This window comes from Sebastes umbrosus, chromosome 9 (assembly GCF_015220745.1).
Source record: "Sebastes umbrosus isolate fSebUmb1 chromosome 9, fSebUmb1.pri, whole genome shotgun sequence".
Classification (NCBI taxonomy): Eukaryota; Metazoa; Chordata; class Actinopteri; order Perciformes; family Sebastidae; genus Sebastes; species Sebastes umbrosus.
The window spans coordinates 33,731,609-33,803,697 of record NC_051277.1 but is presented as its reverse complement, the minus strand read 5'-3'; the positions used below and the strand labels follow the sequence as shown (position 1 = coordinate 33,803,697).

The window sequence follows — 72,089 nt, the reverse complement described above, 5'->3', positions numbered from 1 at the left end:
TATTGATAGAAATGTCACTGAGCCTCATTTTCCACATTGGCTTCAGTTTGAGTTTACCAGTTTATTCTAATAACATTAGCTGCTACTGCTGCACCACAGAGCACCTGGAGCGTTTCCTAATCTGACATCTCAGAACACAAAACCCTCTTCACACATCCCAGGGCAACAGCTATCTTCTTTATCCTCCAAAGCAAGCTTTTCTTTACAGTGAGGATTTTATGTATATGTATGGAGAATTGCATTCTTCCTTTTTCTTAACAAATCATTCATAAATGTATCTGTAATTAGACTGGATTAAAAATACAAAAGTATCAATGTGAAACCAGATCATAAATAGACCATGTGCATTTTGAAATCCTTATTACTATACATTCTACGACTGTAAGAGCTTCGTTGTGCTCGCTGTAAAGTGTAGTGTAGTGTCATATTGCAGCAGGGAATACAGCCAGTGCATGAGCGGTAACCTAGTGATAATCCAGGTGAAAATCACTTGTAACTCTTATCAGTTTCATTTTTTCAAACTCTACTTTGGACTATGTGTGGGTGTTTTTCTGCAATAGCCATTCAATATGTTTACATGAAGATATTTCCTCTCTAGTTTTTAATGGGAATCAAATGAACTTCACATGTACAGCAGATCAACTGATCAACTGGAAGCCGATCCCAGCTGACATTGGGTGAAGGCGGGGTACACTCTGGACAGGTCTCCAGACTATCACAGGGCTGACACATAGAGACAGACAACCACACTCACATTCACACCTACGGGACATTTAGAGTCAACAATGAACCTAACCTAACATGTCTTTGAACTGTGGGAGGAAACCTGATCCATCCATCCTCTGAATGCTCTAGGTCTCTAGTTTGTGGCTGTAAAGTTTCATGAGGCTGTGATTGTCCTAGGGGTCACCACAGGCCATTTTATACAGTGAGGTCAATGAAATGTCTCCTATGGGGAGACATGGTAGACTTACTACCAGTAACTGTGGTGAGTTCAGTGACTCAGATCTGAAGTATTTGAACTTTAATTTGAACTTTAGCAATTGAACAGCCTGTTTAAGCTTCAACACACTCCTGCATTCAATAGATGATGTGATAAAGTGACTACATGTGATTTACTAACTCAACTAAAGGATTAAGTTAAATTAATCTACTCCTCAAGGGGGTTCATTTCAATGTAATTATAAGTATTTTTCAGTAAAACAAAAACTATAAAAACAAAATGAATGAATGTGCTACAGTAACTTTGGCGAGATGACATTACAATGAATGAATTGGGAGTAATCTTGATTTTCATTGCCTTCTTCACAACATATACTGTATATTTATATACAGACGTAGGCACAATTGTTGGTACCCTTCCGTTAAAGAAAGAAAAACCCACAATAGTCACTGAAATAACTTGAAACTGACAAAAGTAATAATAAATAAAAATTTACTGAAAATTAACTAATGAAAATCAGACATTGTTTTTGAATTGTGGTTCAGCAGAATCATTTTAAAAAACAAACTAATGAAACTGGCCTGGACAAAAATGATGGTACCCCTAGAAAAGATGTAAAATAGTTTGACCATAGGGACATATTAAACTAAGGTGTGTCCTGTAATTAGCATCACAGGTGTCTTCAAACTTGTAATCAGTCAGTCTGCCTATTTAAAGGGTGAAAAGTAGTCACTGTGCTGTTTGGCATCATGGTGTGTACCACACTGAACATGGACCACAGAAAGCTAAGGAGAGAGTTGTCTCAGGAGATCAGAAAGAACATTATAGACCTTCATGTTAAAGGTAAAGGCTATAAGACCATCTCCAAGCAGCCTGATGTTCCTGTGACTACAGCTGCACATATTATTCAGAAGTTTAAGGTCCATGGGACTGTAGCCAACCTCCCTGGACGTGGCCGCAAGAGGAAAATTGATGACATATTGAAGAGACGGATAATACGAATGGTAACCAAAGAGCCCAGAACAACTTCCAAAGAGATTAGAGGTGAACTCCAAGGTCAAGGTACATCAGTGTCAGATCGCACCATCCGTCAGTGTTTGAGCCAAAGTGGACTTAATGGAAGACAACCGAGGATGACACCAAATCATAAAAAAAGCGAGACTGGAATTTTCCAAAATGCATATTGACAAGCCACAAAGCTTCTGGGAGAATGTCCTTTGGACAGATGAGACAAAACTGGAGCTTTTTGGCAAGTCACATCAGCTCTATGTTCACAGACGCAAAAATGAAGCATCCAAAGAAAAGAACACTGTACCTAATGTGAAACATGGAGGAGGCTCGGTTATGTTATGGGGCTGCTTTGTTGCATCTGGCACAGGGTGTCTTGAATCTGTGCAGGGTGCAATGAAATCTCAAGACTATCAAGGCATTCTGGAGCGAAATGTGCTGCCCAGTGTCAGAAAGCTTGGTCTCAGTCGCAGGTCATGGGTCCTCAAACAGGATAATGACCCAAAACACATCTAAAAAACACCCAAGAATGGCTAAGAACAAAACATTGGACTATTCTGAAGTGGCCTTCTATGAGCCCTGATCTAAATCCTATTGAACATCTGTGGAAGGAGCTGAAATATGCAGTCTGGAGAAGGCACCCTTCAAACCTGAGACAGCTGGAGCAGTTTGCTCACGAGGAGTGGGCCAACATACCTGTCGACAGGTGCAGAAGTCTCATTGAGAGTTACAGAAATCACTTGATTGCAGTGATTGCCTCAAAAGGTTGTGCAACAAAATATTAAGTTAAGGGTACCATCATTTTTGTCTAGGCCAGTTTCATTAGTTTGTTTTTTTAAATGATTCTGCTGAACCATAATTCAAAAACAATATCTGATTTTCATTAGTTCATTTTCAGTGAATTTTTATTTATTATTACTTTTGTCAGTTTCAAGTTATTTCAGTGACCATTGTTGTTTTTTCTTTCTTTAACGGAAGGGTACCAACAATTTTGCCTACGTCTGTACATTATTACAGTGAGTGGACATGTGTAGTGACCTGATAGACTAATTTCTACACTCGCTCCCCTGCAAACAACCCCAATAGCTGCCTCACATATTAGCTCAAAGTGGATTTCCACTGTTATTACTGTACGATGTGCAGTTTACCTGTTAGACTCTATTAATCTAATACATCTATTAATGTTTTACCTCATTTCTTCTCTGTAATTAAGGCCTCTAACATAATGATCTCTACTCCTACAGAAGCTGTAGAAAGGACACACTTCTCTCCCACCTTCCTCTCTACACAGCATGCAGCACTTTGAGCAATGATCCAAATCCTCATTTGTAATTCAGGATTCAGGTTTCTGAGGGTTATAAAACAGGAGCTTTTGATTCAGATAATTAGCTGCTGCTGTGATAAAAACCAGCGGTGAAGCAGACCCAGGAGTGAGTGGTTGCGTTTTGATTTGAAAGCCGCTGCAGTTCTCGTTGATAATGTGACATCCTGAGAGGCTTTAGAACCATCTGCTGTGGGAGCGGACCATCCCTCTCCAGCCAGTCACCATGCTGCCCACTGCCTCTTCCCTCTCTCCCTCTACCTCCTCAGCTCACTGACTCGGTCTGTCTTAAGGCCTCCGTAGTGTTGCCTCCACTGAGCACATTTAACAGGAGTATTCTTATTCTCCTGTCTGTCTAAAGCAGGGCTGTAGCCCTCTCAGACAACCTGACACATTTCTAGATACACAGTCCATGATCTGGTGAAATGGTACCGTTGGATACAGCTGGATTCAATGTGATTAAATCAAGTTGTGATTTGACATTAAGTTCACATTCAATATGATTGTGTATACATTTCTAGTGGTAGTAAGTTAAAAGTGTGAGGGTTCACATGACATCCATTTGTTTGTGTCCATAAGGGTCGGTGCCATGGATGTATGAAGAAGACTGGAGAGCTGTTCAGTGGCGCATGAAGCCCAAACGGCTTGACTGCTAAAATACCCGGATCATCCGGTGATCTTCCTCATCCATAGGGCCCATAGAGCAGGAGCAGCAGTGTTTCCTTTAACTCCTCCTTCCAGCCCTCGCTCCAGCCTCGGTCTGGGTCTCAATCACATGAACGGAGGAAGGGAAATAACTCTGGATTCAGCTATTAGTGCATTTTATAGCTTTTAGGACCTAATGATTTAAATAAGGACTATAAGAGTGTTCATACTGGGAAGTTGATTTACCTAAAAAATAAATGATCCTCTGAGTTACAGACGTCTCTTTCCCAATGTAAGTCTATGGGAAAAAGTATTTTTGGGCCCATGCATCACGTGACGGACACATAAGTTGTAGTACCGCTGTTTCACCACTACTAATACCTGCTTCAAAGACAGCTGTCTGGACAACTGTGTGCTGCCCAGATTATATGACCATGTGTACTAGCAGGAGGACTCCACGTGTTTGCAGTGATTTCAGGAAGTCTCAGTTTGTTTAATGTTATTCAGGAAGAGGAGAGCTCGCAGTAGGTAGAGTCATGCAGCAGGGAGTACTGGAGCTACTTACAGGTCACAACATACAGTGTGCTGAGAACCACTGGTGTCAGTGTCCAGAGAAAGGATGAGGGCCTTACCCTGAACCCTGGTCGCTGGGAGCTGGGCCTGGCATCCTCTCTGTTCTGGTGGCTCACAGCTTGTTGGTTGCAGTTCATTTAGGTTAACATATAGACAGGTGCACACTTGAGGGATGAGGGTAATCAGTGGGTAGAGTGGGTCGTCCTTGAGCGCGACACTAAACCCTAAACACTAAAGTTGCTCCCCGGGCGCTTGCAGCAGCTCAACGCTCCTAAAATACTTAGGATGGGTTAAATGCAGAGGTCAAATTTCATGTATGTACCTGTATGTATATGACCAATACATGTTTCTTCTCTTCTTTCTTTGACTTAATCATTGTCCATCTCAGTAAAGGTGTTGCTCACTATTGTGCAGCATGCCAACCGTTTTGTGTTTTTGTATTCCTTCTCTCCTCGTCTGTCTTCACTAGGGACACAAACAGACACATTCTGCAGGTGCACACCCTCACACACCATGTGGTATCATTTGATGGTTGTGTCAGTGTAGTGGAGTCACTCATCCATCAGTCACAAGTGATGTTAAACTGTCGCAGACCAAAGCTTAATCACTGCAGAAGAGAGATTCTGACACTATGCATCAGTCCTGTAGAAGTGATGGTCACTGCTGTATCTGTCTGTTTAACCCAACATCTCATATCTCATGGCAGAATGTCCTGGCAGAGGACACTTAGCGGTGTGTCTGACCTCAGTGTGTCCGGCCTCAGTGTGTCTGACCTCAGTGCGTCCGGCCTTAGCGTGTCCGGCATCAGCGTGTCCGGCCTCAGCGTGGTGAGCTGCACCAACATGGTGTGAACAAAATGGTCGAGTGGAGTGACAGTAACGCTCTTCAGATTAACACAAAGAAAACGGAAGAAATTGTATTTGGTTCACCATCTGACGCTCATAAAGTTCCTATTGTTATTCATAACGAAAAAATCCTGCAGGTATTTTCATATAAATATTTGGGAGTAATGATTGATCATATGTTATCTTGGAAAGATCACATTGAATTTGTCTGTAAAAAGACAAAACAAAGAATTTACTTTCTCCGCCGCCTCAGGTCTTTTGGGGTGAGTAAACAAATTCTTCTTTTGTTTTTTACTTCTGTGATTATGAGTGTCCTGCAGTATTGTTATACTACATGGTACAAGAATTTGTCAACTACTTTAAAGTCAAAACTGCTCCAACAAATGAAAATCTGCTCAAAGATTGTAGGTCAACCCCTTCAGAAACTCTATGAAACAGCCTATCATAATAACATCTTAAGGCTGGCTAACACCATCGTCTCTGACCCCAACCATGTTTTGAACAGTGAATATCAATTGTTACCATCAAATCAGAGATACAGGGTTACACGATTTAATAAGGTTAGACTGAAGCACTCTTTTGTACATCAGTCAATCCTTAAACTAAATATGGAGCCTAATCCCAGATCAAATGTACGTTAAAGGGCCCTGAATATCGTCTTCTGTGATTGTAATGTTTAAATGTTTGTATCCTTGTTTATTGTCTTTGTCCTTTCTGTGATGTTGCAAACGGAGCTGCTGTGATGCAAAACAAATTTTTAGACCTGTCTGACAATAAAGTATTATCGTATTATCGTATCGTGTCCAGCCTCAGCGTGTCTGGCCTCAGCGTGTCCAGCCTCAGCGTGTCCAGCCTCAGCGTGTCCAGCCTCAGTGTGCTAGCTTCTCCTCGCTAATGTGAGACCCACAGTGAGTCTTTGAACCATCTGCTCTGAGACCTGACCATCTAAACGCCAGGCCAACCCTGTTAAAATGTTTGCTGAATGCTCCTTTCTCTCTCTCTCTCTCTCTCTCTCTCTCTCTCTCTCTCTCGTTGTCTATCACACAGACTTACCCCCCCCCCCCCCCCCTCCTCCCTCTGTACTTGTGTCTCTGTTCATCCATCCATCCTTCCCTTCACCTGCTTGTCCTCTCCTGTCTAACCGTCCCCATCTCCCCGGTCTGTCTGTCTCTTCCTCCCCTTTATGTCTTTCTCTTCCCCGGAGGTGGAACTACCAATTATGATAAAATGAACCATGACAGCCTGGACATCTGCTGAAGAGTGGACTTTATTGAGGGGATTCATTCTGTTGTCTGCTGAAATACAGGGAGAGCAGCAAAATGATGAAGTGAGACGGCCGAGGGTCGGGTCAGGATGAATCCTCACAGTAGTCACATGTGAAAGATGGATATGGAAATAAAAAGATATGCTGCTATCACAACTATCTTATGTACTGATGAACATGGAACTTCCATAATACCTCTGCCACTGATGAGACGCACAATAAACAATATTTCTTTTTACTATTCCATCCTTCCTACAGTGTAGTTGATCTACTACTTATAAGCTTAGCCACATACAGTACAGTTAGGAGGAGACATAAGTGCTACCTGGATTAGTTGTGCTGTGTTTCCCGGTCTGAGATGACTGCTAGCAGAGAAAGGGGATAGGATCATGCATCCCATGTCCCATTAGCTGTAGTTGTCTGGTTAATGCACTCCAATGACTAGCAGCTGGCCATGACAATGACATATGTTGAAGACAAGATGGCTGCACTGTTCCATAGTGTAGCAGTTATCACGTTTGCTTTACACGCAGAAGGTCCTGGGCCTCTTGGGCACTGCCGAGGTGCCCTTGAGCAAGGCACCAGACCCCCAAATGCTCGGGGCGCCTGTCAGTGGCAGCCCCCTCGCTCTGACATCTCTCTCATTAATGCATGTAGGTCCTGTTTGTGCATGTGTGTGTATTTCAGGTCTGTGTGTACTGTGTAAATAACAATTAATAAAGTGCCTTTCTTCTTTCTTTCTTCTTCTGCATAAAAAAACCCAGTTAGTTAGCTGTAGGCGACCAAAACGGCTTTTAGGAACGATTGGGAAGTTGTGGTCGACACATTGACACATCCCATCTCATGGATGTCATGGCAGGGGAACAGGCTGTAAACTCAACACTGTCATATTATTGCCTTATTAAATAATTGGTGTTAGTTTGTATTTATCTAAGGTTTGCAGGCATATATCAAAAAGTAACGTCTGTCAATAACAACATACATTACAGCCATACCATTATGACTAAGGCAGTAAAGGATAGAGAACATACACAGAAAGCATACATCTGTAACTTTGATCAGTCCTTCACCCAGACCTACCCTTCCCCAGGGGGCTTTTTCTGATTCCACTATACATGCAGGATATTTCATTGTGTTTGGAGGTAAATGAGGAACAAAAAAGCAAAACTAAATTAAAGTTGCAAGCAGCGATGAACAGACCCTCGCACCTACAACTCTGCAATTTCATTTAGCAGAAAATTTTGTCCAAAGCGACGTACATCTGACAATTTATACAACACAAGCAAAGATCTAGATAGGAGGGAACAACAGCTTCATGTCCGATTGGACACATGGTGCCGACAGGCAGTGCACAGAGGCAATGCACAGGGTGTTTAGAAGCATATATACTGTGTATATATTTATTACACAAAATCAGGTCCAAAGTTTGAGATGTGGTCCTCAAGTTAAAGGTCATTCTCTCCATTACATAAACATTGTATACTCAGTCAATCCATCCATCAACACTAAGTATGTCTCTTTTCAGCCATTTCTTAGTAAGGGATTTCTTATAGTCTGCCAACAGTATTCTCAACACATATTTAGCCTTCTTCCTCCATTCAAGTTGGTCCAGTTTAATCCATTACATTAGCTTAAAACTAGAAAAGGTTTTGGTTAAAAAGACACTTTCCAGCATGCCATGAATTTTAGTCCAAACTGGAGCCACAGAGGGGCAGTTTCAAAATATATGAACATGATCTGCATCTCTGTGCTCCTAGATATTCTGTTCTTACCTCAGAACAAATCCCAAATAAGGAAACGTTGGTCTTCCATGTTAGAGAGTCTTTGTGAAAACTGAGTAAGTGGGTTTTAAGAATACATTTCTTCTTAAGAATGGTTGGTGAATGAGGCCCATTGTCATCATCCATGTTGGCCCAAACGCACCACTGAGCAGCAGTGGGACGTTTTAAAGTCATCTCAGGCTCTATCTCCTCTCTTCACACATGGCTACCGTCAGTCTGTCCATCGCACTATCTGTTCTTTTATTGACAATTTGTTATCTTTTTTGGAAACAAGCTGTCAAGGTAATGGTTTCAAAGGTGGACCCCAGAGATCATTGACTTCATCAAGGGAACTGTGAATACTACTATGTGAATGTTAATTAAAAAAATCCAAATAAAGTAAAATATGCTACATAAAAAAACACTAAGACAAATCAATAGCATTAATGTGAATGACATCAGCTGACAGAAAGTAAACATGGACCTAAACTGTTGTCTAGCAACGCAATTATGTTGCAGTTCCATTGAAATGCACTAAAACGGAGCGTTTCAGACAGAGGGTGAATACAGGCATATTCAGGCAGACAGTATGAGGAAAATAAAGAGTTGTTTTTTTAACATTACAGCATGTAAATGAATAGGACCTTTAAAAAAATGAAGGGCGCTGTCATTTTGATGATTGGGCTACATGTTTATTGGCATTGCCTAGCGTCTGCGTTGGACAATTCTATGGCAAGCTGTTTTAACATTTAATAGCTAAGCTTCACTATCTGGAATTAACATTAGAGATATCCAACATTGCGTTTCGATTAGTCGTAATGACATTAGAGCGGAAAAGAATGCTGTCATATATAGCGGCAAAAAATATCACAATTGCTGATCAAATGCTTTGATATAGAGTAGAATACAATAGCATCATATAGAGCGTGATAGAATGCTGACATATAGAGCTGAATAGACATTCCTGTGGCATCATCATTTATGATGTCACAGAGGCAACATTCTATGATGTCAATGATAATGTTGCAGTTTATGTAACATCATCATTTATGATGTCACAGAGGCAACATTCCATGATCTCAATGACGGTGTCACAGGAATGTTAGTTTAATCTGAATGACAGAAATCATTGACTTCATCAGAGGAACTATGACTCCTACTATGTTGATGTTAATTAAAAAAAAAAAGACACAATAGGTGTACGATAGTACAATAGTTAGTTCAACATACTTTTGTGTGAATAAACAGTAGTATGTGTCTCTTCGGACACACTGAGAAGTAATTTACGTCATTACTTCCCCCTTGCCGGTTGGAGACGCATAACCATGGTAACCTGTGCCAACCTCATGTGTTAAAATCGACGGTTTGTGAGATGCAAAGTCTGAATTCATTTCAAATATTTATTAAACCGAGCAAAGTGAAATCTTATATTTACAGTTAAATTGAAGTGTTATTGATGTTACAGAGCTGTCTGTCGACGTCTATTATGAACGTTGTCTTCACTACCGCATTGCATCGTGGGATATTTATGCCACCATAATGTTCAAAGTTGCATACTGTAATATTTTACCGGAAATAGTATGCAATTGCCGTAATATTGGTTTTATTCTAAGGTTTCGGACCTACTAAAATATCTCACATACTGTTTTAGCGTACTAAATAGCATGTAAGTATGGAATTTTGGACGCAACCACAAACTGTGATGTCACTGATGAGGTCACAGTTTATGTGACATGATCATTTATGATCTCACAGATGAATCAGAATCAGAATCAGAATCAGAATCAGAAAGGTGTTTATTGCCAGGTGTAAGGGGTATACACGAGGAATTTTCTTTGGCTTTGTTGGTGCGAGACAAATAGTATAATAATAATAATAATAATAATATAAAAACCACTGATGATGTCACAGGAATGTTAGTTTAGTCTGAATGACAGAGATCATTGACTTCATCAAGGGAACTGTGAATACAACTATGTGAATGTTAATTAAAAAAATCAAAATAAAGTAAAATATGCTACCTAAAAAAAAACACCAAGACCAATGAAAAGCATTAATGCTTAATGCATTAATGCTTTCCCTTCGTGGTTAATGGCGTTGCCTAGCGTCTGCGTCGGGCAACCCTCCGTCTGCTGACAGTGGAAGAATTGCGAGTCTTTGGTCTTCGGTCTTCGGTCCCTGTCTGCGAGCGGAGCGAGTGGCCTGTCGTCCTACGCGTGATATTGTCAAAAAACACTTGTTTTTTGATCTGTGATTGATGGGCGTAACGGGGGTTCTATAAGTAAACTTTCCACGACGTTCCTTGATGTCACTTATGATGTCACAGTTTATGTGACATCATCGTTTATGACATCACAATGGCAACATTCCATCATGTCACGGACGATGTCACAGGAGAGTTAGTTTAATCTGATTGTCAAGACTTTCTGGCAATTGTAGTGTCCCATGTGTCTACTACTACTCTGTCAATCTCTGTGAGAAATCATTGACTTCATTGGAGGAACTATGACTACTACCATGTTGATGATAATTAGAAAAACCTAAATAAGGTCAAATGTATTTAACTGTTCTATGCCTTAAAGGTCCCATATTATAAAAAGTGAGATGTTCAGTTATTTTTTATTATTAAGCAGGTTTAAACAAGCAGTCAGGAGTACTAGGCATGTGTGATGTCACAAATCTACAATATATGGAACATTTAAACGTAAATGTGTCACAGTTTATTTCCAGTTGCAGTGTATGTGAATGACATCAGCTGACAGAAAGTAAACATGGACCTAAACTGTTGCCTAGCAACGCAATTAATTTGCAGTTCCATTGAAATGCACTAAAACGGAGCGTTTCAGACAGAGGGTGAATACAGGCATATTCAGTCAGACAGTATGAGGAAAATAAAGAGTTGTTTTTTTTAACATTACAGCATGTAAATGAATAGGACCTTTAAAAAAATGAAGGGCGCTGTCATTTTGATAATTGGGCTACATGTTTATTGGCATTGCCTAGCGTCTGCGTTGGACAATTCTATGGCAAGCTGTTCTAACATTTAATAGCTAAGCTTCACTATCTGGAATTAACATTAGAGATATCCAACATTGCGTTTCGATTAGTCGTAATGACATTAGAGCGGAAAAGAATGCCGTCATATTTAGCGGCAAAAGATATCACAATTGCTAATCAAATGCTTTGATATAGAGTAGAATACAATAGCATCATATAGAGCGTGATAGAATGCTGACATATAGAGCTGAATAGACATTCCTGTGGCATCATCATTTATGATGTCACAGAGGCAACATTCTATGATGTCAATGATAATGTTGCAGTTTATGTAACATTATCATTTATGATGTCACAGAGGCAACATTCTATGATGTCAATGATAATGTTGCAGTTTATGTAACATTATCATTTATGATGTCACAGAGGCAACATTCCATGATCTCAATGACGATGTCGCAGGAATGTTAGTTTAATCTGAATGACAGTAATCATTGACTTCATCAGAGGAACTATGACTCCTACTATGTTGATGTTCATTTAAAAAAAACAACACTACACAATAGGTGTACAATAGTACAATAGTTAGTTCAACATACTTTTGTGTGAATAAACAGTAGTATGTGTCTTTTCGGACACACTGAGAAGTAATTTACGTCATTACTTCCCCCTTGCCGGTTGGAGACGCATAACCATGGTAACCTGTGCCAACCTCATGTGTTAAAATCGACGGTTTGTGAGATGCAAAGTCTGAATTCATTTCAAATATTTATTAAACCGAGCAAAGTGAAATCTTATATTTACAGCTAAATTGAAGTGTTATTGATGTTACAGAGCTGTCTGTCCACGTCTATTATGAACGTTGTCTGCACTACCGCATTGCATCGTGGGATATTTATGCCACCGTAATGTTCAAAGTTGTATACTGTAATATTTTACCGGAAATAGTATGCAATTTGCGTACTATTGGTTTTATACTAAGGTTTCGGACCTACTAAAATATCTCACGTACTGTTTTAGCGTACTAAATAGCATGTAGGTATGGAATTTTGGACGCAACCACAAACTGTGATGTCACTGATGAGGTCACAGTTTATGTGACATGATCATTTATGATCTCACAGATGAAACCACTGATGATGTCACTGGACTGTTAGTTTAGTCTGAATATCATTCAGAGAGACCAAGCAGGCAAAGCAGGCAGGTGAATTCAACAAAAGACAAGCTTTTAATATCCAAAGCTGATGCTACAAAACAAAGTTAACAAAAAACAAAACCAGAGTCCAGATCCAAGGAAACAACAAAGTACAAATGAAACACACCAAAAACCAAACTGAGAACAAAACCAAACTACAAACCAGAAGACACGAGAAACACGGGCAGGAGGAACACTAGAGACATGGCAGGAGTGACGAGTAAAACGGGACAAGGCAAACCAGGCAGAAACGACATCGAACTGACAACGACAGAGAGGAACACACAGGCTGAAATACACAAGGAGGGTGATTAGACACAGATGGAACAAATCAGGGCGGGGCAGACTATCAAAAAAGGCGGGAAAACAAACAAAGGTAGAAAGTAAAACCAGACAAGACACAGGAGGAGTGAATTTCAAACTAAAACAGGAAACACTACAATGCAGACAAAATAATAGAAAACAGCAAACCTTCTCCATGCAGGTACTTCAGCCTCTCGTCACTTTGTGACATCTGCTCTTGAAAGGTGCTGTATAAATAAAGTTATTATAAACCATAGAAATGTTAATCATGCTTTATTTACCATGGGTGGATACTGTAGGAAACCAGATGACAGCACAGACTGTGTGCATGTTATTTATTTATGTGTGTTGGTGCATGCATACTGTTGAATCACATCAGGCTTTGGATTGGATTCTCTTTAATATACTACACATAGTAGCCTACATATCATCTAAGTATAATAAAACTACTTTTGATGAATAAGTTATGATTAATTAAGTTATGATTCATTATTAATTATCTCAATAATTATTTTAGAAAATGGAAAATGGCAACGATTCAACTGAGACCTCCAGTGCTAGTCATAACATTAGAACATACACATACCAAACTCATTCTATTTATTTATTTTCTATATTCAATATGTAAAACTAGCAGGGTATATTCCATGTATGTCAGGCTGTACTATAGCTGCTCTATTTTATAAGACTATATTAGAACTTCTATCTTGTGTAGAAGTCCATTATAAAACCTGGAAACGTTGGACATTTTATTATTCTCTCATCACTCCCTCTCAGACACTAACACCATCTCTTTGAAATCATTTCACTCACTTACTTCTGTCTTCATTTCTTTCCTTTGTACTAGTTTCTACTCAGGATTTGATGTCATCTATCTACTCTGTGTTACTACTTGTCACCTTGATGTTTTTAGTTTTCATTTTCTAATCCCTTGTGAGAAGGATATTTTTATCAACCACTTTGGATTACACATTCCTGCCTCCATACTTTAATTAAGAATCATTTTTACATCTAAACAGGATCAAGCTCAACCTAATGTCTGTCTGATAATCGTTCACAGATACAGAACATGCAAAGAATCTGTAAACGGAGGACTGAATATGAACATAATCATATCATAATGAACGTGAAAGGTGAACACGGTTATTGTTAGTACTCACAGCTGTCAAGCTGGCAGCTGGAGGAAGACTGGTGACGGGCAATGAGTTCACACAGGTGGGCGGACAGGTAGACAGACAGGTAGACGGACAGGTAGACTGACAGGTGGACGGACAGGTAGACGGACAGGTAGACAGACAGGTGGACGGACAGGTAGACAGACAGGTGGACGGACAGGTAGACGGACAGGTAGACGGACAGGTAGACCAACACGTTCTCATCTCTACTCGTCACATACTGACGCTTTGTCAGAACCCTCAACGTCACTTTTTTGTCACATGCAAACACGTGCTTAACGACCCCTCAGCGCCGCTTGTCACTCGCAGTAATGTTTTGAATTAAACAAAACCACTTGCTTAAGATTAGGCTACAAAACCACTATAGTTAGGCTTTGGAAAAATGACTACGTTTTTGCAGTGAAAATGTAGCTGGACATTTTGAAGACGGGACACGAACCAACAGCTGATTGTAACGTGAATGTAAAACTTAACGCATGGGACATGAACAGCGGTCTCCTGGATGAAAGCCCTGTGTTTGTTGGACCAATTCACCTCCCTCCCGCCGTGTGTCTCTTTCTCTCTTTAAACTACGTCACCACAGCACTTTCTCTGAGCATTTACTGTTGCCGTGGATGGGTTTACATTGTAGTTAATGGAACGCCCGGTGCATCTCATACCGGCGATAAAGGGTATCAAACACTGACGGCTGTGACAAAGCTTCGGTATTTGACGCTGGTTATTTGGGCTCTATAAGAGCCAAAACATGCATGTTTCATGTCCTCTTTAATTCATCCTCAATTAGGACTTGTTTCAGTCATGTTTTCTGCTGCTGGAGTGGCAGCAGACATGATGTTCTGGGGTATTTCTGATGCAGCATGTTTTTTTTTACTTTAAAGTTGCTAAATTTGAAATGCATCGTTTAATATAGCAGTGAACATCTATTTGCAATGTAGTGTAATGTGTACCTGAGCAGAGAATCAGTGTCTTTTAGTGCATGCTAGTCTCTCTTTTGTGCCCCAATGGCTTGCTCACAGCTGCCGCTCTGCACTGCTCTCATACGACGGTTACAGCCGATAACGCCTCCCTGACCCACGGTGCCGTCACAGCAGCATAGCGCCCACCGTCCGGTAAACACTGTCAGCTCTGTCAGCACTGTTGTAGTTGTTTGCACTGTTAGCACTGTTAGCACCGCTAGCTGCTGGCTCAGCCGTTGCCATGTTGAGGGCCGTGTGGCTTCATTTGTAAAAATGTAATTATATAAACATTTGATGAGGGCAGAAATGATATTAAATCACAGCTGAATCAAACCATAATGTCTTTGAGCTGCAGTGTAGCCGATATGGTTGAAATGTATGTAGCGAGATTGGTGCGTGCTACTCTGAGAAGCATCTTATCTTGTCTTGCTGGGAAGAGAAAAACACATGCGTGTGTCCATTAAGATTTGGTCACTAACAGATGGAAAGTTTCCAAAGAAAGAATAATTTGTTTTTTTAAAGGGCCATGAACTCTTTATCGACCATCGAGTGTCGATTTTGACATTATCCAGGAAGATAATAAGCTCAATCCCTTCTGTTTCTCTCTCCATCCAGCATTTCACGCTAGTTGTCTTTTTGCCACAATCGCGCTGTTTTTTCTGCACAAATAGCAGAATAAATGAGCATGGCCAGCCAATATATTGATAGATGCCGATTGTGGTTTTGTGGAAGTAAAATACAATAATGTATCCTCTTGCGATACAGGCGGTTGTTGGGTGACAGACCTGCATTGTCTGTAGAATACCTTTGTATGTTTCATTAATATTTAAGGTACAAAATGTACAAGCTAATACGCAGAGCTATAGACTGTTTTAGTGCAACAGCAATCTGAGTTCAAATCTAATGTTTGCTGAGGAGTTTAAATACAGTATACACTTTTCTCTGGAATACTTTGACATTATGTGGAACCATAATTCCCTCATAGACACATTCTATTTTATAAATGGCATGTTGTTGTGTATACCTCATACATAGGCCTGTATTTCTTTAAAGGCAGATGCTATTAGCACCCTGGTGTCAGTAGTCAACAAAAGCCTACTATTAGCACCCTATAGTTGGATTAGCCAAGGTGGCTATTTTCACCCGGGTGTATATACCATGGTAGACACAAGCACACGGGTGTCCGTAGCCAACGATGCCATATTTGCACCCGACCCGGGCACACATTAGATACTGTACACGTATATGTACTGTATGTACTGTATATTTTCCTTAAATGTAAACAATTAGTTTTGGTGCCTAAACCTAACCACACTGCAACTGAAAACTGAAAATAATAATACAAAATAAATAAACAAAAAAACTGAAAATAATAAGTCAACTAAGTGTGAAAGTAGGCTTCTCACACTACTCAAATTCCGGTCTCTTGGGTGAAAGTCCTGAGTTCGACCCATTTATCCACCACAACATAGTCCACTCTGTCGCTCTTTATATCACTACTAGACTATTTGTTTTATTTTTATTTAACCGGGCAAATCAATTAAGAACAGATTCTACTTTTACACTCTTATATTACTACTTCTACTACAAAGCCCTTATGCTTGCTAACTATTGTTAAATTAAGTAGCATATTCAACTATGGGCATTGTGCCGTGTGACTATTCTCACCCAGGTGCAAATAGACACTAAACTTTAAACTGAAAAAAGAACCAACTGATTAAATGTTGAAGAAAATGTTTTCCTACCAAATGAGAATATCAAGCACAAAGAGGCCTCCATTGCAAGTCAAATTTACATAATCCCCCAGATATGATGCAGAGGGCCAGTGAAAGTGTGCATGTCCCAAAGCCCTGTAGATGAATGTAAAGCAGTGTTAATAGATCACAGAGGGAGCAGAGGGGCTCACATTCATCAAAAAGCTTTTCTCATTAAGTATTAAAGGCAGACCGATAGAGGCTCAGGGACGGATCGACCCACCGAGCCGCGGATCTTTAACCCAGATTGTTAGCTGCTCGACTGGGGAGAAGGAGTGTAAACACACACACACACACACACACACACACACACACACACACACACACACACACTCAATATATGCAAACAGCAGCGGAGGACGATGAACATATGCTGACACAGACGAGAGGAGGAATGAACACATGTCTATATAGAACCAAAGGGACACACTCAACCATGCACACATATTAACATTAAAAATAATATTATAAATATATTGGGCATACAGTATATCTATGTGAGCAATCAACAAAGTAGAACCCTAACAAATATTTGATTTCATATTTTTTTCTTGAAGTCTATCTAGAAAACCTCACCGATGTACTGCATCTCACATTAACTGTGCTACTTAAAATGACTTCTCCATTATTCATTATTATATCATTCCATTCAAAAATGGAATTATATTATATCTTGTTGTTGTCTATTCTGGGATCACTTTCCATGCTTCTTTTGTCTTGTACTAAAAGAAGACTTTGACTCCTGACATGGAGAGAACTCTGTTGTAAAGTTAGCAGATGACACGACCGCTATCGGTCTGATTACAAACAACGGTGAGACTTCATGTTGGGAGGAAATCAACAAGGTTGTAGAATGGTGCTCAGAGAACAACCTACAGCTCAAACAACAGCCAAACCGAGGTGGAGACACACCCCGGTCTACATCAATGGAGCTGAGGTGGAGCAAGTGGACAGTTTTAGGTTCCTGGGATCAGCATCACAGAGAACCTGACATGGTCATCAGACATCTGAGAAATTTCAGAACTCACATTCCTGTGCCAAGTTCCTTTCAAACATCCTGACTGGAAACATTCTAAACTGGCATGGTTTGGTCACGGCCCAGGACAGGAGGGTTCTGAACCAGAACATCACTGGTACCCATCTACCGGGTAAGGTGAGGTGCCTGTGCAGAGCCCAAAGGATACTAAAGCCAAAGCCACACCAGGAACGTCAGCAGCACGTGGCGGCTGCTTTACCTGTTGTTTTTTTCGCCGTCCATGTTAACAGGTTAGAGCAGCCACACAGCGTGGCTCGGCTGTGTGTCAGCAGCGTCTCTTCTAGAGAGTCAAGGTCTCGCCTATTTTTGCTGCGAGCCGCGTGGTTCACAGCAACAACAGACAGTGAAGGTGATCTATTGACAGTATATTAACATCATACCAGCTACATTACTACAGTTCACATGTCTGTATCTGTAGAAAATGTTACGGAGATCAAAAAAGTAAAGACTTATTTTTAAGTCAACACTTCCTGCGTTCATTTCAAAATATCAGCCCTCAAGCGTTTTTCCTGTGGACAGAATTCCTTCATTTGTTAACACGAGGCTTTTATTTCACGACCACAACCAACGACCACGTACATCTGCTCGCTCCCTTTCACTTCACGTATGAGCAGATCTGTTTCCTCGGCAGAAAACAACTCACTTCTCCAATCTGATGAATCCACCTTTTAAATAGCGATGCGCCCGGTGCAGGAACACCTGACTTTTAAAGGGAATGGGAGATGACATTCTGATTGGTTTAATTCCTGCTAAGCCCAAAACACACCTCTGATTAATTAAGAGACTAAATACAACCCCTTTGTCCCTTGTGTCTTATTTGCACCCATATTATGGACCGCTTAACTAGCAAAGGTGGAGTTGAACACGTCCTATATGACCTTTAGACCATGCACTATACATCATTTAAATAGGATCCACACTCTCTCTCACACACACACACACACACACACACACACACACACACACACACACGCATACACACGCACACACACACACACACACACACACACACACACACACACACACACACACACACACACATACACACATACACACACACACACACACACACACACACACAGGAGGTGGACTGATGGAGGTGATTTGTTGTCTCTCTTTGGTTTCAGTAACTTCTGCTCCACTTTTGATTTCCACTTTCTCTGTGTTTTTTCTACCTGCTACTATTTTTTTCATTTATTTGTATTCTGCTTCATCCCTCCTTTGATTTTGTTAGTTTTATTATATAAAAATATGTCATAGAAGTGCTGCAGATTGTTTGGTTTCTTTTATATTCCATTATTTTCTTCTTGTTGCCGTTCCCCACTACTATTTTTTCTTTTATCTCCTCCAATTTCCTCCTCTATTTTTCCCCGTCAGAAAGATGTTTTTTAAAGGATAATTCTGCTTATTTTCACTCCTGGCCTGTATTTACCTACTAGCTGCTATCATGTTGATTGATTGTGTTCAAAATTGCATTACTCACTACACTGTAGAGCTTTACAGCTTTAGTTGACTTGAAGCGCTGCTGTTCAATATACAAACACACAGCCAACTCCAGATAAACACCCTTTCCACAAAATAATACTCCATTTCTCCTCTGCCTGTGTTTTAGAAGTGTGTCTGTGTCTGTGGTGGTCCTAGATGTGGAATTTTAACTAGTTTGAGTTACATCACCCCAGAACTCTTCAGACTGTGTTCGGTGCATATTGGATAAAAACAAAAAATGTCAACTGGGAAAAGCCTTTTTACATCAGCCTCCCAGTGCTATCTACATGACAAATATTGAAGTGTTAAAGAAGAAGACTCCGATTCATAATCCTCCACCTGGCTCACAGCCACCCAAACGCTTCCATCTTCCACTGATAAAGTCAGTTGTATTCATGCAACGTGATCTCAGCCTTACTCCTCATATTTTGCCGCTTGGGCAAAAAGCAAAGTTCTTGTCCTCTCTCTAGGTTACATGGTGGAGAGTTTGATTCCTCGAGGTCGCGGGGCTCTGTCTCTGAGACCTCTCTCGCCTGGGTTGGGGGTCAGTGTTTGCCACTTTGTGGTTGTCTGTCCCTCGTGTTGACATCACTGGGTTGCATTCATGTCTGAGAGTGAGACGTCTCATCTGTGCAGCTGTGTCTACAATAAAGGAGTACAGCCCGTCGCTGAGGCAACCGAGGTCACAGAGAAGCAGTCTCTCTCGTAAGTCAAAACATGGTATTCCACTAGGACTGAGCACCGGGGAGGGTGAATGGGGGTGGGAGGGGGAGGGGAAGGGGGTCAGAGTTTTGAGGGCTTCATGCAGCGAACACATCACTTTTCCTTATCTGATGAGAGGGTCGCACTGTAAAGGACAGAGGGTGTGGTATCCTGTACAGATTGTAAAGCCATTATTATTATTAGCGTTCACTACCTGCTCAGGTACTCTGTATACTACCTGCTTAGGTACATATAACATCATATGACACAACGTCGTCTGATAAAACATCATGTGACATAACGTTGTGTGATATAACATCATGTGACAAAACATTGTGTAATATTAGATAATGTGATATAACATCATGTGACATAACATCATGTGATATAACATCATATGACATAACGTCATGTGACATAACGTTGTGTGACATAACGTTGTGTGATATAACATCATATGACATAACGTTGTGTCATATAACATCATATGACATAACGTCGTGTGATATAACATCATGTGACATAACGTTGTGTGATATAACATCATGTCATATAACATCATGTGACATTACATCATGTGATATAATGTCATGACAACGTTGTGTGACATAACATCATGTGACATAACATCATGTGATATAATATCATATGACATAACGTTGTGTGACATAACATCTCGTGACATAACATCATGTGACATAATGTTGTGTGATATAACATCATATGACATAAAGTGTGATATAACATCATATGACAACGTTGTGTGATATAACATCATATGACATAAAGTTGTGTGATATAACATCATGTGACATTACATCATGTGATATAACATCATGTGACATAACGTTGTGTGATATAACATCATGTGATATAACATCATGTGACATAACGTTGTGTGATATAACATCATGTGACATAACGTTGTGTAATATAACATCATGTGACATAACGTGTGACATAACGTCGTGTGACATAACGTTGTGTGACTTAATGTCATGTGACATAACGTCTTGTTATATAACATCATGTGATATAACATCATGTGACATAGCATCATGTGACATAACATTGTGTGATATAACATCGTGTGACAGAGCGTTGTGTGACCTAATGTCGTGTGACATAACGTCCTATGACATAATGTCGTGTGACATAACGTCGTGTGACATAACGTCATGTGACATAACGTCATGTGACATAACGTCCTATGACATAACGTCGTGTGACATAACGTCGTGTGACATAACGCCGTCAGTAAAAATCACTCAACTTTTGGTTTCACATGGGACATAATCACTGGTCACGTGAAAGTCCTGTGTTTGTTTGACCCATCCCCCCCGCCTTACTCAGTTGGTCTAAGAATGATGCAGATGACCAAGCGTCGGTAGTTGACGCCCTGGGAGTGAAACCCGGCTGATTAATGTATTCCCCGTTGCCGGGGTAGTGGAACCTTCTTCATAACTTTTTTTTAGTTTTAAAGGGAACACAATGGTACAGGGCAGCCAACAACAGTGAAGTGGGAGCGGATCACCCTCCACCACATACACATTCCTAAGATTTCAAAAAAATCACCCAGATCTACTTATAAGCCATGAATATCAGACCTTGGAGACCTTTGGAGACAAACATAGTAGAATGATCTACTTCCTTATTTAGTTTTGGGTAATTTTGAAATCCCAAAATAGGGTATTTTCATATTGGTACTCAACACAAAAATGCAAAGGATGTTGAGCAAGTTGAGCTGCAGCAACATAAACTGTATATGTCACAGGGAGCCCACACAAATTAACAGTATGGGGCGCCGTGGTTGCTCACCTAGTAGCTCGCCTGGTAGAGCAGTCGCCTCGTGTACCGAGGCTGAGTCCTCATCGCAGCGGTCGGGGTTGGAAACCGACCTGTGGCCCATTGCTGCATGTCATCCCCTCTCTCTCTCCCCCCTTTCAGAACTATGTCTGTCTCTATCAATACAGGAATAAAAGTCCAAAGAATAATCTTAAAAAATAAATGAACTGTCTAAGGTTTTGCACTGAGAAAGATTAAGAAACAACTGCTGCAGCTGACATTTTGTTAAATTAAAATGAGTTAAGTTAAAAGACAGGAATAACAGTGAAGAAATGGGCTACTACATCAGTATTAATGTGATTCTTGACCTCAGAAATAATTCATGTAATATACCCTCATTGCAGTGAGACAGATAGTATGTTGTGATACTGTTGTAACTAATGTTAGTTAACTCCTGAATGTTTAAATAGACATGTAATTACAGTAATGCCCATGTGGAGAATAACTGGCTTGATCATTGTAACATGAGCAAACTGGGCTTAGTGTCTAGTCTAATATCTATTTTGTCATATTTTTGGTAAACATATGACAACATGCAGACGGACAGCAGAGGTGTTTGCAAACTTTCTAGAAACGTTTTCATGCTTTTTGTTCACTGTGCCGTCCTGTCACTGCTGGACTCCATGAAGCCATGAATCAACCCCTGCTGTTCTCTGTGATGGAGCAAACAAAGCTTTTACAGCCTGCAGCCGCTGACGGTCTGACACTCTCATTTGACGGTAGGCATGTGTCAGTGAGATGCAACAGTGAGTTTTAGTCCATGGTAATGCTTGCCACAACAACACTAGACCATCAATGTATAAAAATAAGAGGCTAGATATGAAGAACTTGACGGGTCAGTTGGGTTCCTCTCCTTGTGTCACAGTAAAAGCCCCGCCACCGTTGCATCTTTGCCCTTTTACGTTGTCGGGCAAAGATGGGGAGGGTTGGGGGGGCAGTCCGTGCATTAAACTGCGATGCCGGGGAGAGGTCCCATGAGAGGATCCTCATCTCCCACACCGAGCGGCCGTCTCTGACCCGCTGAGTTGAATCCCTCAGGCAGACGTGGACCCCCCCTTTGAGAAGTGTCAAAATATTTTGGGTTGATTCTGAAGCTGTGGCGGGTCAAGGTCATTACTGGAAACACTGGGCTACACCGAACCAGCACACTGTGTTGAGGAGGCAGGAAGATATTTACGTACATATCGGTCACAACATAAAACTATGTCGCTCAGCGCTGTAACAGTTTGAATTGGATGGTGATTCATAATACAGTAATAGTAGTAAAAATAGATGCAGTTTTATTCACTTATTCATGTATTCATTTATTTTTGATCAGTCCTCCCAGTGGGTGATCAACCTTTTCGGTGCCATTTGTGGTCCAAAATCTTCAAAAGCTGCCAAATGTAGCTGGATATGATTTTCCTGTTGATACAGTGCTAGTAGTGTGCTGTCTCTCAACGTACACAATGCTAAATAGTTAACATAGAGGACTTGGGTCATGATTTACTGGAAGCACATGCTTGATCTTGGTACTGACCAAAGTGACAACCTCCCACAAATCTGATCTAACATGTTAGATGTTTTGTTTAACCTTTAAAAGCAACAAGTCAATAGAAAGTTTCCAGCAACATCAAGGATGAGAGAGGATCTGCCGGGGGCAAAGTGGACACCAGCAGCCTGGGAGGGGCAGAGAACCTCATTACTGCCTGTCTGATTGTTGACGTCTCTGGAGGCTGTGTGGATGTGCCTGTGGGGCAGCAGGAGCTGAGGTAAGTCAATTCCAATTCAAAGTTATTAAGGGAAGCTGAGACACTGAAAAGGTACCTATAACTCAAAGTGTCATGTAAGAGCTTCAATGTCAGCTCAGCCATCTCCCACATCCAGATATCACCTAAGAAAAGTTGCTTTATGTGACATTGAAAGATGCTGCGGTCTTCTGTCAGTGTCTTTGTTCGATGTGTTCAGCGTCATTACTGCTGTCATTGCTGCTGTCATTGCTGCTGTCATTGCTGCTGTCATTGCTGCATCCACATAATGTCTGCAGAATGGGAGGAAAAGGAAAACATCTGTTATTCCAACTTGGAAGTGTTGGGGACGCAGGTATGAGCAGGGCTGGTTATTAGCAAATATTAAAAATAAGTAAGGGATAATGTACAGTGAGCCGGTCATTGTTCCGCGTCGGGGTGCAGCATCACCCTGTCTGGGATTCTTTCACAACGATGACCCGCTAGCTGCACATTATCTCACTTATTACACAACTACTTACTGAAGAAATCAATAATTTGACACAAAAAACGGTCCTCCAGAGTACGACATCAGAGCTGCGCCCATAGCAACGGTCTGTAATACATAGCAACGGTCTGTAATACATAGCAGCGCTCTGTTATACATAGCAACGGTCTGTAATACATAGCAGCGCTCTGTTATACATAGCAACGGTCTGTTATACATAGCAACGCTCTGTTATACATAGCAACGGTCTGTAATACATAGCAGCGCTCTGTTATACATAGCAACGGTCTGTTATACATAGCAACGGTCTGTTACACATAGCAACGGTCTGTTTTACATAGCAGTGTTCTGTTGTGCATAGCAACAGTCTGTTATACATAGCAACGGTCTGTTACACATAGCAACGGTCTGTTTTACATAGCAGCGCTCTGTTATGCATAGCAACGGTCTGTTATACATAGCAACGGTCCGTTATATATAGCAACTGTCTGTTATACACAGCAACAGTCTGCTATACATAGCAATGGTCTGTTATGCATAGCAACAGTCTGTTATACATAGCAACGGTCTGTAATACATAGCAACGCTCTGTTATACATAGAAGGTCTGTTATACATAGCAACAGTCTGTTATACATAGCAACGGTCTGTTACACATAGCAACGGTCTGTTATACATAGCAACGGTCTGTTATACATAGCAACGGTCTGTTATAGATAGCAACGGTCTGCTATACAAAGCAACGGTATGTTACACATAGCAACGGTCTGTTATACACAGCAACAGTCTGCTATACATAACAACGGTCTGTTATACATAGAAGGTCTGTTATACATAGCAACAATCCGTTATACATAGCAACGGTCTGTTATACATAGCAACGGTCTGTTACACATAGCAACGGTCTGTTATACATAGCAATGGTCTGTTATACATAGCAACGGTCTGCTATACATAGCAACGGTCTGCTATACATATCAACGGTCTGCTATACATAGCAACAGTCTGCTATACATAGCAATGTTCTGTTACACATAGCAACGGTCTGTTATACACAGCAACAGTCTTCTATACATATCAGTGGTCTGTTATGCATAGCAACGGTCTGTTATACATAGCAACGGTCTGTTATACATAGCAACGGTCTGTAATACATAGCAACAGTCTGTTATACATAGAAAGGTTTGTTATACATAGAAGGTCTGTAATACATAGCAACAGTCTGCTATACATAGCAACGGTTTGTTATAGAGAAATTACAGACCGCAGAACGCCGTGATTAACCAATCAGAATTGAGTATTCAACACAGCCGTGTAATAATTATTATTAGCAGTAAAACAAATATTAAAATTATCAATATATGTTAATAACAATTGGACGCCACAATTATGTTAGTGCAGTTGCTCAAAAAGGCATTAAAATGACTGTCGGAAGTAATTAGTAATTATCAAAATAATTATTATTTAAATTGAATATTACTTTTTAATTTACATTAAATTACCTCGTAGGGTACCACCCTTCTTAACAAAGGGAAAGTTATAGTTAAAGCTTCAGCAGGCAATAATGTTTTGGTATCATTGGGCAAAAATTCCATAATACCCTTTCAGCATATTGTAATTCAAGTCTTCTGAGAGAAAACTAGACTTCTGCTCCTCCTCATGGCTCTGTTTTCAGGCTTTGGAACATCTACTGACGGGAGACTTTGACCAATCACAGGTCATTTCAGAGAGAGAGCGTTCCTATTGGCTGTGCTCTGGCTGGTGGGCGGCTCTTGGTATTTCCTCAACTGATCTCAACATGGCTGCCGGGTCACAAACTTTCTCATTTTACAGCTAAACCGTGCACTACAAGATGATTCTGAGAACATATGAGGAAAGAAATAGGCATTAACGTAACAGAATATTGATTCATATTTGATCAGCGCTGCCTAGTTTGACCGTTTGATCAGAGTTTGCGAGTGATTGACAGCCGGCTCTCATAGACGGCTGATGGACAGCAGACCCTCATATCAGCTCTTACTGCTTTTTTTTCTCCGGTATGTGAAATCTGGCAGATGCCGTTAGGAGCACTGGAGGACACTGGAGGACACAGAGGAACATGTCTTTTTCAGATTACCTGTTTCATGTTCTACTGTCACGATATAGCGACAGATTTATAAAAATAACTTTTTTTAATCATATTTGCTCCAATCTCACCTACTGCAGCTTTAAATAACATGAAACAACTCTGATTAATAATTAAATGAATAACTACAACCAAAAATCACCATCTCAATAGCTAGTAAGTGTAAGGACTCTGTAGTTCTTTAGATAGAAGAGGTTGGCAGTATTTCCTCTTATACAACACTAAAGGGACCAGCATGTATATTACACAAACATTTATATACAAGATAATAAAGATTTAAAAACACAATATTAATCTAACTAAATAAATAAACTAAAAAAAACAAAAAGAGTGTGTGTGTGTGTGTGTGTGAGAGAGAGAGAGAGAGAGAGAGAGACAAAGACAAAATGACGTTCTAGGTTCAAAGATGACGACTGAGGCGACATGGCCTACAAAACAATATGGCTGACAATGTAAACTACAAAGACGGCTGAATCAAAGATGGCCACCACGTAGTCTCTTTGTTATGTGTGAGCAGTGTTCAGTCAGAACAGAACAAAGAATGTGATGCAGAACTTGTGAGATTCTCTGAATGTGTGTCCGTGTGTGTAATATGTGACTGTACCGGGCAGGGTTAGAAAAGACTGGTCTGGTGGATGGTACATGCAAACCCTGTGTCTGTGTGAAGCACAACTAACCTCAACTTTAGCAGTCCAGAGGCCTGTACTACGAAGAGAGTCCAACATACCCAGGCTATCTTCTCCTTATCTGGCTTCACTAACCCTAACAACAGAGATCACGCTAAGCTGTCCTACGAAGCTGGTTATCAACTCGGTAAATCAACCCAGGGTTTTTCAGTCTGATTGTGAGCGCGTTCACATGAACGGGGAGGTGTTTGCAGCATCTGACCAATCACAGACATGGACAAGTCTACAGACTGCAGACAGACAGGCAGAGCGGCTTATTTTACAAACAGTAAACTATATTAGACAAATACGAAGAAGTTAAAGACTTAATCCAGACTAAATGTAACACAGTTGAAGCTGCCAAATGCAGGAAGGACAGCTGGCAAAAGAAAAAACTCCCGATGTGTGATTGAGTAAATTAACAGACTTATTAATTTAACGGAACACTCAAAAGTCAGATATAGTCGTCTAGATATAATTAGCATTACTATATGCAAAGGATGGATGGATTACACCTCATTATATCCATTAATTACAATACGGCGTGTATGACTATTTCAGCCTTCTCTCAGCTGCATCCTCGTCTCCGGCGATCTGAAACGGACTCAAGAGCAAGCAAAAAATTAATTATAAAAACATAATTCAAAGCGGTAAACACCCACAACATAAATCCAGCTGTCCTTCCTGCATCTGTCAGTTTAAACTGTGTTGTTTTTAGTCTGATTATGACTGTAACTTCTTCATATTTGTGTAATATTAACATACAATCACCACACAGAGCTCTGATTGGTCAGTAGGAGGTGCTTTTATACGAGTTGATCTCTTATCTGGAGCATAACCTGCTCCGGAGCAGGTTGGCTGTTCAGCATCAGTTACCATGGTGATCTACCCCTGTAGGAAGTGATCCACCTTCGTAGGACGGAAAACCCTGAAGGGTTAACCCTGAAGTTACCTCGCTAACCCCAAATCCTGCTTCGTAGTACCGACCTCAGCTATTCAACACCCTGACTATAAAAGACATTACAACAACAAAGCTGTGATCCTGGGAAACTGAGTCAATGACTCTGTCGCCATTTGGAGTGGTGACTCCCAACAGGAGTGTTTACATATGATACTTTGCTATGCTATTTTTGTTAATTTTGTTAATAAGTGAGCCCAGATACAAACTGTGTAAAGCTCTTATAAAGTTAGCTGAATTGATTGTATTAGTCTTAATATTGTATTTTATTTAGATGTAACTGTTGACAGTGGATGCTTTGCAGCCATTTTGTAAACAGTTTGGTGATGCGTCTGTAGTGGGAGATATCCAAGAGGGAGATACGTATACCTGCTGTCAGACATTCTGGATACATCCCACTTGAAATTACAATTCATCTGACATGATTGTTAATTCCAACTCAACTTTTTCTGGTAAGCAATCAATAGTATAACTATATACTATTATATAATAGTAATATATAACTATATATTATAATAGTAATAAACCATAAAGGTTTCAATTTATTTAATAGCAAGTGCTGTAGGAGCCTGGGAACCATCACCTTAACGTGGTGGAGAGGTTACTGTGTCCCTATGACCCTGAGGGCTGTGTTGTCTGGAGCCTGGTGCTCCTGGTAGGGTCTCCCGGAATCAGAATCAGTAGTGTGTGAGTGAGGGAGAGATAGTAACAGGAGGGCGGATGGGCTGTTGGAGAGCCTCACTGCCATGGGGAAAAAACTGTTTTTGTGGCGTGAGGTTTTGGTCCTGATAGACCTTAACCTCCTGCCAGATGGCAGAGTCTGAAAGAGATGGTGTCCGGGATGGGAAGGGTCGGCCACAATCTTCCCTGCCCTCCTCAAGGTCCTGGAGGTCCCATGGCAAATTGGTCTCAGGCGAGGGGCCTGACTAAGTATGGTTCATAAAACCGCATATTTCAACGAGGCTGAGGAGAAGTTACCCGGCCCGGAGGAAGCCCGGGGCCAACGTCTGGAGCCAGGCCCAGACGGAAGGCTCGCAAATCCCCGACTGAGTGCCGCTACGTTGGAGTTTACCCCGGTGGACAAGAGGGTCGCCTCCCTACGCCTTCAGGTTATAGGGGGGGGGGGAAACTGACTGTTGTCTGTGCATATGCACCGAACAGCAGTTCGGAGTATTCGGCCTTCTTGGAGACCCTGAATGGAGTCCTGTATGGGGCTCCAGTAGGGGACTCCATAGTTCTGCTGGGAGACTTCAACACGCACGTGGGCAATGATGGAGGCATTTGGAGTGGCGTGATTTTGATTGGGAGGAATGGCCTCCCTGATCTAAACCTGAGTGGTCGTTTGTTATTGGACTTCTGCGTTAGTCATGGACTGTCCATAACAAACATCATATTCGAACATAAGGATGCTCATAAGTGTACGATGTACCAGAGCACCCTAGGCCGAAGGTCCATGATCGATTTTGTAATCGTATCGTCTGATCTGAGGCCGCATGTTTTGTACACTCGGGTGAAGAGAGGGGCGTAGCTGTCAACTGATAACCATCTGGGGGTGAGTTGGGTCAGAGGGTGGGGGAAGACTCTGGACAGACCTGGTAAGCCCAACCGGGTAGTGTGGGTGAACTGGTAACGTCTGGAGGAGGCCCCTGTACGAGAGATCTTCATCTTCTTAGGGCCATGCAATCTCTGTAAGCCCAAAGCAAGAGCTGTGTTCGGGTTTTTGGCAGTAAGTCGGACTTGTTTCCGGTGGTGGTTGGACTCCGCCAGGGCTGCGGTTTGTCACAAATACTGTTCGTGATATTCACGGACAGGATATCGAGGCGTAGTCGGGGGGAGCAAGGTTTGCAGTTTGGTGTGCTGAGGATCTCATCGCTGCTTTTGCAGATGATGTGGTCCTGTTGGCATCATCGGTCGGTGACCTCCAGCACTCACTGGATCGGTTTGCAGCCGAGTGTGAAGCGGCTGGGATGAGGATCAGCACCTCTAAATCTGAGGCCATGGTTCTCAGCAGGAAGCCGATGGATTGCCTACTCCGGGTAGGGAATGAGTCCTTACCCCAAGTGAAGGAGTTCAAGTACCTCGGGGTCTTGTTCGCCAGTGAGGTGTTACGTCCACAAAGTGGAACAATAACTTAACAACAACCAAATTAAACAGAGTCAAAGTGAAGTTCAAAAATTAACAGTTTATTAAAGGACAACTGAAGGTTCACAAATGTGGTGGAGGTAGGGACAATATAGTTGTGCCAAATAATCAAAATTAACAAACCAAAACTAGGCCTAACTAAATCTGTCTTCTTTAAACACAACAAACAAAAGGCTGACTAAGTTATCTACAAACAGCAGTTTACAAAACATACAGGGGTTGGCAACAACCACTAAACCTAGTGTTTCTAGACATGAAAATAATCTACGTGCAAAAGTGTACAGGGTACCCCAGACTTACCTATGCCCTCTACCTCCTTACCACAAACCTTATCTTTAATTTCCCACTGGAAACAAGTGTCTTCACAATTCAAATACTTCATTACAAATGAGTCAGAGAGAGAGAGACAGCCCAGAGTGTGCCTCTTTTATGTGCAGCCCACGACGGCGATTGGCTGGATAGAATGAGTGTGAGCCACTCTGCAGCTGGCAAACTCTGCACAGGTGGACTCCAATCACCTCCATTAACTCTGGATCCTGGAAGCACCTGCAAGACAAGGGGGAGGGGCAGAACAACACAGGAGAAAAGCTCTGCAGGCCTGTCTGGCCCTGCAGGCACGTAACACCTCCACCCATAAGATTCCAACAATGGCTGGAATTATATACCCACAATGCTATACTACAAACCTGCTAACTACGTGATCATCAGCTACCACATTTTCAGACCCTTTTTTATGTATTATCTCTAGGTTGAACCCCTGAACCATCAGCGACCAACGCATTAAACGCTGGTTGTGATTGTACATCCTTGAGAGGAACACCAGAGGATTATGATCTGTGTAGACTCTAATGGGTTCAACACTGGATGCAAGATAGACCTCAAAATGTTGCAAAGCCAACAACAAAGCGAGGGCCTCCTTCTCAATAGTGGAATAATTAAGCTGATGCTTATTGAACTTGCAAGAAAAATAATTCACGGGATGGTCAACACCCTGGGTGTCCTCCTGCAGAAGCACCGCTCCAGCCCCGACACCACTGGCATCAACCTCCACCTTGAAAGGCAAGGAAAAATTTGGGGCAGACAAAACTGGACCACAACACAATAGAGCTTTCAGACTCTCAAAGGACTTTTGGCACTCATCCGTCCAAACAAAGGGCTTGGATGGACTGGTCAAAGTAGTCAGTGGGGCCGCCACAGTGGAAAAGTTCATACAATACCGACGAAAGAACCCGGCCATCCCCAGATAACGCCGTAATTCCCTCCTGGTGGTGGGTACAGGGAATGCAGCAATGGCAGCTACCTTTGCATCTGCAGGACGCACTCTTCCTTGACCGACCTGCTGACCAAGATAAAGAACAGTGCCTTTGCCAAAATCACATTTTGCAAGTTAAGGGTCAAAGATGCAGCCGAAAGTCGGTAGAAAACTTCCCTTAATGTGGCCTTGTGGCTCTCCCAATCATCGGTGTAAACAACAATGTCGTCTAAATAGGCTCTGCAGTTTGAGACACCTCCAAGTACTTTGTTGACCAGTCTCTGGAAGGTAGCAGGAGCATTACACATGCTGAAGGGCATCACCGTGTACTGAAGGAAATGATCAGGGGTCACAAAAGCAGAAATCTCTGAAGCAAGTGGAGTTAAAGGGACTTGCCAATACCCCTTTAACATGTCAAGCTTTGTGACAAATTTTGCCGGACCAATCTCATCAATACAGTCATCCATAAGTGGCAAAGGATATGCATCTGCAACTGTCACAGCATTCACTTTGCGAAAATCACTACAAAATCTAGGACTCCCATCAGACTTTATGTCTAAGAGACAAGGGGAGCTCCATGGACTACAACTTGGCACTGCAAATCCATTCTTAAGAAGATAATCAACCTCCTTTTTCATCACCTCCCTTTTTGCTGGACTTGCCCGATAAGCATTTCGCTTTATCGGCTGAGGGCAGGTCAAGACAATGTCGTGACTGACAACAGAAGTCCGGGAGGGAACATCACCAAACAAACTTGGAAACTCACCTATTATATGTTCAATATCTTTACGCTGGTTACTACGGAGATGAGATAAGTATTGGGGCAAGTTAGACAATACCTCAGAGTTGCTCAACCTTGCCCCCTGTGGGGTGGCATTTCGCATCACCAACCCATCTTCATCACCAGCACTACTCACTCCTGCAAAAGAGACAACAGGTGAAACAACAGTCTTCACATCATGGACTGGAGATGACTCACTTTGATCATCTCGAGAATGGTACAGTTTTATCATATTTACATGACACACTCGGGTCCGTCGCCTGCGATCAGGTGTCTGGATAACGTAGTTTGTATCACTAAGCTTCTTCTCTACTACATAGGGACCTGAAAACTTGATAGAGAGGGCCGAACCAGACAGGCAAGAGAAGCAAAACCTTGTCACCTGGCTGAAATGAATGGGCGACTGCCTTCTGGTCATAGTGCTGCTTCATCTTTACCTGAGAAGATTCTAGAGCCTCTTTAGCCATTGAGCAGGCGCGCTGCAGACGAACTTTAAGCATGGCAACATACTCAGGAACACTTTTTATCTTGTCTGTTGGAGACACCAACTGTTCTTTGAGAACCTTTAATGGACCCCTAACTTCATGTCCAAACACTAACTGTGCAGGACTGAAGCCGAGTGACTCTTGCACTGCTTCACGGGCAGCAAACATCAAAAGAGGAATGCCATCATCCCAATCTTTCTGACTGTTATGGCAGTGTTTGCGCAGCATTGATTTCAGAGTCTGGTGGAATCTCTCTAGTGCCCCCTGGCTCTCTGGATGGTAAGCACTAGAGGTAACATGCTTAATTCCTAAGGCCTTCAGGGCCTGAGCAAAGACTCTGGACTTGAAATTGGTACCTTGGTCAGTTTGTATCTCACGAGGCAGACCAAATACCGTGAAAAACTTCACAAGAGCCTTGGTGACAACCGGAGCTGTGATTTTCCGTAGCGGAATGGCTTCTGGGAATCTGGTGGAAGAGCGCATAATTGTGACCAAAAACTGATTACCGCTCTTAGTCTTTGGCAACGGTCCAACACAATCAACAATTACTTTCCCAAATGGCTCACCCATCACTGGAATCGGGTTGAGAGGAGCAGGAGCAATCACCTGATTTGGTTTCCCTGAAACCTGACACACATGGCAGGTACGACAGTAACGAACAACATCAGACTTGAGTCCAGGCCAGAAGAAATGTCTGAGGACTCTATTATAAGTTTTTGTAACCCCCATATGTCCTGACCAATGGTGATCATGAGCTAAGGACAGTACCTGTGAACGATACACAGTGGGAACAACAACTTGGTAAGTTGCGTTACAGTCTACATCTACATTCTCTGAAACTTCACTTGTCCAGCGACGCATCAACAAGCCATCATTTAACAGATAAGCCATTTTCTTTTTCTTAGCTTCTTCCTGACTAAAGACAGACATTTGGAAAGAGTGGAATCACCTTTTTGTGCAGCAATGTATTCCGCACGACTTGCCGGGAGTTCAACAACCTCTCGAGTGGACTGAGACATGATGTCAGCGGGCTGATCAGTAAGCTGACTATCAGACTGTGTCACAGCAATATCAGGAACCTGGTCATTAACAAAGATAGTGTCAGACAAATCAAGATCATACTTCTTTGACTGGGCCCTGGTAACAGCACAAGCCGGAAAGACACTGGGGAGCAGTTGTCCCATTTGGTCAGACTCAGAAGTGGTAGGAGAGCTTTCAACCACCTCAGGAACTGGCACAACCTTACCACCAGCCAGATCATTGCTCAGAATAAAGTCAACACCCTTAATTGGTAACGCAGGAAGAACAGCAACTTTGAATAACCCACTAACCAGGGCATGGTGAACATGTACATTATGTAAAGGGGCCGGAATATAACTCATTCCAACACCCTGTACAATTGCATTTGAGTTACATGATGAGATAGACGACAATGGTAAGATACCTGCTCGAATTATCGACTGGGAACCTCCTGTGTCTCTCAAAATCGTTACCGACTGCTGGTCTTTTGGATCACCAGTAAGAGAAACAAAACCTTTTTGAATGAAAGGTTTGAAACAGGGATCAGGTTCAACATCCTCACTGTGAACTTTCTTGATTCCTGGCATGGACACAGTCTTCACCAGACCCACACCTTTCGGTTGAGTCGGGTTATACGGATTTTGTTGTTTACGCTTTAGAGTCAAACAATCAGCAATAAGATGACCTTTTTTTCGACAGTAAAAGCACTCACGCTCACTACGTGGAGGAGACCGTGGTCCCCAGGTTTTCTCCAGTGAGGGATCAGGTCTCACAGGACGCGACACAGTGACTTTATCTGGACGAGAGGAAGACACAAACACATTCTTGTGAGTAAGAACAAATTCATCAGATCGTACTGCTGCTTTACTCACTGAGGTCACCTTCTGTTCATTTAAGAACATTACCATTTTCTCTGAGAGAGAATTCTTAAAGTCCTCCAAAAGAATCAACTGACGGAGGGACTCAAAGTTATTCTCAACATCATTGGCTGCACACCACTTATCAAAAAGAACACCTTTCTCTCGTACAAACTCAACAAAGGTCTGTCCAGCCAGTTTCCTATGATTCCTGAACTTCTGTCTGTAGGCCTCTGGCACAAGCTCATAGGCACGCAAAATAGACTCCTTTAGAACCTTATAGTTCAAACTGTCTTCCAACGAAAGAGATGATACTACTTCCTGTGCCTTACCTACCAACTTACACTGTAATAAGATAGGCCACATGTCCTTGGGCCAATCTAGTGCAGTAGCGATCCTTTCAAATGCACCAAAGTAAGAATCAACTTCTGGCTCTCTAAATGTTGGCACAAGTGCAATATGCTTATTTACATCAAACCTAGTTTTATGAACATCATGTTTTGGTACACCCTCCTCGGATGAAGGTTTTAGGGACCGATTGGAAGTGATTCTCATGGCCTCTAAATCAAGCTCCCGTATTCTAGCTTCTGCCTCAAGTTCTAATTTACGAAGCTGTAATCGATGATCATACTCTGCCTTACGCACCATTTCCTTCTCTTCTAACTGAAGGCGAGCCAGACGAACCTTAAGCTTAGCATCACTGCTAGAACCTCGACTGCCTGGAGAGAAAGCCTCAAAGCGTGGTAATGTTGCAGGAGGAGGATCACTTTCAGCTAATTTCCTCGGAGGAGTAGTTGATTCTATTTGCTCCTCCTTGGGAGTCTTTGGTTCTTCTAGGGAACCTGTATCATGTAAACTTCCATCAACAGAGGAATCAGGGTTGCCTGGAACCTCTAAAACATTTAATTCACCCAATTTTTCAATTAATTTCGCTTTCATTTCTTTTTTTACACTATATTTGGACACCACAATGTTGAAATGTGCCGCAATGCTAAGTAAGTCGTCTTTACGACATCTCTCAACTTGCTCCAAATTAGGACCATTCACAAAATCCTGTAGATTAAATGCCATTTGTTTACACAGATTTCCAACTACCACAGTGACTCATCATCAATTCGGTTGTTGATTTGTTCATGGGAAAAGGATCCCGGATGAGCCCCCATTTGTTACGTCCACAAAGTGGAACAATAACTTAACAACAACCAAATTAAACAGAGTCAAAGTGAAGTTCAAAAATTAACAGTTTATTAAAGGACAACTGAAGGTTCACAAATGTGGTGGAGGTAGGGACAATATAGTTGTGCCAAATAATCAAAATTAACAAACCAAAACTAGGCCTAACTAAATCTGTCTTCTTTAAACACAACAAACAAAAGGCTGACTAAGTTATCTACAAACAGCAGTTTACAAAACATACAGGGGTTGGCAACAACCACTAAACCTAGTGTTTCTAGACATGAAAAGAACCTACGTGCAAAAGTGTACAGGGTACCCCAGACTTACCTATGCCCTCTATCTCCTTACCACAAACCTTATCTTTAATTTCCCACTGGGAACAAGTGTCTTCACAATTCAAATACTTCATTACAAATGAGTCAGAGAGAGAGAGACAGCCCAGAGTGTGCCTCTTTTATGTGCAGCCCATGACGGCGATTGGCTGGATAGAATGAGTGTGAGCCACTCTGCAGCTGGCAAACTCTGCACAGGTGGACTCCAATCACCTCCATTAACTCTGGATCCTGGAAGCACCTGCAAGACAAGGGGGAGGGGCAGAACAACACAGGAGAAAAGCTCTGCAGGCCTGTCTGGCCCTGCAGGCACGTAACAGAGGGGACAATGGAACGTGAGATTGGCCTGAGAATCGGAGCAGCGGGGGGCGGTATTGCATTCTCTTTAACGCACCATTGTGACGAAAAGAGAGCTGAGTCGGAAGGCTTAGCTCTCAAACTACCGGTCAATCTTCATTCCTACTCTCACCTATGGTCATGAGGGCTGGGTCATGACCCAAAGAACTAGATCGCGGGTACAAGCAGCCAAAATAGGTTTTCTCAGGAGGGTGGCTGGCGTCTTCCTTAGAGATAGGGTGAGAAGCTCAGTCATCCGTGAGGGACTCGGAGTAGAGCCGCTGCTCCTTTGCGTTGAAAGGAGCCAGCTGAGGTGGTTCGGGCATCTGGTAAGGATGCCCAGCCCCACCCCCCTGGGAAAATGAGTGAGTGTGCTGTATTGGATGTAATTTTGTCTTAGAATACACATTTACTTTTTGTTAAGAAAGACCAATGAAAGAAATGCTGAATGGGAGATTACATTGAGAGAAACTAGAACAGAGGCTGGCCTGGACGTGACTTTGTCTCTCTATACATACAGTAGAGTAGGTATCTGTACCAAACCTGGCAACCTCACTGTGCCAAAGAGACTCTGGGAAGTCACTTCCCCTAAAAACAATTATAAAAATGATAACAAATAAATTTCTGATTTTGTACCGATTGGATGAAACACAATCATAATCACATTCAGATTTATTTTGCCAAGTACATAAAGTGCATACATAGAAGGAATTTGACTCTGGTTGTATGCATCTCTCAATGTACTTACACAGAATAGAAATAACAGCTAGGAACAAGGACAACGAAGCTGGATGAATAAAGGTGAGGAATAGATAGGACTGCTATCTACACGAGTAGTGAAAAAAATAGGTTTATGTATGTATATATTATGTATATACACAACATACAGTACTTAGGTTTAGAAAAATATCATGGTTTGGGTTCAAATAAGTATGTTTGTTACGTACGTGTAGCACCCCAACACGCTATAGTAGCTATAAATAACCTTAAACTAAGATGAAGGGGTGTTTGAGTTCGGTTTCTTAAGGTAGCTACCAAAAAGGTTTACCTGTTATGGGTGAAAATTATATTACCCTAGTGATACACAATCTATTTACACTCACAGTGATGTATTTTAAATAACTGACCCCAGACAACTTCTCTGAATGAAAAATAATAGTTTACTGACCGTTTTTAGTAATGTACAAATAATATTTACCCTTTTTGTTCAAAGAAAAAATAACAATTATAACACACTTTATGCCCCTTTAAAATCCCCAAAAATCAACACTTGCAATATTAGACCACACTTAAATCATCAGATTATCTAAACAATTAGTTAGCAAAACTTAAATTACCTGGCCAGTTACTGGCAAAACTGAATTGGCTTACACAAATATACTTTAACAACACACTTAAATCAACTTAGATTCCCTTTGAAAATCCTATTTCTTCCCTTTTCTTTTTACCACTATTCCCCTATAGAAAATAAACAACTTCAGATCCAACACTGAACTCAATTAGACTCTAAACATTTCTGTGGGCCCACACACACACTCACACACGCACGCACGCACGCAAAATAATAAAAGTAGCAGGCCTGTACGTTGCTCGGGTGCGGTGCGGCCGTCCAAATCTTTATCCTCAGCGAACAAAGACGTGAAAAGTCCAACTTACAGTTCGAAGTCTTCCTTGAAGAAACAGTTCGTAGTTCGGGAAAAACAGTTCAGGTCCGAGAGATGAATCCAACGGCGACGGAAACGAAATCCCCGTCACGAAGCAAGCAAACGTCCTCCTCACGTAGCGAGCAACAGCCTTCCTCACAGCGAGCAAGCGTCCTCTTCAGTTAGCAACGCCGTCCTCGTGGCTAGAAACTTACTGACGTTAGCATAGCAGCGACACAGCTCACACCAAACATTCACTTAATCCACTGTGATAAAAGCAAAACGGTGTGATAGTCCACAGCTACACTTTTCTACTGTTTACATAAAACATTCACCAGGCTATCAAACCTAGCGTTCTTCCCACTCCTTCGTTCTCTCTTTTCCTACGTCTGTTTTCCCTTCTCTCCTACTCTGTTCTCCGCATCTCTCTTCTCCCGTGTTTTTCTCTCTACTCCCGCCCCCTACTGGTTCTCTTCCTTAACTACAGCCAATCACCGCAGGTGTCATTGACTGATGACTTCAGTAACCAATCACAAACAAAATAGTTGAAACTAAAGGCACAGTCTGTGTATTTTTCACTTAGTTTAAATCCACTGTTTACCTTAAAAACAATATACATATTTATTTTGAGCTACTCATTAACACATTTACATCCTACCTTATTTATGATTAATTACTTTTTAATTAAACCTTTGTTCTTTCTTCATTAAACTAAATTACTTTCAGTTTAATTGCTTTACTGGACTTATCCACCTAACTTTATTAGGCAAACTTGTTTTAGTCCCTGACTGTTTTAACCCCTTCACTGTTTTACACCTTGACTGTTTTACACCGGGCTACATCCTCCTCTTTCTAAAGAATTTGATGTCCTCATCAAACTAAAGGTTTAAACAACCTGGGTCTGCTTGTACTGACTGAAATGATTTTAACTAAAGCAATCAGGACACAATGCCATGCAGTGGCACCAGGCGGTTTGGCATGGGCGACATCTTGAGTCTCTGTAGGTGCCGCTTCCAACAAGTACACCATGGCTTAAAACAGTCAACGGCTGGTCGGAGGGTTTTCCCAGCTGATCATAACTCAGTCTCACAACTGGTTTCTTCACTCGCTGGGAGCGTTCAACTACGGGTTCCTCTTCAGATACGTCATCCTCATTTACATCTGCTCCCTCTTCTACATCTCTGTCTGCATCTGCATCAGTGGCAGGAGGCAAATGAGCATCTGAAATATCAACAGTCTCTAAACCTGCATCAACTTCATCCAGGCCCCTGGCTGGTGAAGGAACTTGGACTTCATCTGTGACTTGACTTTGTGGTCTCGGGCATAACTCTGGCTGTGACAACAAATCTTCCCACAAGTGGTCTCGGTGTATCAACATCCTCATCATCAGAATCGGATGACAATGGAATACCTTCATCATTCTGTGTTGGGATTTGGGTTAGTTTCTGCTTTGTCCTGGTCACAGGTCTCTGGGGTAACTCAGGTGCATCACTGTCTGTATCCAGTCTCACTAAATAGCCGATGGGTAACAGATGATTGCGGTGCACTGTCTTTACAACTCCATTTCCTCTTTCTGGTTTCACTTGGTAGACTGGGAGATTCGGCATCTTTCCAACCACAATGTATGGTAGTGATCTCCATTTATCTTTCAGCTTATGTTTCCCAGTGACACCGAAATTCCTCAGCAGCACACGATCTCCTTCTTCCAAGACTTGTTCTTTTACTAGTTTGTCATGTGCTCTTTTGTTTTTCCTGTGATTCTTGTCCGCTGCTTCTGTAGCAAGTTGGTAGGCTTTGTGGAGGTCTGCTTTCAGCCTAGTAACATACTGCTGGTACGTCACACTTTTTTCACTGTTATCAGATACTCCAAAACAAATGTCCACAGGTAAACGGGCTTCTCTCCCGAACATGAGCAGATAAGGTGAGTAACCAGTCGCCTCGTTTCTGGTGCAGTTATAGGCGTGCACCAAATGACTGATGTTCTGACTCCACTTCTGCTTTTGATTTGGATCCAGAGTTCCAAGCATGGATAAAAGTGTACGGTTAAACCTCTCGGGTTGTGGATCCCCCTGAGGATGGTACGGGGTTGTTCTTGACTTACGGATCCCCAACATTTTCAGGAGGTCTTGAATCAGTTTACTTTCAAAATCCCGCCCTTGATCTGAATGTATCCGTGCAGGAAGTCCATAGTGCACGAAGTAACGCTCACACAGTATCTTGGCTACAGTTGACGCTTTCTGGTCTTTTGCAGGAAAAGCTTGGGCGTATCTGGTAAAATGATCAGTCACAACAAGAACATTTGCCAATCCCTGGGAATCAGGTTCAAGCGATAGAAAATCAATGCACACCAGATCGAGTGGACCTTTACTGGTTATCTGGTTTAAAGGTGCAGCTCTCTGGGGTGGTGTCTTTCGTGCAATGCATCTGCCACAGTTTTTTATGTACTGTTCCACCTCTGCTCCCATCTTAGGCCAGTAGAACCGGTCTCTCACAAGTTCAACTGTTTTTTCCACTCCCAGATGCCCAGACTCATCGTGGAGAGATCTGAGTACAAGTGGAACATACTTGCAGGGAAGGACGAGTTGGTGTACCACTGTACCAGGTGATCTTTTTGTCACTCTGTAAAGCAGGTCATCAGATATGAGCAACTTTTTTGCCTCTTTCTGCAACAGTGTGACTCGGGGGTCATCGCCCTTGACTGAGTGGAACGAGTGCCTGTTTTTAACTGCTTGCTTGACCGGAGCAATTACTTGGTCGTTATCTTGAGCTGTGACGAGGTCCTTCTGGCTCATCTGGGTGAGACAACCAACATCCAAACGTGTTGGAAACACATAACACTCAGGGATGGCTTCTGGAGAAACCCCTAAGGACTCTGCACAGCTGGTGAGCTTTCCAACTCGCTTTCCACATCTGACTTGTTTACAAAGAGCTTTAACACTGTCAGGCGGAAGGTTTTGCCACTCATCATTGTGTGGAAGTGGGTTGCGTGACAAGGAGTCGGCATCGATGTTGCTACTTCCTGGTCGGTACTGAAGAGTGAAGTTGTACGTCGAGAGAGCAGCAAGCCAACGATGACCGGTTGCATTTAACTTGGCGGTTGTGAGGATGTACGTTAAGGGGTTGTTATCGGTCCTCACAGTAAAACTTGCTCCGTACAAGTAATCATGAAATTTGTCGACCACACCCCACTTAAGCGCAAGGTATTCGAGCTGATGCACTGGATAGTTCCTCTCCGAGGAACTGAGCTTCCGGCTTGCAAAAGCAACTGGTCTCAACCCTTCTGGGTACTCTTGATTGAGAACTGCCCCTAAGCCCTCAAGGCTGGCGTCCATGTGTAACACATAGGGCTTTGTCGGGTCAGCGAAAGCTAAGACAGGTGCATCGGTGAGGCAGTGGATGACTTTATTGAACGCCTCTATGCATGTCTGATCCCACCTGTCCCCGAAGGGTTCCTTTACTTTGTAGTAGGTCTTGTCTGGTTCCTTGGATACTTTTCTCTTCTTCTGAGTCGGGGGGTAACCCTTGCATAGTTCTGTAAGCGGTCTGACTATGATCGAGTAATTCTTTATGAAGCGACGATAGTACCCACAGAATCCTAAAAAGGACTGCAAAGATGGAAGATCAGTGGGCTGCTTCCATCGGGATACTGCTTCCACTTTGGCAGGGTCTGTTGCGATTCCATTCTCTGACACAATGTGTCCCACGTAGGTCACTTGTGGACAACAGAACTGACATTTATCTATTGACAACTTCAAACCAGCCTCTTCCAGTCGGTCAATCACCTTGAGGAGTCTTTGCTCGTGCTCTTCCAGAGTCTTCCCGAAAACAATCAGGTCATCTAAGTAGACTATGACCTCGAGCAGGTTCATGTCTCCTACCGCCTTCTCCATAAGTCTTTGAAATGTTGCCGGAGCCCCTGTGATCCCCTGTGGCATTCTCTCGAACTGGTAAAATCCCAATGGACATATGAAGGCGGTTTTCTCTTTATCCTGTTCTGACATCGGTATCTGGTAGTAACCACTGCGCAAGTCCAACACTGAAAACCACTTGCTTCCAGACAAACTGTCTAATGCATCGTCAATTCGTGGAACTGTGTACTGGTCGGGGACTGTTCTTCGGTTCAGTGTCCGATAGTCCACACACATGCGCAGTTTTCCATTTTTCTTTCGTGCCATTACGATCGGCGAAGCATAGGGACTTCTTGATTCCTTTATGATCCCTGCTGCCAGAAGACCTTGAATGTGGCGTCGGAGGTCATCCAGGTCAGCAGGAGCTACGCGGCGAGACCGTTCTCTAAATGGGGTGTCGTCGTTTAATCGGATAGGATGTTCGACCCCCTTGGCTAACCCGACGTCCCATTCCTCAGTGGAGAATGCATTGGACCTCTCTGCGAGCTTCTTTCTTAGTCTTTGTTTCCACTCATTTGGAATCGGTGAATCTCCAAAGTCAAACAGTGACTCATCAATCTTTGGGGAAGTCTCTGACTTGGGACTGGGAACTTGAGTCACAATATCAGCTACATGCAGGTGTGCAATCACTGTGCCCTTGGGAATGGAGGTTGGCTTTAGTGACTCATTACGCAGCAGTACCAGGAACTTATTCTTGTCCATTGTTTTTGAGTATAAGACAGTTGGCTGCACTAGCACACTCTGAGGAAGAACAAGAGAAGGAGCACGCTCTGTGATCAGGACGCTATCTTCAATAGGTTGTCTCTCTTTCACTTTACAGGAAGCTATATACTGACTTCCAGCAGGAATGACGAGGGGGCCAGGGCCGGACCACGTCACTTCAGCTACAGGGCTCTCATTAGGATCGGCGTTGGAAAACTTTGTGGCAGGTATGGGCTGGGCTTTCTGCTCTGGAACACACACTCTCGCTGCCCGGATTTTACCTGCCTTCCCAACTTTCTCGTTGGTGGTGAACGGTCTGACCTTGCGGACATTGGTGCCAACCAGGACAGGAATGTTGTCAGAACAACGGAGATCTGGGCACACCAAGGCCAAAACTGGGACTGACTTGGCTTTGCCAGGTGTTTTTCTTGGAAGCTCCAACTTAACTTGGATGTAGCCTCTGTATGGATAACTGCTCTCAGATTCACTAAGACCCCAAATGTCTAGACCACTGACTGGCTGTAGGGGTACATGGGACAAGTCCTTGGCATACCAGCTGTCGAAGATTATGGTCACTTGTGATCCACTATCAAGGAGAGCGGTGCAGGTTTTGCCATCAACTTTTACACTGGCGGTGGAGGGTGGCCCTATTAACCCTTCTGGCAAATGGCTAGTCTGGACATCCACAGCACTCCTCTTCACATTGACATTATGGGTGTTCCATGGTTTTCTCTGATTTTGTTTTGGTTGTCGTTGAGCACGGATTAGTTTCTGTATCACTTTCCGATAGTTTTCTGGGTTACTACAATTAGTGGCAAAATGCCCATCCTCACCACAACGGTAACAGAAAAAGTCACTTGAGTCTCTTTGGGATGAGGCTCTCTGCTGGCTGTGTATTGGCGGAAAGTCTGGACTGGGTGGTGCTTCCTTGGATGCTGAGGTAGGTTTGACTGACATAACTGAGACCTGTTTCCTCAGCTTTCTTACCTCTTTCTTTAAAGCGTTGAGGTCTTTATGTTCCTCGGAGGCATCTGCCTCATTAGTGACTGCATGTTCTGAGGTAGGTGGAGGAGGTAACTGAGCAGTTGACAAAGCGGAGGTGACTTGAAATTTCAGGTCTTGTATCTCAGCTCTGAGATCTTTTATCTCTGTCTCTGTAGGCATAGCAACAGTCTTAACATGCACTGATTTGGTTGGATTCAACTTGCGGCGTGAGGCCTCATACTCCTCTTCAGTGCGTATCTCATTTAACAACTTCAGAAATGTAGGCGGCTGATCTCTTCGCTCCCTTAGCAGGAGGTTCAGGAGGATCATGTCGGATCTCATGGCTCCTTTAATGAGTTGGTCCAGACGGACTTTGTCTGCGGAGACATGTGACAGGCCTCCCTTTTGTACTACTTTGTTCAGAACTCTCTCCATTCTTCTCAAAAATGCTGAAAGCTTCTCACTTGGTTGCTGACACAGCATTCTAAAAGCAAAGTAGAGCTCTTCACCGGTTTCCGTGGAGCCAAATGTGCTCTCAATCACATCAATGTACTCTCTAGGAGTTGCATCTGGGCTGTTGAATCGAACAGCTTGCAGGATTTCTCGTGCAGGACCCTTTACACTTTCCATTATTTTCACTCTCTTGTCCCTGTCGGGCAGATCACTCTCCTCTATCATTAGTCGAGCTTGCTCCATCCAGTTGTCCAGCTGCTCTTCCCCAGAAGGTGTGGGGACAACACCAGAGAAAGTTCGCAACCTTCTGAATGAGCTACTGTCACTGTGATGCTTAGATGTCTTCTGCATTATTTCCCCCACTGCTCTAATAATAGCTTCAGGGGTGGAACCTAAGAGAGGTGAAGCAGGACTGGGTACTTGTGGCTGCTCCTGAGCAGAATCTCCTTCGGATGGTCCAAAAATCCTCCACGGTGCTAGACTGCCTCTCGGTAAAACATCAGGAGGGATGGCTTGTATGTTAACTTTCTCTCTACATTCACAGAGTACAGTTAGACCTTGACTTTCAGGATCATACATCCTCCCTCTGACCTTGACACGACCAAGAACTTTGATAGACTGCATGGTCTCTTCAATGAATTCATTCTCCAAGTCTTCTGGGACATCTTTCACCAGTATGGCATGTAAAGGGTCAATGCCTTCTCCCTTACACCAGTGCCGTAGTTGTGCCATAGTGCCCTGTGTCAGGTGATTGCTCAATACTGTTTGTCTGGGCCTATGCAGCTTTAAGTCAAGCTAAACTGAACTTTTTTTAGATTAAACAATGAAATGAAATGTTGATTTTAACTTACTTTACCTATGAACTAAAAATATTACAGCTTTAATTTATTCTCTATTATTACTATTCTATGTTTTCTGCTTACTTTACTTCGCTACGTTTGTTGTCTGGGTCAGAATTTTGGATGAAAACTAAAACTATCTCAGCGGTGCCTCCATTTTATGTAGCACCCCAACACGCTATAGTAGCTATAAATAACCTTAAACTAAGATGAAGGGGTGTTTGAGTTCGGTTTCTTAAGGTCGCTACCAAAAAGGTTTACCTGTTATGGGTGAAAATTATATTACCCTAGTGATACACAATCTATTTACACTCACAGTGATGTATTTTAAATAACTGACCCCAGACAACTTCTCTGAATGAAAAATAATAGTTTACTGACCGTTTTTAGTAATGTACAAATAATATTTACCCTTTTTGTTCAAAGAAAAAATAACAATTATAACACACTTTATGCCCCTTTTAAAATCCCAAAAAATCAACACTTGCAATATTAGACCACACTTAAATCATCAGATTATCTAAACAATTGGTTAGCAAAACTTAAATTACCTGGCCAGTTACTGGCAAAACTGAATTGGCTTACACAAATATACTTTAACAACACACTTAAATCAACTTAGATTCCCTTTGAAAATCCTATTTCTTCCCTTTTCTTTTTACCACTATTCCCTTATAGAAAATAAACAACTTCAGATCCAACGCTGAACTCAATTAGACTCTAAACATTTCTGTGGGCCCACACACACACTCACACACGCACGCAAAATAATAAAAGTAGCAGGCCTGTACGTTGCTCGGGTGCGGTGCGGCCGTCCAAATCTTTATCCTCAGCGAACAAAGACGTGAAAAGTCCAACTTACAGTTCGAAGTCTTCCTTGAAGAAACAGTTCGTAGTTCGGGAAAAACAGTTCAGGTCCGAGAGATGAATCCAACGGCAACGGAAACGAAATCCCCGTCACGAAGCAAGCAAACGTCCTCCTCACGTAGCGAGCAACAGCCTTCCTCACAGCGAGCAAGCGTCCTCTTCAGTTAGCAACGCCGTCCTCGTGGCTAGCAACTTACTGACATTAGCATAGCAGCGACACAGCTCACACCAAACATTCACTTAATCCACTGTGATAAAAGCAAAACGGTGTGATAGTCCACAGCTACACTTTTCTACTGTTTACATAAAACATTCACCAGGCTATCAAACCTAGCGTTCTTCCCACTCCTTCGTTCTCTCTTTTCCTACGTCTGTTTTCCCTTCTCTCCTACTCTCTTCTCCGCGTCTCTCTTCTCCCGTGTTTTTCTCTCTACTCCCGCCCCTACTGGTTCTCTTCCTTAACTACAGCCAATCACCACAGGTGTTATTGACTGATGACTTCAGTAACCAATCACAAACAAAATAGCTGAAACTAAAGGCACAGTCTGTGTATTTTTCACTTAGTTTAAATCCACTGTTTACCTTAAAAACAATATACATATTTATTTTGAGCTACTCATTAACACATTTACATCCTACCTTATTTATGATTAATTACTTTTTAATTAAACCTTTGTTCTTTCTTCATTAAACTAAATTACTTTCAGTTTAATTGCTTTACTGGACTTATCCACCTAACTTTATTAGGCAAACTTGTTTTAGTCCCTGACTGTTTTAACCCCTTCACTGTTTTACACCTTGACTGTTTTACACCGGGCTACATACGTAAGTATGCCACGTGCTTACATCTGTTTGGTATGTGATGTCGTACGTGACATGGTTATGTACTAACTCAGTACATCAGTTAAAATAACTTAACGTACTGACTTTTGGGCTCACAAGACACACAAACAACGGTCTCCTGGGTGAAAGTCCCGTGTTTGTTTGACCCATCCACCCACGCCGAACTCTTCCTTATGCAGATTTGTTGCTCTTTATACCAGGTCACCTGACTTCTTCCTTTGCACCCGTTATAATTACTGCGACCACTACAGGTCGCCACCTAGAAATAATCATAAATGCGGGTCGTAATAAGCTTCTTGCACAGACGACCTATACAGCCATTTCTCAGTGAGGGCGGCTTGGAATAAGCATATTTCCCCCAAATGTTTAACTATTCCTTTAAATAAGTTAGTCATTATTGCCTGAGGCAATAGCCAACAAAGCTTAGGGAATAATACATATGTGTAATTTACAAAAAGCCATATCAGAGCAGGCCATGGTAGATGAAGAACCAGAACTAATGTCCTTCTGACATGTGGCATCATTGATTGAATGTTTCCTGAATAAAGAATGTTTGATTTCTGCTTCCTCTAGTTGAACCTGGCACTCTAAGGTCACAGAGCTGTGGTGATCAACACTATGCTGAAAAATGAATACTACAAGGATTTTCAATGAAGCAAAGGGCATGACCAGAACACAGATGGTCACGTGTATGGATGGACAAAGCCTTCTCATGCACAGTAGCGTCCTCCCCTGTCTCTGGATCAGTGTTGCGATGTGACATTTTGAAGCCAAAATGTCACAACCTTAAGGATACACTGCACAGTGGTTGTATGCATTACACTATATTCCATTTGACTTTGCAGGCTTCTCTGGCTTTAAGTCTTTTCTTAAAAGCCACCAGATTTATTACAAAGCTGACTTCTCAAGGATGTGACATTTTCCCTGCTAGTGGAAAAAAAGAGTTGTTTTGTACAGTTTACAAGAGAGCAAATCACTTGTCTCCTTTTCAAAGAGAAATGCTCCAGCAGTTTGGCCTTTGGAGGAAGGCAGATGCTTTAAAATCTGCACACACACACACACACACACACACACACACACACACACACACAAAAATGATTTAAATACCAATGGCAGAGACACAAAGACGACGATGGATAAATGATGATGTGAGACTACAGACACACACATAAACGTACAGTGTGTGAATCAGATACAGAGACTCAAACAGTACCATGATGTGACACACACACAAACACACACACACAGTCAGGCACACATGGAGTAGCATGCGTCTATGGTTGCACCTGGACTCACTACCAAACAGCTACTGCCTGCACTGTGGCTGCAAACACACACAAACAAACACACACACACACCTTTGCACATAAGCGAGCGAGCACACATGTAGCCAGGCGTGTTAAAGGCAGACAGACACACACAGTCTGATCTGAGTGCTGTATCAGTCCATCTGGTTGTGAACACAGCTGGCAAATGAAACCAACCTTGAAACACAGCAAGTCTCCATCCTTCTGCTCTCTGTCTCTTTCTCTACGCACCTTAATCCCCCCACCCCCCTTTCTTGGTCACAGTTTCTGTCCTTTTCCCTGTATCTTTCCCTCTGTCCATTTATTCCATGTTTCCTCTCTCCTTTTCTATGAGCCCAAGGTGTTACTCACGTAACGTGGTGCCGATACCTGTGGATGTGATATTTGTCCCACACCTCGTCTTTGTGCTGTTCAGCAGTCTTTGCAGCAAGTGTAAGAGCACAGGTAGAGACATACAGTATGTAGGCCTACTTTAATCCTGCAAAGAGCCTTTAGAACACTTTGGCAGCAACAGAATGACAAAGCATAAACTACAAGGTCTTCACTCTTCCACCTTAATTCGAGCCAATACAGCATGACTCAGGGTCATATCAAACATCACTCTCTAACATTCTGATCTTTTACTTCTTCATCGACAGAGAATCCCAAAACAGTGAGTAATAAGTGAGTATATGAAACAAAAGGAGTGAACTGAGAGAGACGGGTCATTTCTGATGTGAAGTCTCATTCATTCTGCATTCAAACCTATTCAAGTGTCTGAAAAGGCAGTTTTGGCTCTTTTGTCTAAACCATCTTCCTACCAACCTATTCATCATCCAAGGACTACCAACTGAGGTCTCTGAGGACCCCGACAATAAACTGCTGTAAGAAACAACCATCGTAGCAAAATATGAACTTATTTCTTCTCAAAACTTTATTAGTTATGTAGTTAATGTCATCGTGGATGCGTAGCGCCCACCCTCCAGTACCCCCCCCCCCCCATGCAAACACTGTTAGCTCTGTCAGTGTTGCCGTTGTTTTCACTGTTAGCACTGTTAGCTGCTAGCCGTCGCCATATTGAGAGCCACTTGGAAGCAATAGAAATGCTCTGACTTCCGTATCGAGCACCTTTAAAATGTTTAATTAGGGCCCGAGCACCGACAATGTCGGGCCAGCGAAGGCCCTATTGAAACTGTAGTGTTTCTTCTTTTTATTTTTCACAAAAATGAATTGCATTTTTGACGACCTGAGCATGCCCCAAAAGTTGTTAAACTTGGCACACTCATCAGATGCGGTGAAAAATTTGATATTTTTAGGGTCTCAAGTCAGCCATCTTGAATTTAATATGCGATTTTCACCCATTTTTAGCGTTTTGTAGGCCGTATACTTGAGGTGTCATATCACTCACGCAGAGAGTGTCTCTTAAGTTGGTATTGTTATCCCCGCCCCCTAAACATTGGCCACGCCCCCTTTCATACCTCGTGAATCGTTTGTCGTAGAGTCTTGTGGCAGGCGTCATGGCGCTCGTCAGAGTTTCGGTTTCACCGTAACCGGCCGCGTCAGTACCCCCGACACGCGAGGAGGGGCGAGGGCCCGTTCATTGCTGCTCGCAGCTTTAGTTTAAAATGTAAAATTCAAACATGGAGCCAATAAATATTTACATCTATTAAAACGTCACAGGCAGAACTGGGTGCTTTTGACTGGGGTCCCCCCATATATTGGTCATTTTAAAAAGCACTAATTAAAACATAAACAGGAAACCATTATATGAATTCATTAGGAACTAATTGATTGACAAAGTCATGAGAATAGGAATGATAGAATAAAGTCTGCGGGGACCCCAGTCAGTAGGATTAAGGTTAATGTTAGAAATGAGTTATCACTGACTGTCAAGCTGTCATGAACAAAAACCTCTAGAGCACTTTGATTTATATTGAAGAAATGCCCCAATACCACGACACTGTGATATAATTTATGGAGAATTAGAAGAGCTGTGAGAACATTTTCTAGCTCAAGGCTGTTTGCACTCCTGCCCTCTGGCAAAGAATACCATGGCATCATGGCATACAGGTTCTGCCCCCCCCCCCACACCTCTAGTGACACACTCGTGAGCCAGATGCAACGTGATGTTCTGCTGTGCCGTGAAATAAAAATCCATCAGATGCAGGAATAGATTATGTGCTACTTTAGGAGACAGTTGCTTGTATGGTCAAATACCAATCCATGACCCACTTAACAGCAGAGGTGGGGGACTCAAGTCGAGTCATGTGTAAGTTAGCTACACTGTGATAATACTCTAACTAAATTAACTCTGAGACCGTTAGTTAACGTTATGTAAAGTAATCTACAGTGTTGGATATGGTGACCAGGCGTTAGGTAGATTAGACAGATGGGATTACAGTCCAGGTGTTGATTTTCATCACGGTAGAGATTGCCTTATTCATAATTACAATGCATGATGTTTCTGATGATCAAGTTCGTTGATAAAAGTTTTTCTAAAAGTTTCTGAAATGTATGCCTTTGTTGTCTTATAGCTAAGGGATAGTTTATAGCCTAGCAATGCACAATTAATAATCAGAGGAGGTTTGTTAACATTTCATTTGAATATGTGATATTCCACATAACATTTGCTATTATTATTATTATTATTATTATTATTATTGCTAATAATAATAATAATAAAAATGCCTTTGCCTGACCACCCACATCCGTCATGTGCTTTTATAATGTCCTTGTCACACAGGAGTGTTTCTTGCAGCATCTATGAGACCGAACCACACACGCTGTTACAATCCTGACAAAACCCCCCCCCCAAAAAAAGTTGTGTTCTTCCAGCAATTATGAGAAAACTCAATATGGACTTTGGTAAAGCTGAAACATGAGTTGCACTCGTATTTGTAGATAAGAGGGTTGGAAGGAGTTCTAACCGTATTCAGATCACACGACATTCATTTGGCTAAACCCTGAAACACTTCATTATTACAGCAGTGTGTGCAGGCATGTCAGAGCTACCCTTTGAGGAGAGATCACTCAAACAGAATTCGTTGTGTAAATCCCCTCTAAGGCTTTAAATAAAACTATCAGATAACCATGTGCTGTTGGAGTCCAGTAGACATGTGTGAGCATGAACTGCAGTATCACGTTAGCAAAGCTCATCAGTTATACAGTCTCACAGCTTGAAGCTGCTTCGTGATAATAAATGGGCACAGACCTGAACAATATTTGTCTGTGAGTTTTAATATGCCATTAGAGGGACATCAATTCTTAACTAGAAAATGCACCATTAAACAGAGAGCGTTGGCCTGGAAACTGTTGGAGTCACTTAACATTGTTTCCAGTTCATTTTCTTCAGAGCTGCATTAGAACAACGTCGCCGATTAGAGTGCAACACACACCTGCTCTCACTATACTGAGTGTTAAATTAAAATTGACCTTTTTCAGCAACACAGCCTGGTAATGGGACATACGCAAAACAGGACTTATATTGATATCTTCAGATGCGGCATTATGTTAATAAAAAGGTGAACAATATAACACAGCCAAGGTCGGGTTTGATAGAAAGATTTAAAAAAGCATATAATTCAAATACTGTTAGGATCATTTCATGTATGTATAAAGGGCTATTAAATCTTAAAATACACTCAGCGTTGTATATTATACAAAATGGGAGAAGGAAGGAGAGATGATCATATCTGAGGAAGAATGGACAACTATATGGTTGTATCAATGGAAATGTACCAGCTCACAACATTGGAGGGGATTTAGTTTGAAAAGCATGCTAAGGTGTTTTATTACCCCCTCTATGATGGTGACCCCCCAGCTTGCTGGAGAAATTGTGGAAATCTGAATGCACATCATTACCATGTTTTTTGGGGATTGTCCTGTCTTTCAAGATTATTGGAGAGAGATTCATGACGCCTTACAAGATAGTTTCAGATGTCATGTTCCCATGGAGAGTAAGACTTTATTTTTTGGACTTATGCCTCAAGAATGGTTGAAAAGGGACAAATATTTATTAAATATATTGCTGGTAGTTGGTAAAAAGGCTCTTACGAGGAAGTGGTTATCACAGGAGAGCCCAACTCTAAATACATGGATGGACATTACAATGGATATTTACAAAATGGAGAGGATAACAGCATATGTCAACCATAAATTGGAATTATTTGTGTCACGCTGGGGCAACTGGGTTAACTCTGTAACACCCCACAGGCCAGATTTTATTTTGACAAATCTATGATTGTATGATAATGAAAAGATCACTCCCTATTTGTTCATAATGTAGTTTTCAATGTTTGGTTTTATGTGTATAACAAATCTTAAAATATGGCACTTTAGACAGACATGGTTGGGTGGTGTATGTGTACAGGATCTGTACATTATTTTATATATGTTTGTTGCAAAGTGTCAATAAAAATATAATTAAAAAAAGTTAGTTTCATAATGTTTGAGTTCTTTGTTGGTTCTAAGGAGCCAATATTAGCATAGCAAACATGTCCTTTACCATTTCACTAGCAGCCAGCTGTCCTGCTGCAACTCCACAGGACGGATCTGCACTCAGACACAACTGAAATCAGGATTCACCACACCAGAAATGTATTGCCTTCCACTCAGTTCTGGTCATGTGCTGGCTGATCTGTCTGGTACTGACCATGAGAACCAGACACAGTTTAAAAGAGTGCTCCACAGATTTAGCATTGCACTCCTGTTGGACTCATGATGGACAGTTTAAAAATGCATCACAATTTATCCAGCAGAATCAAAGATACCGTCTTTTTTATTCCACACATTATTGTTCCTTGTCAATACCTGGTGTCTACATTACCCACAATGCAACTTAACAACTGGTCCAGGATTTGGGTGTTATGCTAGTAACAGCTAATGTAGCCTGCAGCAGAGATGAGCAGCGGCTACAGAGGTCTGGTAACATCGCTTCTTTCTAACTCCACACCTCCGCTTCATTTGTTATTTTCAAACTTGTACAAACATCACTTTTAGGTAATTTATCAGGCTTCACTCAGCTCCCTCTGGAGCCACAACAGGCTTTATATACAGTAACATATGCAGTAGAACTCCCAACACCTGTAAACCAACAGGTAAACTCAGGGGAGTTCCCCTTTAAGACAGTGATCATAGTTGACAGCAGAGGAGAGCACAGTTTCTCACATTACAATGGCTTTTAAGCCTTTTGTGCTCACATGGTCTGAACACCTCATTTTTTTTATACGTGTCACATTTTTAAAGAAGCGTTATTACACTACCTGGTTTTTGTCTCTCAGGCTGTGTAGGCGTATGTTATTGGTGACGGTTGTTGGGGCTGTATGAAATCTGGAAGGAATACCTGCAGACACCACTGAGGGATGAAAAGGGCACTAACTACTTCCTTTTTTTGAGGTGATACCTTAAAATCTACAGTTAAACCTGCAGTAGTCAGTATATTTTTGGCATCATTGAGCTAAACTGCCATAATAACCTTTCAGCATATTGTAATTCAAGTGTCCTGAGAGAAAACTAGACTTCTGCTCCTCCTCATGGCTCTGTTTTCAGGCTTTAGAACATCTACTGACGGGAGACTTTGACCAATCACAGGTCATTTCAGAGAGAGAGAGCGTTCCTATTGGCTGTGCTCCGGCTGGTGGGCGGTGCTTGGTATTTCCTCAACTGATCTCAACATGGCTGCCGGGTCACAAATTTTCTGATTTTACAGCTAAACAGTACACTACAAGATGATTCTGAAAACATCTGACGAGACAAATAGTCAACAGAATATTGATTCATATTTGATCAGCGCTGCCTAGTCTGACCGTTTGATCAGAGTTGGTGAGTGATTGACAGCTGCTCAGAGACGGCAGACTCCAGATCAGCTCTGATTGTTTTTTTTCCCTCCGGTCTGTGAAATCTTGCAGATGCCGTTAGGAGCAACGGAGGACACCGGAGGACACACAGAAACACGTTTTTTTTCAGGTTACCTTTCTCATGTACTACTGTCACGATATAGCAACCGTTTTATAAAAATCACTTTTTTTGATCATATTTGCTCCATTTCTACTGAGGCTTTAACATTCTCCTAAAACATGCTGAGATTGAACATCAGTCAAAGATGACATCATAAAGCACAGCACTCTTTGTAGTAAACATTATCTTTCACAAAGTAAAGAAGCTACAAGGCGTCTCGAACCAAAACTAACATGCTGTTTAAGTAGGGTTGGTGCATTAACAGTACAGAGGTGTACATAGTAGTGATGGGATTCAGGTAGGGTTACTAACACACCGAGAAACCATGTGCATATAATATGACAGTTTTGATAAAAATGTAAACAGTTCTATAATAATAATAATTATATGAATCTATAATAATCATTATTTCTTGTTTTCATTTCAGTACAATAGAACAATATTTAGCAACCTGACATTTAGTTGCATACACCTTTAATTTGCAAATGGTATGTTCACTCTTTAGAGCAGAGGGTGTTTATTAATTGTCATTAATGAACGCAGGCCCACCGTCCTGTACACCTATCTGTGTGTGTGTATGTGTGTGTGTGTGTGTGTGTTCGTCTGCCAATGCTGATAAATGACAGGACATAAATTTGCAACTGAGTTCATGACTGCCATATAAGACTTAATACAGTGATTTAATAATATAAAAATACATTAAAATAATACAAACAATAGAAACAAATTATATAGTTTGCCAAAAGGAAATAAAAAAAATTATTAAATTTATATTTATTTTGTCTGTCTATATGTACTGTTTGTCTTCCTCTCTCGGTGTGTGTGTGTGTGTGTGTGTGTGTGTGTGTGTGCGTGTGTTTGTGTGTGTGTAAATAATTCAATGGTTGGTTTTGGATTTATAAAAACAGGCTTTGAGAATTTCTACTACTGTCACCACCACTACTATGTAATAATAATAATAATAATAATAATAGTAATAGTAATAATAATAATAATAGTATTAACTAGAAGATTTTGACAGAAATGTCCACAGTGTGCCTGGTACTTGGTGCCAACATTAGCAGTGTTAAGTAAGCTGTCATTGAGGAACGTAGGCCACACGCTGTGCCTGTGTGTGTGTCAGTGAGAGAGAGAAAATACAGTGCTTGAGCAAATGCAGCCGGTACCAAGGCATTGTTATTATAATCAAGATGCTGATATATAATGATAACACACTGTATTTGAGATTCATAGGCCAAACATTGGCCATGGTGGCCACGGTGATTTGGGCAGCAGGGAGGAGGAGCAGACGGTATCTTCAGACAGGTTACAAAGTGGATTTTGAAAAACAAGCCTCATCCTGAGCGCCCTGCTGAGATACAGTTACTCTGTTTACAGTTACTATATTGTATTTAGAGACAGAATCAGATTGTCTGATGTCCATAGGGAGGTTATTCCACGGGAATGGAGATGATAGGAAAAGGCCTTTTGGACTGCAGACTCATGTTTCCCTCTGGAGACAAACAGTAGTCCTGGATATGCTCACACATAGAGAGGACTTGTACAGTATTTGTGGCACTTATCATTGAAAATACTCTTTCATCTCAAAAACTGAAAGTCATGTCAAAAAGCCTGTTTTACTATGAGAGCCATGAGGCTTCACTGAAGACACCGATAAGTAATGTACAGCTAGCGGGTCATTGTTGTGAAATAAACCCCGACAGGGTCTCTCATCGCCCTGAAGGGGTTTATTTCACAACAATGACCCGCTAGCTGTACATTATTCTGCTTATTACACGGCTACTTACTTAAGAAATCAATAATTTGACACAAAAACGGTCCTCCTTAGTCAGAACTGCGCCCATAGCAACAGTCTGCTATACATAGCAACGGTCTGCTACACATAGCAACGGTCTGCTACACATAGCAACAGTCTGCTGTGATTTACCAATCAGAATATGGTATCCAACAAAGCCTAATAATATTATTGATATAATAATAATATTAGTTAATAATATAATATATTAATACTAATAATGTTATTATCATCAGAAATAAAAGACTTGATGTTGTTATTGTGTGTAGTGTGAACAATGTGAGCATGTCAGCAGGTTAGAGAACTGGTACTGGTGCTGTTCTCCATAATGTTTTGGTGAGTGCTTATGGGGCAGTTGATTGGAGTTCTTAGAGCCAGATATGTAATCGTTTTAATTCCATAGTAACATGTCTGCGACCAACACGTTAAGCGTCTTGAGATAACTTCTGTTGTGATTTGACGCTATATAAAAATAAATTGAATTGAAACAAGATTTCTTACAATTTGACCTGAAACTATGTATGAAGAGTGAACATTGTGGGAATGGGAGCAGTTTTAAGATTCTATTTTCACTAGATTTTAAAGCTCCTCTCCACTCTAGTTATGATGTCATCCATTCCATTCTATACACACTAGTGATGGAACGGTTCAGGTCAAAAATCCGAACCGTTCGGTTGACTAGTCACGGTTCAGGACGTGTATGAATTGTTCGGTTCATTTGAAATAATTATTAGTTTTGAGGCCGATTGTGTATTTTTTCATGTAGAGTTAGGCTCCCGTTTATTGTCACATAGAAATCAAGGCCTATTGAAGGATGCTGGGACACGGGTGGACATGGGTCCTGAGATACGGGGTTTAACACATGCACAAGCTGCGGTCGTGCGTTGCTATTGGCTCAATTTCGGCGAGTGCAGACCAGGTTTTACTGCGCATGTGTTGTACCCCAAAGATATGGCGCGTTGATGAAGCGTGACCCAGCTCCTTCTCAGTTGGCACAGGTGAAGTGCGGCTGTCACTCAGATAAGGAAATGGCGTGTAGACACGATAAAGTCCAGTTAGAGGATCCACCAGCATCGTTTGGCTCTGCTGTATGGGAGCATTACGGATTTAGTGTTACCATGAAAATGACGGGAAAAAAGTGGTGGATAAAACGGCGACTGTGTGAGCACTGTGCAACATGTCTGATTTATGCTAGCGGCAACACTTCCAATATGATGAACCATTTATGAAGACATCACTCCGGTGTGTCCGTCGATAGCGCAAGGAGGAGAGAGTCGGGTAGGAAAGAGCAACTCCTTCTCCCCGCAGTATTTAAACAGCCTCTACATGCAGACTCAGACAGGGTAAAGACACAACTACAGCATCGGGGAGGTTTATAGTGAAAGATATGCTGCCTTATGCAGTCGTGGAGGACGCTGGATATAAGCATATGATTAACGTAACGTTACTTGAGCCGCGCTATAATATTCTCTCTCGCCGACACTTAAGCAACACAGTACTTCCATCAGCACAATCCCTGTCATGTGTTTTATATTTATTCATTATTTTTAAATAACACGGTGGCACCAATCCAACCGTATTCCTCCAAATACTGCACTTTGTGAGTGGAAAAACTAATCTTTCAATTAAGAGCTGATAAACAGGGAATTGAGACATATGTTATACTGTTGGTGTTTTTTTTTAGTATAGTTCTGGTTGAGCTTATGCTTCAATTGATGTTGATGGTCTATAATTACATCATATTTATATGAAAATAACAAAGCTGCATTCTTTGTTTGCACTAATGACTCTAGAAGACCTATCTTATTCTTTCAATTAAGATTTAACAATGAAGAAGTGTTGATGTTCTTTATGGAAGCCATACTTTTGTTAAGGAACACATTTGTTTACTTATTTTTGCTAAATAAATGAAAAGCATGTTGAAATCAGAACATGACCTCCTCGCTGTACCATACATGTACCGAACCGAACCGAAAACCGTGACCCCAAAACCGTGATATGAACCGAACCGTGAATTTTGTGAACCGTTCCACCCCTACTACACACCCATTAGAACATCTGAAACGCTCTGGATAACCATGCTAGCTATCAAAATGCCCATTAGGCCCATTTAGTCCCAGGTTTCGAGAACCGTTTCAACTTTTAATCAGAGCGCAGCAGTATGGGCCCAAAGAGGAGTGATTTTAGCTCTCTTCACGTTGATTTCATTATTCTCTACAGGGACATTTTTACATTTTTTGGTGATTTTTGTGAAAATGGGCTCAGCGAATCTCTGGAGAAAAGTCATCACACAACATTCCATGTTTTTATGGGGGGATGTTATGTGCATGTGTTGGCAACGCAGCGAGAGGACAAGTGTGGCAAAAAATGGTAAATCAAGCGCTTTTCTAGTCTTCCGACCGCTGAAAGCTCTTTACACTACATGTCAGCATTCAACCATTCACACACACATTCATACACTGATGGCAGAAGCTGCCAACTTTGCCCATCAGGATCTGATCTAAATACTCATTCACACACGATGGCTCAGCCTTCAGGAGCAGTTTGGGGTTCAGTGTCTTGCTCGAGGACAATTCAAGGGTATCGAACCACCGACTTTCCGATTGGTGGACGGCCTGCTCTACCTCTGAGCCTCAGCCACCCTTATCTATATGGAAGATGAGTAATAAGAAGAAGAAGAAGCCTGTTGGATTGTAGTCAGTGCGTTCAGCCTTGCGCACACTGAATAAGAATAATGGTTCTGGTTATAGCAGCAACAACAACATCTGCATGTAAAACAACTTTTGTGGAATAAAAAGCCTGGACATTTTGGCCCTTGGCTTTGCATGCTTGACATAATTTGGCTCTTGGGGAAAACTAATTGGGGAACCCTGTCCTAGTACATATGCCAAATGTCTCAATGATGATATATTGAGATGAATCAGATCTCAGGGTGCGCTGCCAGCTCTTCGCTCTATATGATTGACTCTAAAACTGTTTTAGTGACAACTGTGAACAAAAGAAGAAGAAGGGAGGAAGAAGCTGCATTTCTGGCTGAATGAACAGACAGCAGCCACCTTTCCTCTTCTATATCACTCAACACAAGAAAGAGTCAGGTCTCTGTGGAGTTTATTCCCAGAGGGATGCATTTCAGGGCAGCAGGCCTGAGACACATTTGTGACCTTCCTTGAATGCAGCCCAGGGGGGAGGAACGGACTGGAACTAGGTCTTGAACTTGTGATCGGCCAAGTTGGCCATTTCCTGCCGTGTCCTCCTGTCTGTAACTCTCTCTGCTTGTCTGGCTTTGTGTTTTTTCATAGTCTGTCTTTCACATTTGTCTAATCTTTTATCACTTTGCATACAAACATGTTCTACACATACACACCTGTATGAATATAGATTAATGATTGGACGTTTCCAGCCACACAGTTGTAAATTCTGTTTCAAATATTTTTTATTAGGAAGCATGTGCATATCAGTATTAGACTCAGTAGTACCATGCCTCATCTCAGATATGCAACAGCAAAGACAAACAATACAAGGAACTAAAAGCAAAACACGACAAACAAGGAGACAAACAAACACACAAAAACATAAATAATATACCTTCCTATCCATGAGCAGTACTACCTCGGGTAATAGAGACTATGTGTGCATTGTGTCTTAATTGTCCGTCCCTTCAATAAGGGAAATCATCGGTCTTCAAATCCTTTCAAATACCTCCAGTCTGTCATTAAGGATATGTCGGATTCTTTCCAGGTGGAGGGTGTCAGTCAGTGTTGTTAACCGGGATTTAAACATCGACACCTCTTTCTTTTTCCAGAACAAGATAATCTGTTTCTTTGCACAAAGGAGACCATCGGACAGGTGATGATGCTGTGCACTCTGTAGGTTTTTAGAGCTTCCGGATGCTCCCAGTATAACCAAAAGTGGATCTGGTCTTATTAGAACTTTAAAAATCTTCAAAAAGAATGAAAATATTGCATCCCAGAAATCTTGTATTTTAGGGCATAATGCATAGCTATGAGTAAATCTGCCTCTGCTTGGTAGCATTTCTCACAAATTGGTGACATTTCTTGGAAGATTTTATGTAGCTTTACCTTCGAGTAAAGCAACCCATTTCATTTTCACTGTACAAACCTAGTAGTTTTAAGCCCAATACTGTAGTTCTCTCCTAAACCTAACTATAGTGGTTTTGTTGCCTAATCCTAAAGTGACGCCGAGAGTAACCATAGACGAGTTGGGATGATAAAGTGTTGTAAAAACTAAATAAGTTCAGTCCTGGGTATTTCCCAGCTGTTTAAGGCAGGGGTTCTCAAAGTTTTGTAACTTCAGGCCCATTTCTGATTGTTAAACATTTCCAAGGATGACCTTCCCAAATAAATGAGAAAAAATAAACTGGGCAGTAAATATGACTCATGCCTCTGTCAGCTGTAATGACCAAAACAAATATTCTGCCATTATGGATCCAGATTGCATGTATTCAGGGTCATATTTCCGCGCCTAACTGTTTGGAGCTTTTAATGGCGAAGGGTTGTCTCCCACATCACTTTTTCGTTTAAAATAAACAATCCATTTTGTGTCACTGCATCTGAGGGAATGTTAGCTATCTGAGCCCCGGGCCTCACATGTGTCAGCAGCGGCTGCAGAACTTGTTGTTTTTTATTTCGGTGTCCATGTTAACATGTTAGAGAAGCCACACAGCCGAGCCGCGCTGCTGACGCGGTCAGTTGCGTCTCTTCTAGAGATTCGAGGTCTTGCCTATTTTACCTCAAGCCACGCGGTTCACAGCAACAACAGTGAAGGTGATCTATTGACTGGATATTGACATCATACCAGCAACATTACTACAGTTTCAATGTCTATATCTGTAGAATATGTTACGGACATGTAAAAAGTTAACACTTCCTGCTTTCATTTCAAAATAAAAGCCATCAAGCATTTTTTTTCTGTGGACAAAATTCCTTTATTTGTTAACATGAGGGTTTTATTCTGAAATATTTGCAGGACAGTGTTGTAGAACATGCAGTGACTTGCACGTCTCCATGAATGAATAACGTACAGGGTTACAATTGTGGAATATTACTATTATTTAAAAATTACCACACGTTTCTTAACCTTTCTCTGTCTACAATAAATATAAATGATATGTATAATGAAATGTTATAGCCATTATGAAAGGCAAACTCTATGTTGAAAGAAAGGACTGGCAAAACACGTTTGTCTCTACCAGATGATGTGTCGTGATCAGCGCGGTAATATTCAAACTGGTCATTGAATTTTTGCTTTGTTTGAATTACTGTGTTTTTTATGTATTTGCATTCTTGAGTACATTTATATATAAACATAATCATCTTGGTAAATTACCAAAAATTACATTTTTAATTTAATACAAGCATTTGGCAGCACCTCCGCGACCCACTAGATTTAGCTGTGAGGCCCACAGTAGCTCTGTATAAGGCGTTAGTTCATCTGTTTTGTTTTGAAATGTTTAATTAATGAACACCATGGGTCTGCATTCTTATCTCCCTACCCTTTTCTTTCCTCTCTCCCTTGCTGCTCTTTCCACCTCAGTGACCACTCACTCCTGTTTACCTTCATAAAAGATTAACGATTGTTCATGAAAGCCTCTGAAAAAGCTGCTAATACTTCTCATGTTTGACTCGTATCATTTAACCCGCATGAATGATTCATCAATGGAGCGGTCAATGCTTGTTGGGGTATGTGAACTGAAAAATGATCTTCAGTCTGTAAACAGACTACACTCTGAGTTAGAGGGTACATTTTATCAGTTGGTTGAGTTGAATGAATGAATGAATGTGTATGTATTCAAGTGTCTATGAGTTAAATCCTCACCTGGTGGACATAGATGCAGCATCCCAGCAGCATCCTTAGGACTAGAATGTTTTGCTTGTGTTGAGTTCATCATTTCATACTACTTGCGACTCAAAAACGTGGGCTTGTTTGACTTGTACCATTGTTTACCTATGTTACAGTGCACCTGCCGTGCACTTTTCCTTTTCGCCGCGTGTTGTGTTTTTGTAGCGGTTCTTAGACGTGTATAAAAGTTATGCGAGGAGTAGGGATGCACCAATGCCACTTTTTTTTCAGACTGAGTTTGAGTACAAGTACTTAAAGACCCTCGTTAACAGCCAGCTGGAGGGTGTGAGCGATACATGGCAGGCTGGGGAGTCCCGCATACAAGACGGTGCGCCGCGACCGGCTCTAGGTCGGCTTGGAAATAGAATAGAAAAGAATAGAAAACATCATTGTCATTGTACATGGTACAACGGAATTTGGAAAGGCTCGGGGCGAAGGTGGCTCATGACCGCAGCTTTACAGTGCCTCCCGCCCGGACCTCGCCGCAACGTGACGGGGCCCCCTGCTCCCGGTGCGACTGTCGACTGGGGTGGACTGTCCTCATACGGTCGCTAAAGAGCGCCTCCGTGCGTTGGTTTCTGATGCTGAGGGGCGCTGACCAAACCGCGGTATTTGATGAGTTGGGATTGAAAACAGGTTGGTTCCCACGTTTTGATTAATTAGTGCGCACAAGATAGCAATTTGTGCCCTCAATTTAATTAAAACGTTCCCACGTTTTATTTCATTTGTGCGTACAAGATAAGTGTATAAGACAACCATGCACGGCAGATCTGCTAGGGGGCATTTCGTTCAACCAGTATCAGACTGTAAAAAACACAGAACCCCTCGTTGCTTGACAGCAGGCAACATCAGTCCAGAGACTGCAGCAGGTTGGCTTTGCTGGCTCTCTCTATATACACTTATCTCATAAGCACAAATTAATCAAAACATGAAAACAATTTCATTAAATTGAGGGAACAAATTATATCTCATGGCAATAGATTACTACATTTTGGCCAAGTCTTTTCTCTCTATGGCCACTCCCAGGCTCTGTACAAAGGTGCTTTTGAAAATAAAAAAGTTAGTTCAAGTTAGTTCCTGTTCATACACATAAAGGGGGATGATTCAAATTTCAGTTAAACTTAAAAACCCTATTTTGTTAGGCTACAATGCATTACTGCTGCTCATAAAAAAATCCTGCATAATGGTTTGGTATTGCATTTTTATAGTACAATGTAACTTTAAATATTTTCACAGCTCATTGACTACTGTATGAGTTTAAAAGAAAATTAGGAATCAATGTTCATCTCATTGTCTTGTCTCTCTCCTACCAGCTTCTTTATCACGACTAATCACCTGATAATGTGAAATTAATGAACCTCAGCAAACTGTGTGTGTTTATACGTATGTGTGCATTTGTGTTGGTGTCTGTTGATGTCCTATTTCCCCTAATCACCTGGTAATATTATTAAAATATGGACGTTGCTCTGCTCTGTGTGTGTATGCATGGATACGTCTATATGTGTGCATGTGTAAGTACAGCAGTAATTTCCTGGGTCTGTGTCAGAAGGTTAATGATGCATAGGGTCATTAATCAAGGCACAATGAGGTGCTGTTGCAACAACACTTGACAGTTATGCATTGATTGTTTGTGTGTGTGTGTGTGTGTGTGTGTTTGTGTGTGTGCACTATGTGTGCGTGTGTGCATGCCTTACTTAAGATTATACATGTTTGTGTGTTTGCCTGCATTCAGTGTTACAGTAAAATGCAGAACCTTGTACAGTATGACTTCAGTGTGTTTAATCATGTCATTTTGTGCTCATCAGTGTTTTTGAAGTTGTAATTGTGAGTGCATGTACTGCTGCCGCCAGGCTTTTAACTCGTACCAAGAGTGTTGGGCCCCTCAGCTGTGGAACTCCCTACCTTAGGATCTCAGGCAGGCAAACTCAGTGTCTTCCCTTAAATCTCTTCTCCAGACTCACTTCGATATTATGGCTTTTTCTTAACTGATTTTGCACTGTTGTCTCTCTCTCTCTCTCTTTCAAAACCCAACCAGTCGAGGCCCGCCAGGCTCTTTGGAGGTACTATCTTCTCCAGATCCCACGCCCAACAGCGTCTGTATCCTTCAGTCACGCTGACGGCTCATTAACGCCTCATCAGTCTCTTTAGGTCATTGTGACGACTAAGTCCGTGTCGCTGTGTTTCCATATATCTATCCACTCGATGCAGTAATTGTTCCATGGTGAAGCAAAAGTCGTAGTAGAGGATGGATTATTGCACACATTGTTTATATAAGTTATTAATAATAATAATTCATATGTAAATGTTATGAATGAAGCGCCATACTATTCGGTAAAGTCCTAATTATATATGTATGTAGTGCACACATGGGACCCAACTTAAAGAGTGTGATTATTTTCACTTTCATTTCTGATATTTAACAAGTCTGATCTGATGAATACTGAGAGCCTACAGACCAGACTAACAGCCCGAACACACCAGGAACGTCAGGAGCGCACAGCGGCGTTTTTTATTTCGGCTTCCGTGTTAACAGGTTAGAGCAGCCACACTGCCCGCGTGAGACGCGCGTCTCAGCTGCGTCTCTTCTAGAGAATAGAGGTCTTGCCTATTTTTCACACGTGCCGCGCACGGTTCACAGCAACAACAGACAGTGACGGTGATCTATTGACTGTATATTGACATCATACCAGCTACATTACTACAGTTTCGATGTCTATCTGTAGAATATATTACGGAGATGAAAAAAAAGTAAAGACTTATTTTTAAATCAACACTTCCTGCTTTCATTTCAAAATAAAAGCCCTCAAGCATTTTTTTCTTCATAATTCCTTCATTTGTTAACACAAGGCTTTTATTCTGAAATATGTGCCGGACAGTGTTCTAGAACATGCAGTGACTTGGAGAGCTCCATGAATGAATATAGTACGGCGTTGTGGATTATTACTATTATTTACAAATTACCACACATTTCTTAACCGTTCTCTGTCTAAAATAGATATAAATGATATTTATAATGAAATTAAATGGCCATTAAAACGCAAACTCTATGTAGAAAGAAAGGGCTGACAGCAGCAGCTGCAGCAGCAGACACAAAGCTGAAATGCAGCTGGTGTGAACGCCCGACGCGTGAATCACGCAGCCACCATGCACTCCTGACGCTCCTGGTGTGTCCGAGGCTTTAGTGTGATTAGAAGTGATAAGAAGTGATTATTAGTGCATGTGAGTGAATATTGGCGTGCAGATTAGTTGCTATGTCCCATTCATTGTCTCAATGTGGTTATACGACCATGATGCAAATGTATCAATTCGGGAGTCGGAGGAGAGGACGAACGTTACTCGCATTACTGCTGGCGACTAAAGGGGCCTTCTGTCATGAACCATAACGTTAAATGGCGTGGGCTGTGGCGGTCCTAGTGTAAAGGAAATTACTGACCTTTTTTTAAAAAAAGAAACTATATATCTAGGAGCAGAATTAGTGGGTTTGGGGCTGAGTGCCACATGCTGGGGTAAACAAGTCAGAAAGTATTGAAAAATGTTGATGAATAAACACAATATACTTTTGGGGAATTTGTTGACAATAAGGAAAATAGAGAATAACGGCAGTCATATCCTGTAACTGCACCAAGGGATAGTTGGGTTGGTTGAATGTTGTTGTAGCTCAGTTAATTACCCGTATTATGCAGATTTCATCTCACATTTTCAGTTCATATCACCGGCAGTAGAGCGTGACCTTCCACCAATCGGAAGGTCAGCGGTTTGATCCCCAGCTCCTCCGGTCCACATGTCAAACCCCAAATTGCTCCCGAAGGTCGTCAGTGTGTGAATGAGTGTTTAGATTAGATGCTTTGGTTTTTACTAAATGCTTGCAAGACTAATGACATTCCCATCAGCCTCAGCTGTACTTTTTTTAGTGCTAAGTAGCAAATGTTAGAATGCTAACACGCCAAAGTAAGATGGTAAACATAGTAAAAATCAGTCTGTCAACGTTGTCATTGTGAGCATGCTGACACAAGAATTTAGGTCAATGTGTGAATGAATGCATCATTTTATTTTTCTACACACATCATTTTAAAATCTAGTCCCATACACTAAAGAAGAAATCATTACTGTAAAAAAAATATATATAGTTTTATATGTAAAGCTTCCATTCATAACCATTGAAATGCTGTGGATTATCTCTTTGTATGAAATGGGAGCACAACCCAATCCAAAGAATGGAACTGATAATGTAGTGTGTATGTCCTGCGAAAGGTTTCTCTGTTAGTTTAACATAAAAAGTCCTTTAAAAAAGTTATTTTTAAATATATCAGGTCTCCGCATTTGATAAATTATAGTAGATGAAATTCAAAGACGTCTCCTTTTTCCTGCCTACTCAAATGTTTGTCAAATGATCTGTAATCAAATCATTCACCTAACGTTTCACATCCTGTTGTCAGCAAATGAACCCCGAGGCAGTGAGCTGGTTTTCAGCAACAGTCCTCCCTTACGCCTTGGACACACAGGGAACGTCAGGAGCGCGTGGCGGCTGCGTGGCGTGTTGGCTGCGCGTTTCAGCTGCTTGTCTGCTGCGTTTCTGCTGCTCCTGCTGTCAGCTCTTTCTTTCTACATAGAGTTTGCCTTTTAATGACCATTTCCATTCATTATAAACATCATTCATATTTGTTTTAGACAGAGAAAGGTTAAGAAATGTCTGGTAATTTGTAAATAATAGTAATAATTGACAATTAAAACTTCATACTATATTCATTCATGGAGCTCTCCAAGTCACTCCATGTTCTAGAACACTGCACGGCACATATTTCAGAATAAAAGCCTTTTGTTAACAAATGAAGGAATTCTGTCCACAGAAAAAACGCTTGAGGACTTTCATTTTAAAAAATAAGTCTTTACTTTTTTTTCATCTCCGTAACATATTGTAGCGACCCTGCAGGACTAACATAGGAGAGACACTTGGGGAGTTCATGGGGGGGAGATGTTGCCCTAGTTAAGTTGGATAGGTCAGGTTCATTAAGAGGGGAGGGCGCAGAGAGAGCAAAGGAGTGTGGGAGAAGGAGGAGGTGGCAGAAGAAGAAAGGCAGCAGGAGCACGCCACGTATGTTACAGAGTTTAGCTGATTAGCTAGTTTAGGCTACCAGCCTTTTGTTGTTTTTGGGCACTCTTCCAACCCCGGGGTTAGCCTGTATTATAGGGTAATAAAACCCGGTTCTCCGGTTAAACTTCAGCCACCTTGTCCTCATCATTTAGCTAGCTAGCCAGCCGTGCTACGGAGCCGCGAGCGCTACACTGGTGTCAGAAGGGGGATTCCCCGCCCCCACTCCCCGCACGAGAGCTGGCTACCACCGCTAGCTACCACCGGAGGAACGAGATGGCTGAACAGATGGAAAAGTCGGACTTCTACGCCGCATACACCCCCCCAGAAACGCCAATGAGAGAGCCAACAGATGATGGCCCGGTTGTAAGGAGAAAAGTGGTGAAAATAACTCACTCACCGCTCGCTACACTGCTGACTGACGTCCCTGCTGTGATGGAAAACAGTCCGTTCCAGTTGGCCGCAAATCCCGGACCATGCTCTGGAGGAGCAAATGTAAACAATGCAGCCGCATGCAGACCGCGCATCAGCCAATCAGAAAGCGATGACGTCACCACTCTGACGGCTCCCGAAGGTAAAAGAGGTGGCCAACCAAAGTCTATCCCAGAGTTAGAGAAAGACATTACAGCTACAATTGAGGATGGCTTTATGCAGAGAATGAGCATTGCAATGGAGCGTGCTTTTGGACATTTCCTGAATAATTCTAGTGGCAGCCTTATGTCCAGGATGGGAGGAGAACCAAAGAGTCGTGTGACTAGTCCTCTCGAGTCAGAGAGCCATGCTAAACCGGCTAACACAAATAATGCATATGTGGGCACCAACCAAGCCCGTACCAAAACTGTCAGAGCTAAGGATGAGTATGCTACTGTTGCTAACATCCGTGACGCTAATGTTCCTGTTGACGTTCCGGGTTCAAAAACTACCCAACCTCCCGGTGAGGGCGCCACTGTGGATACCCACCCTGTGGGGAGACTTGGCAAGTGTAGCTCCCTTACCTCGGCTTCAGTTACTTCGCCTGCTGCCGTCAACCAGCCAGGTGACCTGATACCTGCTCTGACTACTGCGCTTACTACGGCCTTGATGAGTGTTAAAGAAATGGCCCCGGCCCCATCCCTCAGAGTCAGCCTCCTGAGCGTTGGGCGCTATGATGGACTCACTTCATGGGAGACGTACTGGGCACAGTTCTGTCTTCTAGCAACAGCCAATGGCTGGTCCCCTGAAAAGAGAGCTGTCCATTTAATCTCGGCATTAGAGGGTGAGGCTAGGAAAGTACTGCTGGATGTGACTGTGGCCGACCTGGAGAACCCACAAGCTATATCTAGGGCCCTGGAGAGACGCTTTGGGAACACCACCCCCGCAGTTGTGATGCGGCAGAGGTTCAACGAACGAGTGCGGGCACCTGGAGAAAAGCTGGGAGTGTTTGCGGCAGAGCTGCGCTACCTCGCCCAAAGAGGATTCCCTGATTTTGATGATGCAACACGCTTGGTGCTAACCAAGGAGGCATTCATTCGTGGCCTTCTACCCCTCCCATTACGGCAACAGATCCGGCTGGCTGACCCTCAGACCCTGGAAGCAGCTCTAGAGAAAGCACTGGCAGTGGAAGACATCCTCATAGAGGGTTTCGAGCCTCACCCCAGACAGGTGTCGACACGCCCCAAGACTCAAGCCTTTCAGCTTCCTGGACCAACCTCCGTGCCGATGGGCCCAGGACGCCCACCAATGTCACCAGAAGATCGACGGAGCCAAATCTGCTGGAGGTGCAACCAGGGAGGCCACTCACGGCGCTTTTGTCCAGTCCCTGATTCCGCCTTGGGTGCATCGGCGCCGGGAAACGCTCGAGGCTCGGTTTAGAGGGGAGCGACCCGAGCCACCCTTCACTCCCTACAGGTTGTGACACTCAACCGGTGATAAAAGCGCTCAACCTCCCTGTCACTCACGCCCTTTTCCCCCCTAACACATCCGACACTGATGGCTGCCGAGTACCCGCCTTGGTTAATGGTCGGTTGACTCACGCCCTGCTCGACACAGGCTCGACTGCAACTCTCCTTCACCCTGATCTCCTGCCGGCTGGAACTCAGCCCCAAGCCACCAATCTTCCGCTAATCACAGTCACCGGGGGAGAAGCTCCCATGCTGGAGAGGTGTGAAGCACAGATACAATTGGGAGCCTATTCAGCCTGCCAGCCAGTCTGGGTCGCCGAAGTTAAAGAGGACTGTTTAATCGGACTACACTTTCTGCGTAGTGCAAGGGCAGTACTGGACTTCAACAAACGGACCATTACGTTCCCGGACGGGACGTCCATCCCCTTTCTGAATGACTCTCGCATTCCTGAAATGACCGAGAAGGTAGTTGGGGACGACGGAATGGAAGGGGACCCACCATGTTCTCCTGATCCTCCTCTGTGGGAGGCCCCTTTCACAGAAAGCCTTTTGCCACTGTCCGAAGATATCCTCACAACCACAGACATGGCGGCTCACACCAAGCCACAATTACCTGCAGTCGTACAAGCCGCAACTGTGGCCCCCATGTCTGAGAAAGAGTCAGTGGCCATTACGACTGTCAAAGACCTGTGGGAGAAGAATCGTGAGGGTCTGCACTCGGAGCAGCAGGATAGGCTCTGGAACCTCCTTCATGAGCATCGACACAGTTTCTCCACCAACCCAAACGATGTGGGTCGCACACACTTGGTTCAGCACTCCATCAATACTGGGGATGCACAGCCAATCCGCCAGTGGCCTAGGCGACTTCCCTATGCCCGCCAAGCTGCAGCGAACCAGATGCTACAAGAGATGAAGGATGCTGGCATTATCGAGCCATCAGAAAGTCCGTGGGTGTCACCAGTCGTTATGGCCCCTAGGAAGGATGGGAAATTGAGGTTTTGTGTCGACTTCCGACCCCTGAATGACAAAACAGTGAAGGACTCCTATCCACTGCCGCGGATAGACGAGTCTCTGGACTATGTGGCTGGCTCAGCATGGTTTTTGTCGTTGGACCTCCGGAGTGGATATTGGCAGGTGGCCATGGCTCCAGAGGACAAGGCCAAGACCGCCTTTACCATGGGACGTGGCCTGTGGCAGTTCACCACCATGCCGTCCGGGCTGTGCAACGCGCCAGCAACATTCGAGAGGCTGATGGAAAAGGTCCTTGTTGGTGTGCCCCCCGAGCGCTGCCTCGTCTACCTCGATGATCTCCTTGTCCATGGGCCCAGTTTTGATGCTGCACTCGAGAGCCTAGGAGAGGTACTGGAGCGGATCAAGTGTGCGGGCCTGAAGCTTCATCCCGGGAAGTGCAGCCTTCTGCAGCGGGAGGTCTCCTTTCTGGGGCACAGAGTCAGTGGAGCTGGCATTATGACAGAGCCTGACAAGGTGGCAGCTGTCCGAGACTGGCCTACCCCCACTGATGTCCACCGACTGAGATCCTTCTTAGGATTAGCGTCCTACTACAGGCGGTTTGTGGCTGGATTCTCTACTGTGGCTGCGCCCATGTTCAACTTACTGCGCAAGGACACACCCTACAAGTGGGGACCAGATCAGGATGCGGCCTTCCACCAGCTGAAGCAGGCCTTATGCAAAGACCCGGTGCTGGTTGCCCCCGACCCAGAGCTGCCATTTATCCTTGACACAGACGCCAGCGACACAGGCCTTGGCGCTGTAGTCTCGCAGCTGACCCCGGAGGACGAGCGTGTTGTTGCTTACCATAGCCGCACCCTCGATAAGCCAGAGAAGAACTACTGTGTCACTCGCAGAGAACTGTTAGCGGTGGTTGACGCAGTGAACCATTTCAAACACATCCTCTGTGGTCTTCCGTTCACCATCCGTACGGATCACGCTGCCTTGAAGTGGCTCATGTCATTCAAAGAGCCGGAAGGGCAAGTAGCCAGATGGATCGAACAACTCCAGGCCTTTCAGTTCACCATACAGCACAGAGCTGGTGAAAGCCACACAAATGCAGACAGTCTCTCCCGTCGACCGTGTGCCCCGGGTTGTCACCACTGCAACCAGGCCGAAGAACGTGAAGCGGCAAACCTACACACTGGAAAGGTGATCTGTCGGGCTCTGTTACCCGACAATGAGAGAGGGTGGAGAGAACTGCAGCTCGAGGACCCCGATCTGGAAATGGTCATAACATGGCTGGAAAAAGACATCCGGCCACCCTGGGATGATGTGGTTGCCCAGTCTGCCACTGTCAGAGGACTCTGGTCTCAATGGCCTGGAGTGGAACTGCAGGAAGGAGTCCTAAAGAGGTGCTGGCGTGAGCCCGCCACCGGAGAGCCACGATGGCAAGTGGTTGTACCCAAAAATCTCCGCAAGGGAGTTCTTGAGATGCATCACGGATCCCCTGGAGTTGGTCACTTTGGAGTGACAAAGACATTGAGACGGCTGAGACAGACATTCTATTGGGGCCAGAGCAGGAGGGATGTTGAGGACTACTGCCGCCGCTGCGATGCCTGTACTGCCCGTAAAGGCCCCCAAGGTCAGTCTCGCGCACCCTTACAGCAACATCGTGTAGGGGCACCAATGGACAGAGTGGCAGTCGATGTGTTGGGACCACTACCCCGTACCAGTAGAGGGAACCGGTACGTGCTAGTCGCCATTGACTACTTTACAAAGTGGCCCGAAGCTTACCCCCTTCCTGACCAAGAGGCGACGACCGTGGCTGAGGCCTTGGTGCAAGGAATGTTCAGCCGCTTCGGAACGCCCTCACAGCTCCACTCAGACCAGGGGCGGAACTTTGAATCACAGGTGTTCACTGCAATGTGTAACCAGCTCGGCATCCAGAAGACCAGGACCACCCTGCTTCACCCACAAAGCGACGGATTAGTGGAACGGTTCATGCGGACCTTGAGTGCCCAGCTGGCCCTCACCACTGCCCCAGACCAGGGTGATTGGGACCTGCAGATACCCCTCATCCTCATGGCATGCCGCAGTGCAGTCCAGGAATCCACCGGCTGTACTCCTGCATTGTTGATGTTTGGCAGGGAGCTAAGAACGCCACCCGAGCTGGCCTATGGTCGACCGCCCGATGCACCGGACGCCATGGCTGGGCCAGAATATGCCAGCCAGTTACAGGACCAATTGGAAACGGCCCACAGCTTTGCCCGGCGTCAATTACAACAGGCCGGGGTCCGTCAAAAGCGCGGCTATGACGCCCATGTCAAAGGTCAGGACTTCCAGGCTGGGGACCTTGCCTGGGTGTATGGACCCAAGAGAGTGAAGGGCCGCTGCCCCAAGTTGGACAGTGCATGGATTGGTCCCTGCTACGTGGTCGAGAGAGTGGGGCAGGTTGTCTATCGTGTCAAACTGGCACCCAGAGGACGCACAGTGGTACTGCACCGGGACAGGATGGCACCGTACCGGGGAGACCAGCAGCCAGCCTTCCCAGGGACACCTACCAGAGCGCAAGCCAGGCCACCTCACCGCCGGAGAGACCCACTCATGCAGCAGCAGGATGTTCTTCAAGAAGAAGTGGTGACACCGCTTGGTGCCGTAGTGCCAAGGAATGCCTCTGCCACACCCAGAGCTCCTCTGGGGGATCATGGAGTCCGGAGGTCGCAGAGGGATCGGCGATTGCCAGGTCGCTTTCAAGACTTTGCTCTTCCTCGGGGACGAGGAATTAGAGGGGGGGGGCCATGTAGCGACCCTGCAGGACTAACATAGGAGAGACACTTGGGGAGTTCATGGGGGGGAGATGTTGCCCTAGTTAAGTTGAATAGGTCA

General features: G+C 42.9%; 2 long non-coding RNA genes across 2 annotated transcripts; both read right to left on the bottom strand.

Moving 5' to 3' along the window:
* Window positions 1–29,930: 29,930 nt before the first annotated feature.
* Window positions 29,931–30,564, bottom strand: LOC119494098. Its single transcript, XR_005208117.1, has 2 exons — window positions 30,405–30,564; window positions 29,931–30,084 (listed from the first exon to the last, which is right to left on the bottom strand). It is a non-coding gene; the product is annotated as an uncharacterized LOC119494098 (long non-coding RNA).
* A 4,964-nt stretch (window positions 30,565–35,528) lies between these two features.
* On the bottom strand, window positions 35,529–36,133 carry LOC119494099. Its single transcript, XR_005208118.1, has 2 exons — window positions 36,003–36,133; window positions 35,529–35,682 (listed from the first exon to the last, which is right to left on the bottom strand). It is a non-coding gene; the product is annotated as an uncharacterized LOC119494099 (long non-coding RNA).
* Window positions 36,134–72,089: the final 35,956 nt, after the last annotated feature.